The 72,089-nt window shown below is 44.1% G+C and overlaps 1 protein-coding gene across 1 annotated transcript; it reads left to right on the top strand.

Moving 5' to 3' along the window:
* Positions 1-35,713: 35,713 nt before the first annotated feature.
* LRRC55 (leucine rich repeat containing 55) lies at positions 35,714-40,354 on the top strand (the record flags this gene model as incomplete). The annotated part of the gene is made up of 2 exons (XM_080927135.1): positions 35,714-36,413; positions 40,119-40,354. The coding sequence occupies 2 exons, from the start codon at positions 35,714-35,716 to the stop codon at positions 40,352-40,354; spliced, it is 936 nt and encodes a 311-aa protein (XP_080783261.1).
* Between the last annotated feature and the right edge of the window lie 31,735 nt (positions 40,355-72,089).

Here is a 72,089-nt window from a genome sequence, read left to right as displayed (position 1 = left end):
GGGTGTTGCTGAGGAAAGTGACACCAAGGGCCCTTCACACACCTGCTCTGGAAGGCAGTAGATTAGCCCTGGGCTCAGCACAGAGCCAGAGGCTGCCAGCCCTCCCAGCAGGAGCTATGGGTGTCATCCGCACTGCATAATGCAGGAGCAACAGGCAGCAGGAGCTGCTGGCTACACTTCTGGGGCCAACACTGAGTGGCTAAATTTAAAAGGTCCTTAGGGACCTTCAACCAACCAACTGTAGCCTGGCCTTTTTTTTTTTTAAAGATATATCTCAGCACAGACTGATCTTAAACTCCTAATCCTCCTGCCTCAGCTTCCTGAGTGGCTGCCTCACATTTTGAGCAAGAAAACCCAGGCCTCAAAAAAAATACTTTGCCAAAAGTCACATAAGAGCAGAAGAAGCTGAGTTTCCTACCTCCCCAGCCTGTTCATAAGCAAAGCTGGCTTGGCCCCACTCAGGAATCATCTAGCAATGTCAGGAGACATTTTGAGTCATCTTTCCCAAGGGTAGAAAGAAGACAGAGATGATACTAAATACTCACATCTAATGATGGCACGAGTCAGCCTTCAAAACAGACTCATCCTGCATAGAATGTCCACAACCCCAATACTAACAAACTCCAGAATCAAGGGAACCCATTTACAACCATCCACTGGGCCCTCGATACTAATTGTTATGGCTGTGCCACAAACCAGGGCATGGTGTAGTTTATTGGTGGAACTATCCCACAGGAGGCCCTCTGTGACCTGACTCTAAGAAAGATTTCTGACATTTCCCAGTCTGTGCCTTTTCTCAGGCTGTCACCTCTCTCCTGACCCTGTCCCCGCTCTGCCACATCCTGGCAGCCTTCCGGGCCTTCCCAATGCCACTGTCTTTCTCTTCCAGGCTCTGGCTTCCCACAACAGCCATGTCAACACGGTCATTTGCTTCATTTAACCAATGGGGACTTTCTGTTTTAAATTTGACTTGTTTTCGTTTTCTGTTATGTAGGAACATGATGTGTGGAGAAGCTGGGGGCTGGAGACAGGCTCACGTGTGCCATAGCATGCTTGTAGAGAACAGTGGTGGTTTTGTGGAGTCAGGTTTCTCCTTCTGTCTCTACAGCAGTTGTGAGGCTTATGAAGTGAGCCCCTTTACTAGGTTTCATTGCAACATTTCCAAACAATGGTATGTGTTGGTCCTCCTCCATCTTTCTCTCTCATCCTCCTGACCCCTTCTTAAGTTTTCCCACCCATAATGCTATCTTCTGTTTTCATGTCACCTGTGTTCCATTCCCTTCCCCCATTGCCCAACCCTATTTTTCTGCTCTCCTAGTCTCCTTCTGGTTTCATAGTCTACACCTGTACTCACACCACTGAAACACTCATACATAAGCAACACAAGCCAGAACCTGCATATGAGCAACAACACTTGATTTTGTCTCTATGAGTCTGAATTTCCTTGATTAATATACTTTCCAGACCCTTCCCATGTTTCTGCAAATTTCATGAGTCCACTTTCCTTACAGCTAAAATAAAATTCCATTATTTATATGTTTGATATTTTCACTACTCACTCACTCATCATCAGCCTATCAATATGTGGGCTGCTTTTCTTCCCCCCCCCCATCTCCCACCCTCCTTACCCCCCACACCCCATCTCCCCAGATATTTTGAATAGAGCAGCAGTAAGTATGTAAATAGAATTCCTTAATCCAGGGGAAGAAGGCAAGGATTAGCCTTGTTCCTTACTAGAACGTGATCTCCTTCTAAAAAGGATTCAGGCAAAGTCCCCATGCCCTGCTAATGTTACCTAAAAATGGGACCCTGAAAATTGCAGTATTTCTCCTTTTTGAGGACATTAAAGTTTTTATTTTTATTTATTCTTTAATACTTTTATTAGTTTTGATCATTTTCTTTTCCTTCCCTAATCACCTCTCAGATCTCCCAACCACAAACAAACAAACAAAAAATTAAATAAATTTTAAACACCCCCCCCCCACCAATGAAGCTGGATTTTTGTATGGGTCAGCTAAAGAATAAAAGTAGATAAGATATGACCAGAGCAATGGTACTGAGTCAGCCTGTTACAGATACACCACTATATATGACCCCATTAAACCAGCTCTGCTCAGGGCTTAGAGAGAGTATTTGATCCACCCTAACAAAGAAAAGGAAAGAATAAAAAGGGAAAGGTGAGAGAGTAAGGATATAGGGAAGGAGGGAGGGAATGAGGCAGGAAGGGAAGAAAACATTACTATGGACTATTGTTCTCAGTGGATATGATCCCCAAAGGGACAACCAGTTCTTGATGGGTAAAATATCTTACTCATTTTATGTCTAAAGCACAGAACATATATGTATGTGTATATACATGCTTATACATAGTACATTATACCTAGACACATTTAGATATATTTGTAAGGATCCGTGGAGGATTGGACCTGGAGACATGGTTCTGGTGATCTGAATTTGATACCAAGCCCCACGTGGAGGGAGATAATCAATCCTTTCAGGATGTTCTCCATACATACATATGTATGGCACACACACACACACACACACACACACACACACACTATGGTACACACACATACACTGTGGTACACACACACACACGTCTCATATGCACAGAAAATAAGTAATGTAATAAAAAAAACACAATCCAAAAAGTGGAGGATACTGGGGAGAAGTGTGGAGAACTGTGCCTGCAGGGTAATGAGAAAGGGTGGGAAACTGTTCTAGTGACAGGTGCTTTATACAGGACCATCACACAGCACGAAGTGATGCATTGTCCATATACTGAGCCTCTGTGCTCCACCCTGAGTGTGATCACTGCAGGGGAGCCTCAAGCCTGCAGGAGCAAGTCATAGTTCTCCTTGGGCCTAGAAATGCCTTTGATGAGACCTGAGTTATGCAGCTATAGAAATACAGAGCCAGGAGTTTGTGTTTACCCAGTGGCACCCCCCCCCCAAACCTGTCCTCTCTGGTTGTTGCACACAGCCAATTACAATAGCATTTCCCAGACAACCCCAAGCCTATTTACTCATTCATCTATGCCTGGGCCTTGCCTTGGGACTGCAATGTAGTTATCTTTGAGAATAATGGCTGGTAATTGTTGGCCAATTCAATTTCTCTGACCTAGAAATCTGTATTCATGTGTTCCTAGCATCCTTCCAATGTTGATCTTTCTGTGGATAGAGTTACCTGTCCAAGGTCAGCCCCTAAGGAGGCCATGAGACTCCCTGCCTTCCTGATACCTCACCATAGGAACCAAGGAACCAAAGCACCTCTGGATTCCTGCAAATATCAAGACGTTGTGCTTCCAGACTTTGGTGAGCAACATCCCATGGTCCCATCCACATCCTGGTCTGGAAAGCAGCAAGAGCAAGAAGGCACAAAGGATATGTGGGAAGGAAACAGGAAAGAGAGAGACCACGGGGTAGAGGGGTAAAGAGAGCAAAGGAAAGAAAAGGGCAGTGGGGGAGGGACTTAGGGAAGGACACGGTTCAAGGTAAGGAACAGGAAGAAAAAGATAGGATGTGGGAACAGAAACATTTCTGAAGGAGGGAGGAAGGGAGGGAGGGAGGGAGGGAAGGAGGGAGGGAAGGAAGGAGGGAGGGAGGGAGCAACTGATTTATTTTTACTGACCTAAGAGCTGCTGATTTACATGTTTCCAGCCTCTTTGCATATTGAGGTCAGAGGGGCCAAGCTGCTCCCTGAGAAGGCATAGAAATTCTCTAATGTAGCCTCTGAAAGGCTGTTCAAGCTCCTTGCTTCAGTTCTTCCCAGATGGGGAGGGAAGGAAGGAGAGGGAAGATCCAGTCTATACTGCAGGGATGATGTCACCAAGTTGTGGGATGAGAGCTCCCAGGCTCAGTTAACACCTGCAGGACACCAGCACCTTGTCCCCCTCATTTCATCTCCCTAGAAGGGGACTAAGACTATAAGGTCTTAGCTTTGTCATGCCCAAGAAGAAGGTAAGTGGGTTAGGAGCTCTGCAAAGAGTCGAATCAACTGTAGGAAAGTCGGTTAGCAAATAAATTCTCAGAGCAAGTTCATATCTCAAAAGACTAGAGAAGAAACATTATTAGCCAAGCATCTCAGAAGGCTAAGCCTTTGTCCTGAATCTCTGATTACAACAAAAGGGAAAAATGAATGTAAAGATTTGGGGAGGAAAGGAAAGGGGACTTTAGCAAGCTAATTTAGATATTCCTTAAATTATTCTCATGTTAACCTAAAAATCAGAAAACATAGCATCTCTGTTTAACAACAACAATAATTAGTAATAATTTTTAAATTCCCTTTAGTAAATGGTGAACTGAGATTTATTTGCCTTGGTCCTCTGCTCATTGCTTGGGTATTAAGGGGCAGAGGTGTGATCTGAATCCAGAATAATCTGAGTCTATAATTTAGTCACCTTTAATCTCTCGTAATTATTTCACAACACTAAGCCACCAAGGGACATATAAAGAATGAAGGAACCCCCACCATATGTGTGCGTGTGTGTGTCTCTCTCCTCCTTCAGTCCTACTGTTCATACCTTGGTATATCTGTCTCACTAACCAGGATCTAAGACCTTCAGGGGGTTGCATTACACGTATACACATCTTGGTAACATGTCAGGAGTTCCACTATATAATCTCTGAGTCCAAAAATGAGTTAAGTCTAAGCACTGATTTGTTGGGAAGTGGTTCTAATGCTTTGTCTTATTTACTTTCCAAAAGCTGGCTTCTATTGGTTATAAAGAATTACCATACAGCCAGCGGCTGGGCAGGGGATGGAGGCAGGACTTTTAGATTGCACAGGCAAGGGACCAAGAGAGATGGGAAAGAGGAGGAGAAGTGCTGTGACAATGAAAGATGAAACTTAAAGACACAATGCCACCCACTTAAGAATATGGGAAAGTGGCTCTAGGGCCCCCTTCCCTGATTTGGTTTGGGGTAGCAGAGATGATAGATTTAAAAGATGCTAACTCAGGAGTACCAGAGAGGAGTGTGTGATAGCTACAGGTAATTTAGAAGTGCCCAGTCATTGAGGTAGTCATGTGTGTGTGTGTGTGTGTGTGTGTGTGTGTGTGTGTCTGTGTTTGTGTGTGTGTGTGTCTGTCTGTCTTCCATTCTTGAATCCAGAGCTCTGGGTGGGTACAGCATGTGTGTGGCCCACTGGGAGTCAAAACAGTTTAATTTATTTGCCACTACATTAAGTGACAATTCTCCAGAGACAGGATGCTACCTGCCAACTCTGTGGACAAACTTCTCACGGATAGCCTGTCAAAGTCTTAGTGGGAATCTGGAGAGTCGAATAGAGACAGAACTAACAGAACCCCTGCTAGAGATGGTCAGCTGACTGTCAGCCTTGGAAAAGAACCCCATGAGAAGTTCCTGCAGAACCTGGATTGGATCATGTAGCCCCTCCAATTCTATTGGCAGCGTGACTCATACTGGTAAGAGTCTAGGATGACTTAGATGATTATAGAAATGTCTGTGGATACCTCATAGAAGCCATGGTTGCTTTTTTTCCTGTAGAAAAAAAAAAGTAGATACCTGAACACTGGATACTGAACTAAATATTACCTTCCCCAACGCTCAATCCAACTGAAGCAAAATCCTTTGAGTGAAGCCAATGATTTATGAGAAGAAAGCCGTGGTCAGGTGCTTAAAGGGAAAGAAATATGTTCCCCTTGTTTAGTGGAAAGTTCTGTGTGGCAGTGGGAACAGAACCAGACATGTTAGCTAATGTGATGGGCATCTTGAAGCAGGGCAGAGCAACAAACTAGACGCATGTATCCCGAGCTTCTGAACTCACGCTTATATTGTCACATGATTAAGATACGCAGTTCCTTCTGGTAAGCCTTCCTATAGTATTTGGCTTTCAGTCTGCTGACCAGTGTTTTCTGATGTCACCTGAAATTGTGTCTTAGGCTGTTACTTGTCATTTTGTAATCACAGCTTGGTGACCTTCACAATGTAGGACAAGAGGACTTGAGCTCAGATGGCCTGAACCCAGATAGCCTGGAGCCAGGTCAACCCCAGCTCTAAGCCCCTCCCTCACAGGCTTTACTGTGGACACTTGGTTTTCTGATTCCCAAACGAAAATCTATATTCCAACAAAAGATCTGGAAGCCACTTTGAGGAACAAGAAGCCTTACAAGGGGTCAGATCTGGATGTTCAAATGTTGGAACATCTGAACCAGTTCAAGCAGTAATCACTAGGTTCTGGAGAGATCTGCACTCTGTGATAGCCTCTCCTCCATCCTTCACCCCAGTGCCTCTCATACTTAAGTATTTGTTTGGATGGAGAGTCAAAGCATTAGCAGCCTCGGTGAAGAAAACCAAGCCTGTTCCTGTCCATAACTCCAATTCAGTCTTCCACTGTTTCTCTAACTGTGCCCGAACCTCCAGGCACAGGTTAGTGCTCAAAGCCCGAGAGAAGTATCTGTTGGGCTTAAACATGTGCCCAGCCTTGGGAAAGGAGGCAATAGCCTTATGTGTTCTTCAAAAATAGAAGAGAAACACTAGCAATCTCTCCTCCATTGAGCCAGACATAGACACCGAAAGATTAGCCTGCCATGAAGATTTGGAGGACAATTCTGGGAAAACAATGATTTCTAAGCAACTGAGAAATGAAAACCACACCACTAGCTCTACCTCACCTTCTCAGGAAGTAGAACTAGAAATGAATGGCACTCTAGTGAGAAATGCTAGCACCAAGACAATGTTCTCCCCACACCCCTCCATAGGGACCAGGGTCATTGTGAGATTTTCCTTAATGGCCCTGATTCAGTGAACAATGGGTGACACCCTTAGGATGGTAAACCACAAGAGTATATATCATCAGGAGGTGAAGTCCTCTCTGTTCTCTGAAAGCCGTCTTGGAAGAGAAAATGGTGCTAAACTCCCAGATGTGACAGCTAGGATGCTAAACTCCCTGATGCCACAGCTGGGAAACAAAACATTCTCCAACCTTCCGGTTCTGCTCCCTCCTCTAACCTCACATCCTCTGGCAAGAGTCCAAGTTGCCCTTCTTTCACTTGGATCACATATGATGTCTCCAAAAATGCATTTTATCTTATTATATACCCGAATGCCACTAGCTGTTCTTCGACCCAGAAGGGACCTTGTTTTCAGTCATTACCATCTGGCCGCCTGCTATGGTTTTCAGTAACACTACTTTAAAAGTACCCTTCCGCAGAATTTCCTGCACATATATGCGAATGCAGAGGGAAAATCAGTTACTCCTTCCAAGATTTGCATCAAAGGGATCGTTGGTGATGCCCACAAGGGTGCAATCAGACGTTTCAGTGGCAGATTTGGGTTAAAAAAATGATTAAATGGTTTTGTTGTTATACCTAAAATGATGTCTACTGCTCTTTTCAGTCTATGAAGATTGTTTCACTTAATCCTCTTGATCCTCTAAATTCAGTAATTTTATTATCCCCACTTTACAGATAAGGAAACTGAAATATGAGTCATTTGGCCAGCATCAGTTATCAAGAAACTACAGAGTCAATCTGACCACAAAAGAAGTCTGCAATCCTTCCACAAAATTGCTTCTGAATACACATGCATGCCTTCCCCCATCTCTCATATCTTTGGTCCATGCAGACCCGGGTAAGGCAGGGAAGGGAAGGAAGACTTGAGTGTATGAAAACTAGTAAGTGAAGCCTGCCTGTCTTGACAGATGACTCAAGTCGCATAAACCGAGGAGGCTGTCTGGCAGATGCTTGCATTCAGAGAAAGCCTATAAGACAGCACACACCCTAATAAATCACACAGCTCCAAGCTCTGACAAAGGTTGGGCAAGGTGACCAGGAGTCAAAGACTTAGAAATGCCTCTTAGGTTGGTGGGGTTGTAAACTGATACAACCACTCTGGAAATCAGTCTGGCGATTCCTCAGAAAATTGGACATAGCACTACCTGAAGACCCAGCTATTCCACTTCTGGGCATATACCCCAGAGACGCTCCAACAAACAACAAAGACACATGCACCACAATGTTCATAGCAGCTCTATTTATAATAGCCAGAAGCTGGAAAGAACCCAGATGTCCTTCAGTAGATGAATGGATACAAAAATTATGGTACATTTACACAATGGAGTGCTACTCAGATATCAGCAACAATGACTTAACGAAATTCTTAAGAAAATGGATGTATCTAGAGAATATCATCCTGAGTGAGATAACCCAGTCACAAAAGAACAGACATAATATGCAGTCATTGATAATAGGATACTAACCCCAGAAAGCTCTGAACACCCCAGAAACAACTCACAGACTATATGAAGTTCAAGAAAAAAAAAGAAAGAAAAAGAAAAAACCATTATGTTTACTCCTTACACACCAAGAAAACTTTGACTAATTCCGGGTTACATCCTGTTTTACATGTACTTTATGCTCATTGTAACTAGTAAGACCTTAATGCACACTATCAAACCTTTGAGAAAAAAAAACAAAAAAAACAAAAAAAACAAGCACTGACAAAAATGTATTCGTATACTTTTATGCAAAAATGCTTAAAATTGGTACATTTATCTTTGTTTTTTAAAATAAAGTTGTTCAAAAAAAAAAAGAGAGAGAAATGCCTCTTAGTCCTAGCACAGCTAGACAGACAGACACATAAAATATGGATAAATTATTCAGGGGAAGACCCAGAATGCCATGCTACATTGACCTCTGTGACGAGATCGGAATTCATGCCGTTGACAAAGACCTCTGGATTTATTCTAAACTGGACTTCTTGATAGAAGTGTGAAGAGCCCTGGGCACAAAGAGCTTAGCTGGTGTGGAGGTGTAAAATGTCTCTTCTTGACCCGTCCAACATCTGGACTAATGCCTGACCCCTCTAAGACACAGGTGATGCCTTCAGCTCCCAAATCCTCGCCACCTCCAGCTGTCAGGAAAGTTGCCCACAGGGTCCAGAGCATCATTACCATTGCAATCACCTTTTGTTCAACACCTGCTTTATGATAGGCTCTCTGTTTCCCTTGGGCTATCACAGAAGTCACGAGAGCCCTGGGTTCCAACAAGGACCTTCTGCCATTATCCTTCTCATGTTTCAGCAAGAAGGCTTAAAAATAAATAAATAAATAAATAAATAAATAAATAAATAAATATCACTTTTCAAAAAAGAAAGGAAAATTTTTTGTCCCCCTGGCAATGGGCAAAGAGATACCTTGTTGGTACTGTTCTTATATCAATCAGGGGCAAAGCAGGTGGTAACCTTTTGTTCGTCTTAGCTTGATGCCTGGACAAAGCTGTTTTATGCCTAGGATACATAAAAATCAGACCTGAGGACTGCCATGGCTCCTACAGACATGCCCTCCAGTGCGTGGCACAGGCAGGTCACAGACATCCGCTTGCCACCACGCCACCCAATGAATGGTGTGTCACCTGGGAGCCCACCAGCCACATAGCCAGCCTGCACCTGAGCCACCACCATGTGTGAGCATGTGGTAGTCAGATGGGAGAGAGAGAAGTGGAACAGCTTGGACATTATGAGAGATGGAACTGGAGGCTTGAGGTGGAGAGGACCAGCCTGTTGTGGATAGCCAGCCCTGCCACCTGAGGCCATGGTCAGGTCCCTGCCCAAGATAAGGCCCCTGAAGGCCATGTCTGAGCTTGTGGCTACACACACAGTGGCAGCGTTGGTGTCCATGGTTCATATTACCACTAGAGAGCATGGGACTGTCCTTGGTGGTAGCAGCTCCTGGGAAACACCTGGAGGTCCCGGGCTGTGCATAGCCGGCCCGACGCCTCACTGGATGCAGCTCTCTGGAGAGACGACCCCGTCCCTCACCCAGGCAGCACGGTGGATGGCCCTGATGGTAGAAAGGGGTGAGTATGAGAGAGCTGACCCCACGTTCATCTACCACGGGATGGTATAGGAACACCGGTGAAGCCCCGCCCCGACACCCCATACCTCTAGCAGTCAGACAGTTGCCCGTAGGGTCATGAGCTGGGAGAGCAAGCTAGCCCTGCCCCTCACCAGCAGCACTTGGGAGAGGAGGCCCTGAATCTCACCGGGACAGCACAGTAGAGCCGGAGAGAACTCGGGTGAGCTATCCCCAACAGCGAGTGGGAGACAGCCCTGCTCACCTGCTACTCACCTGCCATGAAGTGGCAAGAGCGTGGAAGTAATGTCCTCCCCGCCTCGCTGGCACGGAAGACATGAAAACAGGAGACGTAGCCCTGAGCCCTCACTGTTTACAGCACTCAGGCGAGCAGGCCCAGCTCTTCACAGGCTACTGTGGGCTCCATGTCCCAACTGGGCAGCACAGTGGAGCTGGCTCTGTAGGAGAACAGGGGGGCTGGCTTGCTGATGGCGGGTTTGGGTGGCCTCCTCGGAGGAGTGCTAGAGAGCCTGCCCTGGTTAGGGGGTGGGGGAGGGATAAGGGAGAGCCGGGGATTGAGCAGTTCCGCCACCACCGAGACCCAGATTCCAGGCTCTGAACTGACCCACTCAACGTCTGAGGACACTTGGGACAAGTGAAAGGCCAGTCCAACTGTTCCAGAGCTGCAGGATCTCCATGACACGAGACAATAACCGGATAAGTGAGAGAAGTCCGGACGAGAATCCAATACTGATGGTGTCACAGAAACCAGGGATCTTGAATGAGATTCATTGAAATGAACATCTGCAAATGAAGATGTGTGGACAGAGGGGTACACGGTGGGACACACTGTGACACACTGTGACACACTAGAGCTTCCACAGTGAGGTGTTTTCTATGCTTTGGTTTTGGTAGTGGTAGTGGTGGTGATAGTGTGTGTGTGTGTGTGTGTGTGTGTGTATGCATGTGTGTATGTGTGTATGTGTGTGTATGTGTGTGCATGTGTGTATGTGTATATATGTGTGTATGTGTGTATGTATGTGTGTATGTTATATGTGTGTATATGTGTGTAAGTGTGTGTATGTATATGTGTATGAGTGTGTATGTGTGTGTATGTATGTGTGTATGAGTGTGTATGTGTGTATGTGTGTGTATATGTGTACGTATGTGTGTATGTGTGTATGTGTGTATGTGTGTATGTGTGTGTATGTGTGTATGTATGTGTATGTATGTGTATGTATGTGTGTATGAGTGTTTATGTGTGTATGTATGTATGTATGTGTGTATGTATGTATGTATGTTTGTATGTGTGTATATGTGTATGTGTATGTGCATATATGTATGTGTGTATGTGTGTGTATGTGTGTATGTGTGTGTATGTGTGTATGTGTGTGTATGTGTGTATGTGTGTATGTGTGTGTATGGATGTGTGTGTATGTGTGTATGTATGTGTGTATATGTGTGTATGTGTGTGTATATGTGTGTGTATGTGCATATATGTATGTGTGTATGTGTGTATGTGTGTGTATGTGTGTGTATGTGTGTATGTGTGTATGTGTGTGTATGTGTGTATATGTATGTGTGTATGTGTGTATGTATGTGTATATGTGTGTATATGTGTGTGTGTGCGTATATGTGTGTGTATGTGTGTGTATGTGTGTATGCATGTGTGTATGTGTGTATGCATGTGTGTATGTGTGTGTATGTGTGTATGTGTGTATGCATGTGTGTATGTGTGTGTATGTGTGTATGTGTGTATGCATGTGTGTATGTGTGTATGTGTGTGTATGTCTGTGGGTATGTGTGTGTGTATGTGTGTATGCATGTGTGTATGTGTGTATGTGTGTATGCATGTGTGTATGTGTGTATGTGTGTTATTTTGTGGAGGAGGCTGCAAGGGCAAGGGGTGGATATGAGGAAACGGGGATCAGGGAGACTGGGGTACATGATGTGAAACTCAAAGTTAAAGATTTTATTTAATAAAAACTTCAAAATATTGAGGGGGCCTTTAAACCTTTGATGGTGCGAAGCTACTGAGGACCTGGACTACTCTGTCACTGTAGCTTAGGCTGACTAGTATATTATGGTTGTGAGGGTTTGCTATGAGGCTTGAGTTTATGCACGCATAGAATTTATGGGCCTGGTTGTAAATAGTAAGCGCTCCATAAATACCAGGGGTTGTTCATACAGATCCCAGATGACTGAACACTGATACTAATCCCCAGAGGGCTTAAGGTCTTACTGAGGTTGGCATTTATTGCTCCAGCATGAACATCCACTGGACTGCTTTTAATAAGACCAGCACCCTGGGGCTGGGCTGCTGCATGTTTGCAAAAGGCTTTATTAGTTTCTTTGAGATTCATAAAGCAACCCAGACTTTTGCAGTTGGAAGAGAGCTTAAAGCCCACCTTGCCTATGCTCCACATGAGGCTTAAGTCCCCTCTCCAACGTTCAGACCAAGCCACAGACAAACGCCCAAGGGGCCGGCACAAGAGTTCTTACTGCTGTAAGATTCTTCCCTAGGGATGTACTGGGATAGGGTAGGGAGAACTCTGGGTCTGGCCACTGGGAATTTGACCACGTTCTACTGAGTATATGGGTAACACAAATTGGCCTGTTTTTCTGAGGGTCTTTTGAGGAGGGGGTGGGGAGATTCGCAGAGGTGGGAGGGTCAGACCTCGGAAGAGGGGGAAGGGAGTTTGGTAAGAGGATCACGTGGTTCGGGAAGTTTCATCCTAAGTAGTGACGCCTTACCTCCAGTCCATTCAGATATCCAACCCTGGCCCTCTCGTCCTCACTTCGGACAGCCTTACTCTAACCTTCTGGTGCCTCACCCGTAAATGCAAAGTAGCGATAACACCTATTTCCCAGTACTGGCTTTAGAGGAGATGCGTAGAGCCCAGTAGACACTGTGAAAGCGGTGGATGCGGCTTTCATTCTTAGCGTACGGTGGTTTCCGTGGACGGGGAACAAGAACGGGGCTATATTATAGTGGAGGAGGCTGGCCTAGCCCACATGAGGCCGCGGGGGCACGCCATGTGCTGCCAAAAAGCAGACTCGGAATATTAGGAATAATAAATATCAAGCTTCGTAAAGTGCTGCAAGAGAAAAGGTGCAGGGCCTTACAGAACAGAACAGTTGGTGGGTGTCATAGTTCCCTACGGAGAGGCCTCCACTCCAATAGGACAGATGCTGTTGGCTAACCGGAGCCATTCAAAAGGTCTGAAAAACCAAGCTGAGGAAACCACATCCGCGAGATCACCGGGCTCCGTCTTAACGGCCTCTCTACACATCCATGGTAGAGAGCTCTTCTTGGGTAAGCAGCAGAGCTCAGTCAACAGCACCAAAAGGGAGAAAATGAAGGGCGAGGGGGATCCAGGAGCAGCCCACGAGGCGTGCTGAGTTTTCTGCGGAGCAGAGTTCTGGGAGCTTAAAGGAAACAAACAGCAAGGGCAGAGCAGATAAGACTGTAGTGAGACTATAGCTCAGCCCAGGCGTTCAGGACAGCGGAGAGGATGGAAGCCATTCCCGTGCAGACTGGGTTCCTGCTTCTAACCCACTGCTTCCTCTGACCGGGAAGATGGGTAGGGACCGAAGAAATCACTGAACCAGACTATCTCACCTCCCCATGGGGCCCAGCCTTTCCGTGCTGTCAGACTGGCCGAAAGGAGCTCAAGCAATGAGAGGCGATGAGCCCAGCCCATCCAGTGCAAGTCCACAGCTTCCTCAGATGTTGTTTTATGTGGCTTCGCCGCCTTTCCTTTCAGAAAGGAGCCTGGGGGGTAAGCTTTCATCTGCTCCGGATTCGTGCTGTTCTCTGGCTGCCTCGTTGATTGGCCTTCCTCTGCCCTGGCAGGGACCGGGATGTTACCAGGGAGAGCAGCCCTGTGGTGAATACCAGAAATCCCTCCACCTAGTCACAGAGGATATCCCCCACCCCCCACCCCGCCTTAATTTTCAACAAAAACACACACAATAAAAAAGTCGTTCTTGGTGGAAAATTACAAAGAGCCTTGCTAAATCCTGTTTAAAATGGAATTTTCTCCTCCTGGCTTAAATTTTGTTTTAATATTCAGTAGAGAGACACTCTCTTTTTTCTTTAAAAAGCTAGACCATTGAGTGGAAGTTCTTTACCCCATCAGCAACCCTGAGCCGCCACATCAACTGTAAACTGACATTGTTTTTCAGTCTGTCTCTCTCCAGCATTTAAGTACAGGACCAATTTATCAGCCTGTTACAGTGTCAAAGTCCCCATCGGGTACCCTGGATGGCTCAGTGCTCCCACCTACTCAGTGGGGTCCCCCAAAAAGCTCTACCTCAGCTGCATATTCATCCATAATGGATATTCCATGATGACTTCAGGAACCTGTCACACCGCTCTGAGCCTCAGCCGCCTCACCTGTAAGATGGAGCCAATATTAGAGACCTAATGGTCTCAAGGGAAGATTAAATAAAATGACCATGTATAAAAAGCTGAGAAGTGGTGAGCCCGATTTAAGCACCCGAACCAGTAACTGTGACAGGCTCAAGCTGTCATGTTGGGCTTTCACACTGAATACTGGGGACAGAGGGCGGAGGGATCTAAAGTCAGTTCCTCCTAGCCCCCAACCCAGTGACTGCTCCTAAGGACTCGGTGGAGAGCATAAAGCGTCTCAGCTGACATTCACAAACTCGGCTAAAATGAGAGGCGCCACTTCCGCCAGCAAGGTCAGAGGACTCGTGCCGCTAACCTGAAGAGGTGAGAACGGCAGTCTAAAACAACAATCACACTGCCGCTTGGAAACCTGCCAGCTGCTGCAATCAGAGTAAAAATAGTTTTTAAAGTAAGCTAAGTGTGAATCAGGTGCACCTCACAGGGTATAAAACCGGAGCTGCCCCTCCCCCTCTCCAGAAGCCCCACCTTGTACTGGCCTTAGAATGTTGCTCCTGTTCAGCTCCTTTCTTATTTGCAGCGCCCCCCGCCCCGCCTCCTGCCTTGTCTTCCACTTTTTCCTCTATGCCCATGGGTTTGGTATCTGTCATTCTGTTTCTCCTGCCCACTGTTGTGTTCCTGAAAACGATCATTTTCTCAAAATTAACGTGCCTCTGCCTAATCCAACCTTACTTCAGACAGCCCTTAAGCTGAACTCTCCAGCTTCGATTCCTCTCTAAGTTTATCCTGGCTCATGTGCCACTTTCCTAAGACACCCTTGGATGGGACAATTTTAAGGCATCTTCTCAATCACCAAATATTTATTGAGAACCAAATACTTCTGAGAAAACACCAGGCATTGAACAAGGTGTCAGAGATACAGAAATGAGGCTTGCATAGTTATGTGTTTGTTTGTAAATAATTATTTTATAATTAATTAAATTATAACTAATTTAATTTAAAACATTTAGAAAAAAATAGTTGTGAGAAATGTTAAAAAATAGAGCACATCCTTAGATGCATAAAACTGAGCATGTTAAAAGGCTAAAAATTATTTCTTATAGGGTGAAACTATACTACATCAATCTTATTGAACCCAAGACCCAAAGAGTAGGTGTGAGATAGGTGTAATGGGGAAATCACGCTAGAAATATGGATTAGCATGAGGAAGGCCCTCAGAGATTGGGTGTAATGAGAAAAATCACTCCAGGAATACAGAGTAGCGTGAGGAAGGTCCTCAACAATTTGCTTTCTTTTTATTTACTTATGTGTATGTGTGTATACACATGTGTATACACATGTGTATACGTGTGTTTATGTGTATATGTGTGTATATATGTATATGTGTGTTTATGTGTCTGTGTATATGTGTGTATATATGTATATGTGTGTTTATGTATATGTGTGTCTGTGTATGTGTGTGTATATGTGTATATGTGTATACATGTGTGTATATGTGTGTATATGTATCTATATGTGTCTGTGTATATGTGTGCATATGTGTATATATATGTATATGTGTGTATACATGTGTGTATATGTGTCTTTATGTGTCTTTATGTGTCTGTGTGTCTGTGTGTCTATGTATGTGTGTGTATATATGTATATGTGTGTATATGTGTATGTGTGTCTGTGTATATGTGTGTATATGTGTCTTTATGTGTCTGTTTGTCTGCGTTTATGTGTGTATATATGTATGTATATGTGTATGTGTGTCTGTGTATCTGTGTATATATGTGTGTGTTGGCTTGTGCACACCACAGTGCATATGTATAGATCAGAGAACAACTTTGTAGATTTGTTCTCACTTTCCTCCTTGATGAGACAAGCGCTCTTGTCATTCCTTCTGCTACACTACACACTTTAGGTTAGCTGGCCTGAGACTTTGGTTCTAACCCCTTCTGTCTCACATCCTACCAGAATTAGAGACTTATGCCTCTGCATCTTGGGGTTTTCTGTTTGTTTGTTTGTTTGTTTGGTTGGTTGGTTGGTTGGTTGGTTGGTTTGGGGTTTTTTTTAAATAGATTTTTATTATCAAGCCCAACTTATAAGCTTGTCAGCAAGCACATTTACCCACTGAACCATCTCTCTGGCCTTACAATTCTTTACTAACAAATTTTACTTGTGTGGGGACATGAAATGGACAGTCTCCATTTTTTGTTAATTGTCATACAAATATTAAAAGCAGGCAGGTTGTAGTAACTATGAGAAAAGGAATCCATTAGCCAGACATCCAAATAATTATCTAAATTGTCCCAACTCTGACATTTGTCACCGTGTCTTCCCTTGGAGGTATGTAAGTGGAGAAATAATGAGAGGAAAGTTATTTTGTAATTACCCTGCATGAATTATGACTCTAAGAGTCTATTTCCAGGGGTACTTTAGAGTAATTTAGTTCAACATTATTGAAGTTTAATTTAGCACATTACTGGTGCAGAGAAACTCTGGAACCAGGTTCAAAAGAAAAGGACTTTTACCCTGACATTTGACTCTGCCTTCCTATGGACACCAACCTCGTTGAGCCCTCAGGGCCTTCCCTGTGAGGGGGAGTGAGAACACCTGCTTTACCACCTCCATAGAAGACTTGGAGAATGAAGGGAATAAATATCAATATGCTTTGCCTATTAAGACTATATATAGGAGGAATCCTTCCTCATGTTTTCCTTGATGTTTAAAGACTCCCTTTGCCCACAACTGATAAAAAAAAAACATTACCTAGCTTAAAGGAAAAAAACCATAAAACTTTCCATCCAAAAAAATAAGTAAAATAAAATATAATGAAGGCTGACCAAAACCGCAGTCACCATTAGATCAAATGCTAACACCTGAGCCTGATTTCTCTCTAATTCTACCACTTCTCCTGACTCCCTCGAGAGGACATTGTGGTAACTGCCAATTGCTCTACATTTAGATTTTCCAATGATCAAACCCTTAAAGAAAGTCAGTCTTAATCTAGATAGATAGATAGATAGATAGATAGATAGATAGATGGATGGATGGATGGATGGATGGATGGATGGATGAATGGATAGATAGATAGATAGATAGATAGATAGATAGATAGATAGATAGATAGATAGATAGATAGAAAATAGGTGAATGGATGAGTGGGTGGGTGAATGGAAATGAATGGATGGATAGATAGATGGAAAATAGATAGATAGGTAACTGGATGAATGGATAAATGGATGGGTGTATGGGAGGATTGGATGTGCATAGATGAATAGACAGACAGATAGATAGATAGATAATAGATAGATAGAAAGATAAATAGATAGATAGATAGATGATAGATAGATAGATAGAAAGATAGATAGATAGATAGATAGATAGATAGATAGATAGATAGATAGATAGATAGATAATTATATTAAGGGCTTAATGAGGTTGATGTCCATAGGAAGATGGAGTCAAATATCGGACTAGTACTCATTTTCTTTTGAGTTTGGGTCCAGAGTTACTCTACACCCATAATGTACTAAATTAAACTTTAATGAAACTAAGTTACTCTAAAGTACCCCTGGTGCATACGTATATGTGTCTGTGGTGAGTCATGTTCATCACATTATCGACTCTTTAGTGAGGAAAATGTACAGACCTTGGAGCTGGAGATGTAGCTCAGTGGTAAAGCATTTGAGTAGCATGTGCAAGTCCCTTTGTTCAATCCCTAACTTCAAAAGGTACATGTACCAAAAGCTGAGAAAGGATGGATTTCCAGGGAAAACAAGAAATGGATTTAAGGAAATGACACATCAAAGGCAATGAGTATTGACGTCTTTATCTTAAATGTCTTCACAGAGATCCCCTTGTCAGTATTCAGTACAGCAGCAATAGCTCAAGATAGACGTAGTTATAAACTTAAAATAGTCCACATCTCTAGTGAAAACTCAGTGTTGAGCCTTTGATCTTCTTTTTTCTTGGTGTCACCTTCCAGTCAGATCCAGTCTGCTTCTCTTCATCCCCAGGTTCCTGTCACACAACAGCTCCACCTATTAGAACCTGGAATGTGAAGCTAGCCCATTTCTCCTGTTAAGTCTGTACTCCAAGTTTCGTCTCTGTTCTGGCCCTGGCTTTTCTCCTGTTCTAATTTTGTTCTGTTTGCTTTCTGTTCTTTCCTAGATATCAAAATATGTAAATGATACAGAAGACACACACACACATGAAAGCTTAAGGGAAACAGAGAAACGTAAGGAACAGAAGGATGGAGAAAGAACCCCAGAGAATTACATAGACCCCTGAGTAATGATTAGGATTTTGCTCAGAGGAGGATGACAGCCATTCCAGGCATGAATCCTGAGACCTAAATCCACTCTGTTCTCTCTTTCCTCAACTCAGAAGTTACAAAGCAGTGGCCCACAGGCAGATCAACTTGGTAGATGTGTTACACTTGGCCCACATAGCATTTTGTAGAATTTAAATTACTTGCCAGTATTTAAAAATGGTGAGATCTTTTTTACATAAGGACCTGGATTTCCAGCTGCTCTTGAAAACTCAGGAGCTGTGGTGGCAGCCCTTTCCCCCAGTCTTCACCAAACAACAGTTGCCTGGATGGAATAGCCTTTGCCCTCCTAAGAGTAAGGACATAACAAGACATATGACCTTGTCTCCTGTTCTCCTGTGCCATCTGCCTGGCACCTGTAACTGGGTGTGTAGTCCTGCATCAAAATAAGAAACTGAACTCTTCAAATCAACCCCCATTTTTATGTAACCTGCATTTGATTATACTATATTATTAATTATAACAATATCATCTGTTCCATTATTTGCTGATTTAGAGATTCCCCAGCGATTCTTGAAATCAACACAACAAAGTCAAAACACCAAATGTTTTCCAGGTTGCCCTCAGCCATCTTCCCTTGCTTTATCTAACTGAGGGTTCTGGGAGCCTTCATAGACATATTGAGCCTGTCAACCTTATGATAGGCCTTTTTCATCTACAAAGTTTACACTCCAAAACTGCACAACAGAGACAAAAAATATCATAATGAGCTGAAGTGAAGGCTCACGTGGATACAATGCTCCTCTTACAAGAAAGGGGAGTTGAGTTTGGTCCTCAAAATATAAAATAGGTTGGATGGTGGCACATGGATGGTGGCACATGGATGGTGGCACATGGCTGGTGGCACATGGATGGTGGCACATGGATGGTGGCACATGGATGGTGGCACATCCCAGCACTAGAGAAGTGAAGACAAGCAGATCTCTGGAGTCTAATGACCAGCTAGCCTAGCCTGTGTGGGAAGATAAAAGGTGAGCAGTGCCTGACAAATGTTCTCTAACCCCCCACCCCACACACACACTCACAACTCATGCATGAATGTACTTGCACACAAACACACATACTTACATTTCACAAAGTTCACAGTTTTGTGTTGGATACTCATTGTTACCCTGGGGCCTGTGCAGCCCACAAGCCACAGGATAGACATGCAATCTGGGACTATACACAACTTTCTAATTCATCTTTTCTGGTGATGGCATATTCTTAACATATACTTTTTTCCATACTCATCCCCACTGTCAAAATTCCCTGGATCTTCAGAGTCCAGCTTAGAAGTCATGTCCTTTGTATAGACCACCCTGGTTTTTCACAGAGCCCGCCCTACAGGGGCCTCCTGCAATGGCACTAGGTTCCTATTAGGTTCAGTGCAGTACCTGCCCTGTTCTTCTCTAATTGTCTATTTACACTGCTGCCTCCTCTGCACCCACCCCAGGCTGAGAGCCTTGACAACAGAAACTGTAACTGATTCATCTTTGTAGATTCAGTGCCTGTCTGTATACCTTGGCAGATATCAGGCACTCAATAAATTCTTGTTAAATGAATGAAGAAAGGAACAAACACACAGAGAGCAAATTGGCATGTGTTCATGGAATGTCACACCTCAGCAATTGTAATGAAAGAAATCCATTCCATTGAAGCTTTTCTGTCTACAAAGAATTGTCTTGTCTTCTGGAGCCCTTTAGAAGTCGTTTTGACAGATTCTACAGAGTTGTCAGAGGAAACATACTCAAGAAAAAGTCATATCTCTTGGGAATAGACAGAGAGTCAGCTATAGAATGAGTCTCAATGACAGTCGCTGACATTTCTGGCCCTTCAAGTTACAACCACCAAGCACTATGAAACTGTAGATTACATACCATCTCTACTCTGGTACAGACAGGGAAAAAGTAACCACAGTTTGAATTCCCAAAAGAGTTCTAAGTCACCATCTGACTTCCCATCCAAACCACATATATTTATGTTCTTTAAAGATAGCGGATACCTCTTACCTGAAGAATTTTGAACTTTCCACTCCCTCTCTCTGCAGACTGGATTTGTTCACCTTCTTGCTTTATTCAAGCCTAAGCTCACACTAAGTAGAAGCTTTCCCTGGTCACCAAAGTAAAACTGTGAAGTGTGTTGCACATCTTGCTACCCTTTGCTCTCCATTCTGCTTGAGGATGGAGATACAGAAAGAAGATTGGGGAACAGTGTGAGAGATGGCGCTGAATACCATCAAGACTCTGCTCTTTGTCTCTGCTTCGTTCAATGCCAACCTACCAAAACAGATGATGCATTTGTCATTGTCATAACTCAGGGAAGGACATTTCCCAGTCTCCCCCATGAGAATATGCTCAGAGAACTAATCCAATGGGTCCACCTAAATCATCACCACCATGAAAGGAAGTGCGTTTTTAGTGGTTCTGCCTCAGGGTTGCCTGTAAGTTCTTCAGGATTTCATTCAGCCTCCAGCTTGTCAGTACAAAGCAAAGACTCGTGCACCTTAGCATGGCCACTGGAGCTGAGAGAGGACATGCTCCCTCACAGCTGTATAACTGGAAAGGAGTAAAATGTTAATCGATTCTGTCTCCACACAGAAAAGACAGAACAACAGCTCAATTGCAATTTAATTTTTTGAGCAACGACATCAATATCAAGAGAGATGCACAGACTTGTGCCCATCCAACTACAACCCTTGACACCAACTTTGAGCTCCTGATCACTGTCTCAATCAACTATTCTGTCCTAAGCCACCATGGAGGTAAAGTGAGGGAAGCAGAAAGGAGCTGCTATTATGGTCCTAGCCACTTGGAGAAAAAAAAATCCAGAAAGCATGCTATAGCATACACAGGACTGCTTAGCCGGTGCCACAAAAACCTGGAAAGCATCACCTGGCAGATGGCAGAGAGAGGCAGCAGCCAATGGGATGGGAGTTTGCAGCCAGCATGGCAGATGCCAGGAGGCTGCAGCTATTCTGGGATGCAGGCAGAGACTGCTCCATCACACCAGCTCTGACAGTCCCTTCTTCTCTAGGGCAGGAAGGATGTCTCCAATCTCCTTCTAGGTCCTAACTAATTAATGTTGAGTCTGCTCTGAAGATTTCAAGTTAAGCAGTCAGGCCAAAGATAACTACCCAATTATAGAAATGAAAAATTTTAAATAGCATCTCTAATCTTGGCAAATGCTTAGTCATCATCCTTACTGGAACTTGACACCTACTTAGCACTCATCTGGTCCAAACACCCATGTTATTAGATAGAGAAACTGAAAATGGAAAGAAAATGCGGCTTGCCCCCATTATTCCATACAAAACTTGACAGAGACCCCAGTGTCAGTTCAGAACCCTTTCTCCTGAGCTGCTGAGTACTAGAATGTGGTCTAACTATCATTATCAGTCTCATTGTTACTTTTTTTTTTGGAGCATGCCTTCCTGGATAAATCAAGACAAGATCTTTATGACTGCACTTCCCAATGAAGACCATGTTAGAGCCTCAGGCATGATTTCCCATTTTAGCCCCCACCCCTTTACTACCCTTAATTACTACACTGAGAACTGTACAGTGTAGTCTTAATATCCCCCACTCTCTTTCTGGACAGAACGTGAGTTAACCCACATAATCTGGCCCTTTCTATTCCCATGTCTTGGTTCTTCCTCCAGGCAGTTGTCTCTTACTTAGGCAAAATTATCTTTGCCCCAAAATTCTCTCCAGAGAGACTTCAAAACAAAATAATACTTAAGAAAAAAAAAATCCTCCTCCTTTGCTCTTAACAAGTCTCCGCCTTCTCTCCTAACAATTCCATACCTTCTCTGCCTGAGTGGACAACAAAAGTTTACATACTGGCTCTGTAATTAAGGTATAGGTTTTACATATGTCAAATAGACCAGAGTTAGAAGCTATCTCTGCCATCGGTTAGGACTTCCACTTGCAGGTTTTCCATCTGGAGAAATGAGGTTTGACGATGTCATCCTCAAAGGGTTGGGACTGATAATGAATTTGGTTCCATGTCTAAGCTACAGTGAGCTCTCCGTGTCTTTGAGTACCATGATGATTATGACGTCTGCATAGCACAGACTGATGGAAAGTGTGATCCCTACCTCCTCACACCTCCTGCTCTCGGTCCTTTAACCTACTTCTGCCAGGAGACCGTCCCTGACCACATTCATCTACTCTTCAAACTCCATCCCTATCCAGATAGTTTTAAATTGAATTGCACATCTGATCAGTCTGAGTTGGCATTATTCATGTCTCCTCACATAAAACCACAAGCTCCTACCAAGGAAAACCTCTTTGCCCCAGCACTGAGGAACCCAGGGTTGGGTACAAAGAAGGTTCTGAGGGAAAAAATGGCAACTGAGTGAACAGTCAGTTAGAGCAAAGCCATCTCAGAGCCTTCTACATCCCCCTTCACCTGCTCCTTCAATCCTTGGAGCCTCTGGTATTATGACCAGACCTAGAAGCCTTTAAAGAGGGAGGTCAACATGTCTTGCCTGTGATCCAAAAGAGAAAACCAAGAAGATATGAGCTCAAAAACTTAAGATGTTCTTAGACATTCCCTGAGAAGAAAATGCTCTTTTCCATTTCCACAGGAGGATACTAAGGCTCAGAAGGGCGAGGAGATTGACTCATACTCTCCTCAGAAAGAAAGAGCTAGGGCTTCCTGTGGTGCTTTTCACATCTTCTGTACAGGCTGCTGTAGAGAGATGCCATGTTGATATCTCTGTTCTCCACCGTAGTACTCTCAGCGATCCTTTCCCTTTAGCCAAGCAGGACGGTAAGAGTGTAGGTAGTAGGTACAGCTCAGTAGGTAAGAGTGCATACTGCTCTTATCGAAGATGGAAATTCTATTCCTAATATCCAAATCAGGACTCAAGAACATGACCAAAACTGGAGCCAGGCTATACTCTCAAAAGCCTGACCCCAATTCTCCATCTCTACCACTTATAGCTCCAAACCTGTTCTTGTTCTGATGCAGCAAAATGTGGGTGAGAGCAGTAATTGTGATGAAAGGAAGAACTCAATGGCAGGGGCTTCCCCAAAGCAGGCAGGAATAAGACATTCTGGTCATCACAGCTTTCAGTACACTATCTAAAATAGGGTCAGCATACTTTTCTCCACATGGGCAAGTGAGAGAAAATAAAGCGCATAGGGTCCTGAAGGTGAGCACAACATTCTGTTCCAAGGTGTTTCTTAGCAACATCTAATTGACCGTTGTCCTATAAACAGGCCCAGAATAAAGCCTGCTTCACTTCCTGATTCCTGCCTCTCATCTACTCTTCCTTAGACACTAAGCTTTCTTCTCCTAGAAAACTCCTAGGCAGGAGCTGGCCTCCCTCTTACCATCCCCTACCCACATTTCTCAGGTTGGTTGGGAGAGTATGTTCACCTTGAATGAATGGGTCATAATTCAGAGTCAGTGGCCATAGAAATAGCTCCCAGTCTGGTCTGAGGAGTGTATCAACTAAAGGGACCCTGGACAGCATCAAAATCATAGAGAGCTGGGAAGGACTCAGCCTCTGCAGACATCCACAGAGGAAGGAGACTGGAGGGAATGAAGCAGGAAGGGTTGCTTAGCAAAATCAACACTTATAAACAATACGAACTCCCAGGACAAGAAAAGAAGTTTGGAGCAACACCTTTCCTCAATAATGAATTCCCCCAGTACCCAGCTGAGATTAGTCTGACCTCTCTGGTAATTGTTTTCTGGCATCATCCTTTTGGAATTTGATTCGTGTATACCATGAAGTATGACTTCTTCCACTCACTTTCCTCACCAACTCTTCCTATATCCCTCCAACATGCCTCCCAACTTCATGTCTCCATCTTTTTTCTTTTCTTTTTTGATAGTCTACTAAGTCTAATTAGCACTATCCTATGTATATAGTTATGAGGCCATCCACTGGATGATGAGAAGACTAGATGTGGCCAAACCCTCAAAAATGAATGACTATCCCTTCCCTTCTGCCATTAGCTCTTCAATAATGGCCAGGTCCTGAAGGGTACCTTCCCCACCTATGCCTAAATTTGACTGGCTTGATCTTGTGCAGGTCTTGTGTGCAAGTAATCACAGCTGCTGTGACTTTATGGGTCTGTTTCATTGTTTTTAAACAACAATGTGTATATTTATGTGTTCAACACAGTGTTTTGACATCAAATTATTAAATAAAGCTGGTTAATGTGTCTATTTCAAGGTGTTGAAATTTTATGAAGATCATCTAAGATCTAACTTTTTGGCAATTTTATTTAGTTGCTGTAGAGTACAATAGTCCTCAAGAATTTAGTAGCACTAACTGAAACTTTGTATGCTTTGGCCATCTTCTTCCCATCCACCATCCTGTCCAGTCCCTGGCAACTAGCATTCTATTCTCTGCTGCTATTAGCCTAGCATTTATATCTCCCACACACAGCTGAGGTCATATGCCGTCTGCTGTTCTGTTTTCTTCATTTATCACACTGTCCTTCAGGTTCATCCATTTTGCTGCCAATGATAACGTTCCAGTGTGTGCATGTGTGTGTCATACTCATCCATTCAGTGGACATGTGTGTGTATTTCATATCTTAGCTTTGTGACTGGCGCTGCAATGAGTGTGGGAATACATGAAAGCCCTTGGTAAACTGGCCTCATTTCTTTTAGGATAGCCTGTCTGTTGCCTCCTCTCCCATCCTGCATTCGCCCTTTGAAGCACGTTGTACCTTTTTAAGTATTAAGGCTCTGTCTTCTCTGCTTTAAGCCTCCCAGAACAGGAGCCTGTCTGCTCTACTGTCTGCTACATCGCCAGCACTCAGCGTGGTGCCTGGTGAATATCGGTGGCTTGTAAACACGTGACGACTAACTTATGAAAAGGTCTCTTTCTCTAGCATCACCTTAGTTGGAACTAAAATAAGATTCATGCCCAGAAGCTCCACAGTCCCTTGGTCACAGATCAAGCATGTCAATCACGCAGCCCTCCAATTTAACAAGTGCTAGTTCTGCCTCTTAGGAGCTACAGCTGATCAGGCTGTCTGACTTACCTCTATTCCTGTGCCTTGATTTGATTTGTTTTTATCCACAGCACTTATCCATCAAATCATTGTGTATTTCTCTGTGCATTTGTTATGTGTCTTCCAACCAAGATTGAAGCATACAACAGTTTGTTTGGTTTACCACTAAAGACGATATGCAGTCAAAATAATTAACTAGGCTTTCTGGAAGCTGACCAATCTGAATACAGACACACACTGCACTCAAAATTAATCAAAGTTGGCTGTACTCTGGCATTTGAGATGGTTTCACATCTAGCACCCAACGGACACTCAATGAGTAGGTGAGCTAAGCCACTCTTTCCGAACAGGGGCTATGCATGTACTGATTCCTACCCATACCCATAGTGGCCTGACGAGGTAAGCTAAGGAATAGTCGATCTCTTTCCTCTGGCCCCAGCCTGTCTCTTCTGGAGCAAAGATGACCTCCTTCTACAGGGTGGCAGAGTGATGGTATTTTTAGATCCTACTATCCTACTATGTATCTCTCTGTTTATCCCTTCAATCCATTTCTCTTTCTTCTAGAAGCGATGAAATCTGTTTGTCTCATCCACCAGTGGACAAGAGTAGTATCACTACATAGACGCTTGGTCATTACATCTGCTGGAGCTTTCTAAGTGGAGGCAAAAACAGATACAGCTGGCCTGATGCTCAAAATGGAATTCACCAATTAATGCAGCAAATGTCTGGAAACAGTTGTATGGTTACTGTGTGCTAAGCCAGGGAGAGAGAAAAATAGAAAGAAAACCCCTATACCTGCCCACAGATTACTCATAGTCTAGAACAGTGGCAGATAAACAGGCAATCACATTGAGAGTAGTATCTTACTTCTGTGTTAGTAAAATTAATTTCTCATAAAAAAAAACACTTACCAACTCAGTTTTGTGTCACTGGGAATATTTCTAAGTCTCAGGGCTGCCTGGGGTTTGTAAGATAGTGAAAGTGAGTCCAGGGAAGATTTAGCCAAAAAAATACTTGGCAGTGAAAGGACCTACCCTCTAACTACTTCTCATTTCCCATCTACCCTTTCTTCCTGAGGACAGAGGCAGGGATTGGTGGGAGGAGATACCAACTACTGTGTATGAAGGGCCCTCTCCTTGAGACAGGTAATCATGAAATGAATTGTTCATGCTTCCAAGACAGTCACGCCCACCTTCCTGGTAGTCTTTTACACACACATCCAGTGTGTATAATGCACACATACCTATGCGAACTGATTTACAATCACACATGTACATTCTTGGTGCATATGTCTACACACAAGCACACACCTGCAGTCAAGTGGACAGGAATTGTAGAGAATGCCGACATCTGATGCCAAAGAAGAAGCAGAAGAAAATGTCAAAAAAAACTATCAAAAACTGAGAAGATGGTTAAGTGCTTGCCCCAAGCATGAAACCTCAGTCCAAATCTCCAATGCATGAGAATCAGGGAGCAACATACAAACCAATAATCCCAGTGCTGGGGTGGAGACAGGACCCCTAGGACTCGCTGAACTCTAGGTTTGTTTTGTCTTGTTTTATGACAAGGTCTCAAAAACTGAGGTGGGAAATGATAGAGTCAGATAATTGCCTACCTCTAGTTTCCAAACACATACACATGTATGTGTATACAAAATATACCACACATGCACATACACACAACAACAAAGCTGGAAAACTAGAATACTGATCCAGGAGCCAAACAAAGAAAGAAACTGAAAATTGGTCACGAATGAAAACAAAAGAGTCATTTGGACTATGGTTCCCTGTTCACCTCTACCAATTTCCTCTCCAAATTATAACAAGGGGAGTAATTACAAAGGCCTGTTGAGATTTGTCTGTATGCTAGACACTATGCTAAGTGTTTTTGTGGGTCATTTAAGTAATAAGCCTGAGTCAGGCATCATTATCATCATCATCATCATTATTCCAAAGCCTTTACTTATAACCACTTATATGATGATGTAGCCTACCATTGTTTTCTGCTACCTCCCAAGATAAAGCAAGAGGTTTGAAGAACTCGGCAACAGAAGCCCCCAATTCAACCCCATAAAATGATACTTAACAATACTCATAGGAGTGTTTCATTCAACTTTCCTAAGGACAGAGAACTGTACCAAGTGTTGCCTGTCCAGGATCTTTCAGAAATCATATTGATACATACCATGTATCTTTGTTTTAGAGGTTAAAAAAAAAAAAACTGAACAATGAGAGGACGGATCCCCCTTTGCCCAGCATGAAGTCTGCTGATTAGTAACTGAGTGACAGGGGCCACATCCCACCATATTCACCCACCTGACCCAGACAGTGGACATTCAGAGGACCATGTCAGTTTTCTATGGCTACTGTGACAAAGAAATATATATATAAAATGACTGTGTGTGTGTGTGTGTGTACTGGCTTTAAAAAGTAAATTTATTTTCTCATGGTTCTAAATATCAGAGTCTCTGGTGGGTCACCAGGGCTACATCTTTCTGGAATATCCGAAAAGAGTCTATTTCGAGGTTCTCTTCAGCCTCTAGTGACTACTTGTACCTCTTGGTTCTTGCTCCCTTCCGCTGTCTTCAGATCAAAAGGCGTTATTTCCAGTCTCCACCTGTACTGCCCTCTTTCCTCCTTTGACCCTTACACCTTTCGTTCCTTTGTAAGGATCCTTATGCCATGTCAGAGCCACATGGATCATCGCTCCCACCTTCATAACAGCTCATACAAAGTCCCCTGTGCCCTAAGAGGTCACACATGCACGGGTATTAGTCTCCCTACCATATGGATGGAAAATAGTGCCATGCGCACCACTATCCCTGTTTGTGGCAGAGCAATGGGCACATCACATCCACTTGTTTAAGAAAAATACATGTATGGCATTTCTCAATATACTTTTGTGTCGTCTCAAGCATTTTGCCTAAAACCCACTGTCCATCAAGTTCCCTTCCACTCTCCTGCTTTATCGCAGCTCCTTCTGAAAAGTCTTGTCTTTTGATGCTGTGTATTTGACAAATGCAATCTTGTTCCTAATGACACCATTTCCTCAGTGCACAAGAAGATGTCTCTTCTCACCAGGACTAATGTACGGCTCCCTCTCCTCCCAGCTTCTGTTTTTGTTGTTGTCTTCCCTGTATAGAGAGGAGGGGGGAATAAAGCATGGAACCGGGGTCTCAATGGCATTTCTCATTCTGATATGGTGTTCTGCACTGTTGGCTTTTTTTTTTTTTTTTTCGTTTTTCATACTCTGCCTGCCGGTAGTACCACTTGCTAAAGTGTGGTCCATCTGTGGCCGTTTTTCTCCAGGCATTCGGATTGAATAATGCTGCTGAGTGGGTCTTGGTGTGCAATCTGTACTTCGACCTTTTAGTTAAGCAAATGGGGACATCATTACTCTAAGCATGTCCCAATATTGTCATCGCCACCATTGTCTTAATAACCTCAGCTGTGTGTTCTCGAATGGGTTTTCCCCAGACGCCTTTCATTTCCAGTCCCCAGTTCCTGCTAAATGCTTCATTAGGTTCTGATAATTTAGCAACAGCCAGTTTTCCTATTTTTAAACCTTTCCAGTAATGCAGGAAATCAGCTTCCCATTTTCTCCTATGTCAGGATTCTCCTAACATGCCATAATTTTCACTGAACAAATTTTGGACGTGGTATATTAAATTAATTCTCATCTGTTTAAAAGTTTTCTGTCATTGTTACAACTAATTTGCCATGCGTTCAGGAAATCCTAATCATGAAAATGGTTTTCAGTTCATTTTTCTACAGCGCTGTCTGATCTCTACATCTTCTCACAGTGAAACAGGACTTTTCTTTCCTTTTCCAGCAAAGTTCTTATGTGCTGTGGACTCTAAGTGACGAGGACCTTACCTTCACCTCCTAGGTAAGGAGACAAGAGACATATACTTCCATGCCCAGTTTATGGGATGCTGGGGACCAAATCCAGGGGCTCAGACATGCTCAGCAAACACTATCAGTTGGGCTATGCCCCATCAATAGAGTAAATTCTTGACAGTCCAGAATCTCTACAACTTTGAAGAAAGCCTAAAGAGATATGCTATGTCACGATTCATTGTTTTGCTAACTGAACCCTCACTGATTGTAAAAGACTGTTGCTTTGCCAGGAGAAGCAGGTATCCACCCAGCACAGTGTCTCTGTATGGATTTATCACTGCTGCATGGCAGACTGTCCTTTCAGTTCGTGTAGAGGGGAAAGGGCTCATGGGGCCTTCTGACCATTGGTGAGTACTTGGGGAGTCACTGTCAGCTGTATACCCACTGGTGAACCCAGCAGGTGCCAGTGAGTAGGTTCACACTCATGAAGATGACCCTGGGTTAAAGTTTTGCGAATCCCACACAAAACAGTAATACTCGTATAAAACAGTAAAACTCGTATGTGGAAAAGGGACGTGTAGGAGGAAAGAAGGATTGACGGGAGGAGAACGAGATTAGAGTGGAGGGGGTAAGAGTAACCTACATATTATATACTATAACTTATTATATATAAGGAAAATTGGCTTTATATAATATATATACAGCTATTGAAGGCACTTTTCTTAAACTTATCTGAGAACAAGCATCCCCCCGCCCATGGTACATTGTCCACCACAAAATACCAATTTAGGATTCACAGAATCCCTTAGTGAATCAAAAACTGACTAAAAGTTTAAAAGACACTTAAAATATTTCTACTTCATTGAGCTCTATATTTACCGAAGATATATTACATGCTGCCGTCATGCTCACTAATGGAGGTTTCTTGTAAATCTTGAGGCTTACCTTGCATAAGCATACGTTTGAGTCGTCAGCAAGCATAATTGTCTTCCATTCTTGCTTCCATGAAAATTAATGTTTTCCTTTCTGTATAACTACTCATATTTGTTCTACTTTATATTTGTTCGCTTGACAAACCTATCTGTACTGCTGCGGGCCATTTAAATGCTTTATTAGTACAGCCTGCCTGTGAGATGCCCTGGGGCTCAGGTGTCATTATTATCCTATTCCACAAGTAGAAAATCAGAATTTTCCAATTGCCTAGGCTGTGTGTATGTGTTTGTTTGTGTGCATGTGTCTGTTTGTGTCTCTGTGTGTATGTGTTTGTGTCTGTGTGTGTCTGTGTGTGTCTGTGTTTGTGTGTGTATCTGTGTCTGTGTCTGTCTCTGTGTGTGTGTGTGTGTGTGTGAGTGTGTGGTATATGTATGTGTGCCAATGTGAGTGAACATATATGTTCATGTGGAAGACCGAGATCATGGTCAGGTGTCTTTCTCTTTTATTCTCCATCGTATTTTTTGTGGTAAGGTTTCTTCCTGCCCCTGGAGCTTACTGACTTGATCAGACTGGCTGGTCAGAGCATCCCCAGGATCTGCTTGTTTCAATCAACATCGCCATCCCAGCACTGGGGTTACAAACATGAACCTTATCTTTTACATGAGTGCTGAGAATATAAACTCAGGCATTCATGTTTGCAGAGCAAGCTTTATTCATTGAGCCATCTCTCCAACCTCTCATTTTAAGGAAACCCATTATATTTTTTCCTTAACCACATTAGTTCTTATTGTAACTGTAAATTCATATCATGGAAAGGAAGGAAATTTTAAATTTCTTGTCTTATTTTCAGTCAACACTAAATGTTAAACTGTGAATATCTTTTTTTCTACCTTTCATAACTACCTTTCATGATTTCTCCCAGTGAGAATATATTTTCAAGTACTTTTCAATTAATGAAATGAGATGCTAGCTTTGCTATCCAGAGGCGAACCATCCTCAATTACTATTTTGGGTTAAGATCAGTATTTTAGCTGGGCAATGATAGTGCATGCTTTTAATCCCAGCTCTCAAGCGACAGAGGCAGGCAGATCTGTGAGTTCAAGGCTAGCCTGATCTACAGATGGAGTTCCAAGACAGCCAGGACTACACAGAGAAAACCTGTCTTGAAAAATCAAAACTGAAATACAATAAAATAAGATCAGTATTTCAGTTCTAAAATTACAGATGAAATTTAACAACCACCATCACCACCCCTTTAAGTATGGAGGAGATGATGATCTCATTCAATGTAAAGAAGTGTGTGTGAATTGGTTTTTATGTTGCCCTGCACTAGACACCATGAAAGGTGAAAGGCTGTGCTGTATGAGAGAGAGCTGGGAAGCTGATCTTCTATAAGCATATTTGAAGGGAGATCTTGGTAGACCGGATCAAATGTTAGTAAAGGTAAAGTTAGTCACCTACAGAACTTCATAAGTTCCCAGAACCTGTGTAAATTTCATATTTCTTCTCTATAGCATTATTTTGTCCCCGAAAAAAGACCCACAAGATATCAGTTAGATACAAGAAGCCCCAGGTCAGCAGAGTGTTAGCTTAGAGTCAATGACCGACCTCTGAGGGACTGAATATATCCGTGTGTGCACTCATGAGTGTGTGGGGTGAGGATGTGCCCGAGCAGGTACATTCTATGTAGAAGTCAGAGCTCAGGGTGTCATTCACTCTTCAGGAGCTGTTTTGTTTTGTTTTGTCTGAGATGCACTGGGGTTACAGGCTTGCAACCCTACACCCAGCTTTCTACTTGGATGCTAGGGCTAGAACTCAGGTGACCAAGCTTATAAAGAAAGTGCTTTACCAACTGAGGCATCTCCCTGGTATCAATCTCCTAAGCTATAACCCTACCATCTGGTCAACTTATTTAGCAAATGGTAAATGTACAGACTTTTTTAAGGAAAAGAAAGCAAGTGTGGTGGTTGTAATGCAACCGCACTAAGGAGGCAGGAAGGTTGAGAATTCAGGGCCAACCTGGACGACATAGAAAGATAACTGATGAGAGGGAAAGGAGAGGAGAGAGATGAGGGAAAGAGGAGAAGGGAAGAGAAGAAGAGGGGCACAGGAGGAGAAGGAAAGAGATGAGAGGGGAAGGAAGGGAGGGAAGAGAGAGGAGAAAACCAACTAGTCAAGCCAATTAGCAAATATGACCCACTGAACAAGACATGGTATGAAATCTCACTTTCACATCAACTCAGCACAATGAGAATCTCAGGAGGAACAACTAAAGGGATTCCTAGAGCCCTTAGAAAGGAGAAGCACTTCTTTGATCGTGTGTGTGTATGCATGTATGTGTGCACACACGCGTTCACATGCATGTGGAGGCCAGAGGTGTCTCAGTAATTCTCCACCTCGTACACTGATTCGAGATCTCTTGTTTAAACCCAGAGCTCCCACGTCACCTAGTCTCTCTAGCTAGTTGGCTGTGCGGGTAACATCTCTATGCTCTGTGCTCTAGGGTTACAGGGAGGCTGCCACAAGTGCCAGGCAGCTACTCGGTGCTGAGGATCAAAACCTCAGTTTTGTGTTCATATTGCCGGACTCTTACCCAATGAGCCATTGCCCCAACCCAGGACCATTATACTCTGCTGGCCACTTCCATTCTCTAAGTATATAACCTGTCATGGTCCAGGTACCCTCACCTGCACTAGGCAGCTGTTTCATTGCAACCCAAGGGCTCTCGGCTCGATTGGTACTCCTACCAGATCTCCTAGCCCCAGATAACTCATGGGGTAAAGGCTTAGAAACAAGAAGCAGAGGAAATAATTCATTTGTAATTCTTCCTAATAAGCAAGCTTCATCCAATCACCTGGCGCTCCAACTGGGAAACAAATGTCAAAAAGCAGCTAAAGAGAAAATGTTTGCCCATCGGATAAACACTGAGAACCGGTCATGTTTCTTTACTCTGCCCATCCTTAGTCTTGCCTCCATTGCTCTCTGTTTTACTTTCCCCACCCCCATTAAATCCCTTTCTCCATTTTATGCCCTTTCTTCTATTCCTGTGGAGTGAGCTGCACTTGAACTCTCCACATGCCACCTAAGATTTCAGACCGATGCCCTGTCCACTCCGTCCTTTCCTGGTGAGCCCTCTTGCCTTCTCTCCCTTGCCTGCTTCTCTCCCCTAACCCTTTTCTGGGGCTGCCTAACCTCCTCTCCTTTCTTCCCCTTGCCCTACCCACTAGGATCCTGAGGGTGGCTGTAAATTTACCAGGAGTACTTCATTCTCTCTTCTCATCTTGGTGGGGTCTATAGCCAGTTCCCCTGTTGCTCAGAGATGTGGAGGCAGTTGCTAAGAGACAGTGAAACGTCATTACCTGGCCCTCGAGGAAAAAAAGGGGAGTGAAAGAGAGAGAGAGGAGGGGAGAGGGATGGAGGGAGGGGGGAGACAAAGAGAGGGAGGAGGGAGTGTAGACCTGGCGGAAGCCACACACCAAGGCAGCCTGGCACCAGCTGAGTTTCCCAAGAGGCATTCAGATTCTGTGAACTTTCTAAGCATCCTATCCAAAATTTCCTTTCAGCGTAAAAGAAGGGGCACAGGGACCACAGGACAGGAAAACGGAGAAGATGCTGGCCTGGGATCCGGGAGACATGGAAGAGGAGAGTCGGGGGAGGGGAAGAGCCGGATAGGCAATCTGTTCGGAAGCTAGCAAGCAAAGGAGCGGGGGATTCCAGGATGAGGGAGGCAGAGCCTTTCGTCTGCAGCAGATTGATGTCTGTGTCCTTGGAACAGAGTGAGTAGTCTCCTGAGGGCCTGTGGGAGTATAGCAGAAGACCCCGACGCTGAGAAAAATTAGTCTGTATAAGGGGGGTGCCGGGGTGATTTCCCAGTGGGTGAGACTGAGGCTGCAGAGCAGTGGGGAACTGGGTGGGAAAATGACCGAGCCTAACAGATAAAGGGGTGGGGGTTGTGGGGGCAAGTGAGGACAGCAGGTGAGTAAAAGAAAAGCTGAAACCATGGAGAGTGACGGATGAGCCGCGGGGTGAGGCCCTGGGTGGGATGAGGTTCTCCATCTCTGCCAGACCAAGTATGTGTGTGGGCTTAAGCGGGAGGCTGGGAGCTGCAGAGTATAACATAAAAGAATGCTGGGTTAGGGCTGTGCCGTGGTGTAAGACATGCTGGGGCACACTGGCATAGGGAGTGTGTGTAGAAAGAAGCTTGGGGGGGCAGTGAAAGTGTGTGTGTGTGTGTGTGTGTGTGTGTGTGTGTGTGTGTTAGAAAGAGACAAAGGGGTCTGAAAGTGGGTAAGAGGGGCATGCAAACTGCCAGAGCTTGGATGCATGTTTTGCTTGGGGAGTTGCTCAGGGTGGGGTATTTGGTGCTCATGAGGGAGGAACTATGAGCAATAGAAGAAAATGCACCCAACTCTGACAGAAACCTAGGAGAAGAATTTCAGGTCAGGTGGATAGGGTTAGATGGTGGCCGTAGTCTATTCTCTGAGCTCACAGTGGTCCTCATCTGAAAGATAGTTAAGTGAGGAACTTTGTGATCGAGGATAGAGAGGTTAAAGAAGAAAGAAGAGAAAAGTAAAGAGGGGTAAGGTAAGATAAAGGAACTAGGCAATGGGGCAGGGACATAGGGACACTGGATATCTCTGCCTGAGTGCTTTTCTTGTTGACAGAGTGACTTCTGCCTCTGCCTGCTGAGTGACAGCCCGAAGACACAGATAAATGCTTTTCTCACTGACCCCAACCTGTGCCTCCAGATTCATGGCATTTTCCGGATTCAGTGGTCCAGACAGTGGGTGTCACTTGGGACTTATACCTCTCTGGGAAGCAAAGAGCATCCCTGCAGATTCCAGAGACCACTGAGACTTGACAGTTAGGCTTCCAAGAGGCCCATGGGAACATATTTCTCCCCCATCCTAAATCTATGGCCCCAGGTCTTTTGTGAACTCATGTCCACTGGGCCACCAGGAGAAATGGCCTCTAGGACCTTGAACGCTGGAGATCAAGGTGCCGTTCTGACTTCCTAATCAGTCCCAGACCTAGGACAGGGCTTATGCTTTCTTAGAAGATGTGCCAGGACCTTTAAAGAGCACCTTTCATCTCCCTCAGATCTTCCTCTGCCCCACCTGTCAGACACAACACAAGAGGAAGCATCCAGCAGGCATGGGTGACAGGACCACAAAAGATCTGCAGAGACCCTGCCTGGACCTGCTGACAGCTGCTCTGGCTCCATCCTTATCCCCCTCATTTCTTAAGTTTTGATCATCCTTTCAGACCCTAGGGTACCTGGACTGGGTCCTTGTTCCCCGGGATCTACAAAGGGACATCCTATGGATCTTAGGAAGTCCTTGGGTGTTTAGAGGCTCTCACGGAAGTGTTGAGCCATGATAGCACTTTCTCAGAAGCCCCACCTTCCAGACTCAGGCCTCTAATGTAGCAGCGTCCTTGTGACTTGACTGTTGGACCTAGGGACACCGCTCTCATGGGCTCCCTACAGCACTGCTGCTGCCAGCTGCCAAAGATGGGTGACACCTGGGCCCAGCTTCCCTGGCCTGGGCCTCCTCATTCAGCCTTGTTGCTGGTCGTTTTCCTCTTAGCAGCTGGGGTGATGCGCTCTGATGCGGGTACCAGTTGCCCGGTCCTTTGTACATGTCGTAACCAAGTAGTGGACTGCAGCAACCAGCGGCTGTTCTCCGTACCCCCGGACCTGCCAATGGACACCCGCAACCTCACCCTAGCCCACAACCGCATCACAGCTGTGCCACCAGGCTATCTCACGTGCTACATGGAACTCCGCGTGCTGGATTTGCGAAACAATTCCTTGATGGAGCTGCCCCCCGGCCTCTTTCTCCATGCCAAGCGCTTAGCACACCTGGATCTGAGCTATAACAACCTCAGCCACGTGCCGGCTGACATGTTCCAGGAGGCTCATGGACTGGTGCATATCGACCTAAGCCACAACCCCTGGCTGCGGAGGGTGCACCCCCAGGCCTTCCAGGGCCTTGTGCATCTCAGAGACCTGGACCTCAGCTATGGCGGTCTGGCGTTTTTGAGCCTTGAAGCCCTTGAGGGCCTCCCGGGGCTGGTGACCCTACAGATCGGGGGTAACCCATGGGTATGCGGCTGCACCATGGAGCCCTTGCTGAAGTGGCTGCGGAATCGGATACAGCGCTGTACAGCGGGTAAGAGAGATGACTGGACAGGTCACCAGGCCGGTTTCCAGGAGTAATGAGTCCAAAAAAAAGTAGTAGTAGCAGTAGTAGTAATAGTAGTAGTAGTAATAGTAATAATAATAATAATAATAATAATAATAATAATAATAATAATGGGACATATATATGAATGACACATATGCAGTGCTAAAGAAGTTCATTTGCTAAACATTCAGAGGCCCCTTGCAAGCAGGGTGGTGGACGCTAATCATTGGTGGTATTTGTTAAACTTCTGCAGTGAGCTGAGTACCTTGGCATACATTATCTCAGTGAGTCCCCATTTTTATTATCCCCATTTCACAGGTGGAAAATCTGGGAAATAGAACCATTAAGAAGGCTTCCCCAGAGCCGTTCCCTTAGGAACTGGCAGAGCCGTAGATAAAAACACACCCATTTGATTTCCACACTACTCTAGCTCTTGTCAGTGCCGAGAAAACTCAAAGAAACAATCATGACTAATCCTATTTATTTTAGTACTTACTATGTACAGTCCTTATTCTAAGCATATTTCATGTGTCGGCTCCTCTTATCCTCATAAGAACCCTGATGAGGCGCAGACAGAAGTATAGGGAAATTTAGAAGCTTGGTCAAGATTACACAGCTAGGGGGTGTTGAAGTGAGGATCCTGGCCGTCCGGCTGTTCTCTGGCCATAATATCGACTCAGATCCTGAACCACATAAACCAAGCTGAGCTTGCCAAGCAGCCTTGGGATCTTCAAGGTTTATGCATGGGGTCGGCATCTGGGGACAGGGCTGAAGTGAGACACTTAAACTGGAAGAGTCCCAACCAGAGTAGACTGAGTCCTGAAAGAGCCAGTGTCATGGAGGTTTGATGGGCCTGCTCTCCCCTGTTACTGCAGCCTGGCCCATAGACAATAAAGTTTAGCCATGGCCCCAGCCACCAATTCACTTATAGTTTAACACCAAGCTTTGGCCTAAGCCCCTGGTGTCAAAACAGTAGGAGCTGCTATCCCAGGGATTCCCTAGAACCTAAAGTTCATCTTGCTTAGGGGGGAAAAACACAATGCTGAATGAGGCAAGGAGGACTGAGTGGGGAGTCCAGGACCAAAATAACTTAGGGGGGCTGTGGGTCACGATTCCAGTGTTTCCACAGAACTGTGGGAGGAAGTTCTCCAGTACCAAAATAGCTGGAGGCTGAGATGGGGTGATGGGGGGGCTAGATGGGGAGGCTGCCTAGAGCCATCTCCCTACCAACCCAATGTCTCTGCAAGCTGTGCCTCCCTCCTTCTTGTCACTATTGACAGAATGAGCCTTCTGGGACACTCAGCCCTCACTAAAGTAGAGATACCTCTCCTGCTGAGATCTCTGGAGGCTTTACTGCCTCCCCACAGAAGGCCTGGCTGCCTGAAGGAGGATACGGGTTCATCTCCCATCACTGCAGACTTATACATCAATTCAGGCAAGGGACCTAAGCTCTCAGCAAAAGAGAGAGAGGCCTCAGCTTCCATAAGTGAAGGCTTATACATCTACGTGGGCAAGAAACTCAACCTCTAGGAGACAGGAGAAGAACCTCAGGTCTCATCAGTTCAGCCTCAGACATCATTGCAGGTGAAGTACTTGAGCTCCAGAGAACCATAGTGGTCCTCAGGACTCCATCCTTTTCCACAGAGAAATGGTTATGGTCCATAATAGGTAGAACTGGATGATGCCATCCCTCTAAAAGATTTTGTATCACTTCCTGTCTTTTCTCTGGGTGACAGTCTTCTATTATCTAAGCTGGGAGGCAGGATTCAAACATAGACTTGAGAGAGCTACCAGGATGCAATTGGGTTTCACGATTGGTCTCTTGGTTCTCACCAGAGAACATTGTCAGACCATAGCCTCCCATCCTATGTGGCAGCTGTGAACCTTCAGCCTCCTCTAGCTGGTCTGGATTGTCCCACTGAAACTTTGTAATATAGACACTCAACTCTGAGAGTTAATTATCTTCTAACTTCCAGCAGAGAGCTTCTTTCGAGTCAACTCTGGATATGACCAGGACCTAATCAGAGTTTAGGGTCCCATGCAAACAGCCTACTAGAATTGACTCAACCCATGACTTGGGAAGATTGCATCCTTACCCCCCACATGAATGGACACAAGCACGCACCTTCACACACACACACACACACACACACTTGACAATATGTATGCACATCATCTGTTAAAAGGATCATCTCATCCCATTCATCCTTTGCCCTAAAACACTGCATAAGGAACAGACAGCATCAATAACACAGGCTACATTTTTTACACTGAAATTTTAAAGCCTCACATTGACTCTGCTTGGAAAATTTAGATTGGATTACTCCCTCCTTATGAAGGTGACACATGAGAGACAGAAAGAAAAAATTAAACAGGATTTGCTAAAGGTTAGAGCTGGACTCGTATTTATATCCTTACCAAGGGCACATGGGGTTACTCTGAAGTTCCTCCAAAGTCTGTCTACTTCCAAGACAGACCAGGATTAGACCACTGATAACCATCCTACATTTACTGAAGTAATTCTCAAAGACGGTTCCACAGTGCTGGGAAGGAAAGCTATGCCGCTAACGGAGCAGCTTCTTCCCTCAGATGTCTTTACAGAATATGACCCTCCAGTTGACACTTGAGAGACCCAACTATGTTCATTATAAAAGGAATGCATGCCATTTGATGTTTCTCATGTGCTTTAACTCTTCGAATCCTGGTCACAGTTCCAGAAGGCAGATATTATGATTATTGCCCTTGACAGATTCAAACAAGAAACAAACAAAAACAAGCTACAAAGGAACTAAATATCGAGTCATACAACTGATGAGACTTGGGAGAGATTCACACTCAGGAGATATGAGCTCCTGAGGCTACACACTTGATGCTGCTGTCTGTATATCGGGGGGGGGGGGAGAAACACACACACACACAAGTGAGGTGAAGTCCCTCATTCATTTAAGCAAGATCCATTGAGTGCTTACTATGAAGGGATGTTCTGGTGTTGTTCTGGTACTGTGGGAGAAACTTACCTTCTAAGGAAGAAGGACAGTAATAAAACTGTCAGGCAACGGCACCATAGGGAAAAATAAGGCAAAGACGCTGTGATAGGGACTGTAAGAGGAGCAGGCATGGGGTGCTCCCAAGGGAAGGCATCACTAAGCAGGTTGCATTGAACAAAGTCACAAAGGAAGTGTGAGAGTGGGCTACACAGAGAAAGAGTAGGAACTCCATCACAAGGGGCAAATACAGAGATGCCCTCCCCAAGAAGAGACATGCATGGGGCCATGGAGGAATGTTAGAGGCATGTGTCTCTGGAGCAGAATAAAGAAGCAAAATAAAGGACCAGGAAAGTGTCCTTGTCACTCTGAAGGGGTTGTTGGCTACCTCTCTGTGCAAAAATGAAAAGGCAAAGGAATGTATGCACCAGAGAGTGACATGTCCAGACTTCAGCCTTCATGTCTGACAAAAGTTCTAGATCCAGCACTAGAGTAACTATAAGACTTTTCACAAATGCTAAAGTCCATAAGTAGTAATATTTTACATCTATAAAACTAGGCAAAAAGACTTTGGGGGTTATCGACAATAAATGTATGTGAAGGCACATAGAAGAGGCTCAGCGATTCTCTGGAAGCAAGGTCATGGGAGGCTTTTTCATCCCTTCTTTCCCACAGGATCTCACTCTACCTGGGTTCTATGTTGCAGATTCTCAACTGGCTGAGTGTCGGGGGCCCCCTGAGGTTGAGGGTGCCCCCCTCTTTTCACTCACTGAAGAGAGCTTCAAGGCCTGCCACCTGACTCTGACCCTGGATGATTACCTCTTCATCGCATTTGTGGGCTTTGTGGTCTCCATCGCTTCTGTAGCCACTAACTTCCTCCTGGGCATCACGGCCAACTGCTGTCACCGCTGGAGCAAGGCCAATGAAGAGGAAGAGATTTGACACACGTGCCTCTCATCCCTCCATGCTGCTGCCACTTCTGCTGACCACTGAACACCTTGGATCATGGAGCCCTGGTCGCCTCCATCGTAGCTCCAACAAGGTTGGAAAGCTAACCTTGTATGAGCACCTATCCACTTTGGGCCAGGCACTGTGCTAGCAACTGGGAATGAAAGACAAATTCAGTCTGGTCCCTGCCCTTAAGGTACTTACTTCTACTAAAGGAAAGCAATTCCGAAACATCCCTTTATGACAAAAACGCCAGTGCTGAGCACAGAGTGAGGGAAGCCAAGTGGAGGGTCTGTCATCTGTGCCTCACAAAGTCCAAGAGTTGCAGGAACGATCTGCTAAGTCAATAGGGAAGGGTAGACATAGCAAGTGACAGGACATAGTACAGGTTGTGCTGAGAGCAGCAAACTATTCCTTGTGGCCTAAATGCACAGAGGAGGTATGTGCGAAAGCAAAGCTTTCCCTCTGACACCCAGTTCCCACTGCTGCCTGCCACTGCCCTCCAGGAGAGAGATAGCTCCGTGCCAGCTCCTTGGCTTCTCCCATTAGCAGCTTTGGGGTGAAATGACCTCCCAATGACTTCCCCGTACTCCCCAAATTGCAGTCTAATTGGGAGATGATCACCCTTCTTCCTATCCCTGTCTCTGCTTCTGACTCAAGCCTTGTTTTCAAAGAAAAGGCAGGAAGCCTCACAATGAGGCAGCAAAAGTCTTGGCACCCTGGGACCCCAATTTATGTGACTGTTCTTTCCATGGTGCTCACACCAAAGGAACCCACCAGGAACACGCACTGTAGGGTGATGTACTAGCACCGACAGTTCCCGGGGAAGGAGGACAAAGCCACCACAGTCACACCCACAGGATGGTATGTTTTCTCTCCTTAGTAGCTCACTCACTTGAATATAAAGAAAGAATGGCTATTCGTTGCTGATTCTTGCTAGTTCCAGGCAGTGTGATAAGCTCCCTCTCCTCAACAGTTTCCTTTCACACACACAACAGCCCTCTCAGGGGGATTTACGGTTCCCATTTGGCAGATAAGGTCATCAGGCTCGGAAAAGATAAGATAGCTTACTATGTCATGATCAAAATAAAATGAGTCTTCTTCATCACAAGTCTTTCTAAAGCTATACAAATTCAAGTCCAGGCCATGCTAATGAAGACGCTGATAAGGACCAGGCACTCCTCTGGGCGTGGTTCAATTTTCTGACTCACCTCTTGCCGTTCTCACAGTCAGATAGTGCTTGTCATTCCCACTTTCCAGTTGAACTCATTGTGGAGAGCCAGGACGCTTACCCAAATTATCTGTATAAACAAAGAAAATGACAGGTGGCTCCACTGAGGAAATCTGTATCTAATCAGTCAGAAACTAAGGACTCTGTGAGAAACACAATGGTCACCATCTTTGTCATCATCTTCATCTCCTTCATCCATGTCACTTGCTTCATCGTGATCTTCCCTGTCTCCTTGGGCACTGGATGCTTCTTTTGTATTCCTCTCCTGTGTGAAAAACCAATCAAAATGCTGTTTTACAGCAGGGAAAGTAGAGGCTAAAGGCTGGGGATGCCTTCAGCCTAAGGCTGGACTCAGGGCTGTCCTGGTTCTCTTTCCAGTGCTTCCTCAGGCACCTGGTGGAAAGGAACATCCCGGTAACCTGCATAGCAGGACTCTAGAACTCAGCACTCATTCTAACAATAATAATAATCACAGGAAAAACAACAATAAGAGGCAGTAAAGCCCAGCTGTGCCCTGACTGTTCTCCCATGGGGACAACACCATCCTCTAGAACAGAGGCACCACAAGTGACATCTGAACAGAAGGTGCCCCCTTAACAGTGTGTAAGCACATCATTAAAACTGGCGGGTGTGATGACTGTCTTTTTTTTTTTAATCAGATTTTTGAAAAATAGGAGATGTACCTCCTACTGTGTTGTGCTGCAAGAGAAACTGAAGAATTTAAGAAATTGATAGGTGAGAACCCCTGTACAGGAGATGGGGAGACCCATCTGGGTAGGCCCAGTCCTGTAAGCAAGGCTGGCTTGGGTAGGAAAGTGAAAACCAGAGCCTTCTATCTTGGCTCCAACCCTAGAGCTCCAATCCTATCCATCATCCACTCCACCACCCAGCTGCCCTAAAATGCATGGAGAAGGAGAACATGTCATATTCCAACTCATCTGCTTTGATCTAATCAACCAAAAGAGTTCCTGGAAGCTTTTCCCCTCATTCTTGCTTTTACTGCCTAGGCCAGAGCTCTGCTCCTATGAAATGATGTAGAATTATGCCCTGCTCTCCCTGACCACTCAACTATGGTCAACAATGGTTGATTCCAGCTATTCTCCACATGCTAAGCTTCTTGCCCAAAGTATTTTGGAAAGGAACTTTTAGAAATAGTATTTCTAATAAAAATCATTTAACTTTCCATAGAAGAACACCATGCTCACTTATAGTAATCTCCTGGACACCACTGTTTACTGAATTATAGTTACCATATTTTAAGATATACTACTCTGTTTTACATAGAATTAGAACCAGAGAAGACACCAAATGCCTCTTGAGATCAAATGTTGTTTTGAGCGGCACAATTTGATCTCCATTAATGGCAAAGATTTCTAAGCAAGATATATCAAGACAATGTTTCTTCAGCTTCTAAAAGGTCCCCAGTTAACCAAGGCATAAGAAGAGGAACATTCAGCCTCCACACTAACATGCAATTTTAATACCACCACCATCCTGTTCCGGCTGTTAGAACTATGTGTCTAGAAATAGTCTAATAATTCTTATAGCAAATGTTTACATATTCTGGTGAAGACAAACCCATCATGATGTTCCCATGAAGTTTTGTTCAAATTTTTCCACACTGGTTAATGTGGGATCAGTTGTTTGTCCATATGTATATCTATGGTTCGTTTATGTTGGTTTTCTGCTGAATTAGAAAATATTTCTTTGGAACTTGGGTTCAAATCTCTGACATGGTCCACTTAGCTGTCAAGTTGATACACAAATATGCCCCCTACCCATTTGTCTGGCTGCTGATCCAGTGCTACAGTAGAAACAATCTAATGAAAATCTGGCTCCTCCTTATTTCCCTTTTGCCTCCTCTGTCCCCTAGAGACTTGGGCCCCTCACTGAAGTTTTCTTTATGCTGTATCTGAAGATATGAGGTCATAATTAACCAACAATATTGTGGTTGTTAAGGACTAGCCAATAAAATTTTTCTTTAGAAAAGATCCCACATCTGCACCATACCATTCTGGACCATGCCCCTCTGGTTATCCTTAAGATACCACATCCTTTTCTATTTCCTCCAGGATTCCCATGAAAGCTTGAAGAAATAAGTTGCCCAAAGATGCTATGGAGTTTCATGGTCTCAGTTAAGGGCTTAATGTAATGTATTTGAAGAGATCAGGACATGTATTTCATTTCATTCCAACTTTTGAAAAAGGCCAGCAGCTCCATTTTCTCCATACACATATTTGTTGCCAATCTGTCCAATTGTAGAAGAGCACAAAAAGATAACTTTGTTCATTCCTCAAAGCTAAAGAACCTTGTCTTGTTTTCTATGTTCCAAAAGGAGGCAAAAGGAAGTAAAGGAGGCAAGACCCAAGGGCCTTTTGTACATCACAGCACTGGTCAGGAGCTGAGTCCCTAGACTTCTCAGTTTTCCTAAGCCCTTATGTCTGCTGGGGGAGGGTGAGGGAGGAGTTGGGAAGATACCAACCTTTGTATGGAAATTATTTTATAACCATGCACTTTTGTAACTGTGAAGAATTTTTCATAAATGCACATTAATAATAAAAAGTGTATAGTTTAATGAATTTTTCTAAAGAGTTGTGAAGAGGATGTGGGGAGCAGAAGGAAGATAGGAGGGAGCTAGGAAGAACCGAAAGAATGTGTGCCAAAATATACCCACAAGAGGTCTATGGGGAGGGAGCAGATGATAATACTTAGGAGATGTGCCAGTCATAGAGGGGCAAGTGTGGGAGGAAAAGACACGTTGCAGAAGCCTATTTCTACCAAGCCAAAAAAAAAAAAAAAAAAAAAAAAAAAAAAGTACATGTATTTCTTTATGCACATACCCCTGTGTGTAGGCATATTTTGGTATCTGAAATTAAACAAAGCAGACAGCATATGTTTTAGACATGTTGGTGTTTGCAGTTTGGGTCATCCATAAAACATGCCAAGGCAAGTGGGAGTACTTGCCTAATTAGCATCACTGAGAAGCATGTGCTAGGGAGATGGCCCATCCCAACAACATGGATAAAAAGATCGTAAAGTAGATTTACAGGTAAATTTACTATGTGACAGCTGCTGTGCAAAGCACTATGTACGGATTCATTCATTTAATTCTCAACAAAATCAAGATAAGAGCTAAGTGCAGTGGCACACACCTGTAATCTCAACACTCACAGTCATGAGTTTGAGGACAGCCTAAGCTACATAACAAGATCCTGTCTCAAAACAAAATTTTTTAAAAAGCTAAGTTATGTTATCTTAACAACATTATATATAATGAGGCTGAGATGTAGCATATTAATATTCACAAAGCATATGTAACTAGCATGAGTAGATGAGATTTAGACAGTGACATATTGCATATGACTACTGACTTCCCAGGATAAGAAACACAGAAGAATTTTAAAGAGTTTCAATCTTAATTGGAATCAAGCTTTCAGTCACAAACGTGCCCTATTTTTGCTGTATCCTGGTATGCACAAAGGATCAAATCCAAGATGTCCCTTCTTGTATACCAAACCCCATGGTTTCTGGATCTGTATATACATCCTTCCTTTATACCTAAACTTATCTCTAGATTATCTATAAAGCCTAATGCAGTATAAACTCTGCATAAATAGCCACTGTAATGCACTGTTCATAGAAGGATAGGGAACACCTACACATTACTCAGTGTAGAAGCAACTGAGCTTCTAATATTTTTTATCCTTAGTTGGTTGAGTTTATAGATGTGAAACATGAAGCTAGAGACCACCATCTCTACAGGGTGAAAGAAAATTGAAAACCATAGACTAGCAAGATGACTTAGCAGGCAAAGGTGCTTGCCACCAAGCCTAAGGACCTAAGTTTTGTCCCTTAGGACCCACATAATGATGAAAGGAGAAAACTGACCTTAAAAATTTATCCTTTGCTCTTGGCCTCTCCTGCCCTTGTGCTATTGCAGCCTTGCTCTCCCCTTTCCCTTCCCCCCTCTCTCCCACGTGCTCATGGCCGGCCTCTACTCCTCTACTTCTCTCTTTCTCTCTCTCTGCCTCTACCACCCTCTTAACTCTCCCATGACCTGAATAAACTCTATTCCGTACTAAAAAAAAAAAAAAATTATCCTTTGACTTCCACACTCATTTGTGTGCGTGTACACACACACACACACACACACACACACACACACACGTGGACCAATGGATGGATAGATAGATTGATAGGTAGGTAAGTAGGTAGGTAGATGATAGATAGATAGATAGATAGATAGATAGATAGATAGATAGATAGAGAGATAGATAGATGTAATATGGTATGGTAAATAAAACAATTAATGTCCTATTCTTTAATAAATGTATTTCTCCAGGCAGGCTATAAGGTACACAGCAGGTGATCCCAAAATCTCAACAGAATAAATATTTGTTTACTAGAGTATTTAACATGGTAGACACATTTCTTACTCATAGTGTTCCAATGCATGTCAGCGTCTCTGTTCCACATAGTCATTCAGAGACCCAGAATCCTTCCCCCTTATGGTTCTCCCATTTTTAATGCCTTTACCAGATCCTCTGCATTGTGAAGGATCTCCATGGAAATGTGGAAAGTTAGAGCTGAAAGTATTAACAATAATCTCAACCATTGTTAGGCATACAAACTCAGTCCATTGACTTCTTACTTCAAGGATATGAACTTCTATGCATCTAGAAGGCAAAGAAAAGACTTTGCTCAGCATTGCCAGTTTCTAACATGGTCTGAAGTTACCAAATGCCTGTTTCAGTGTCCTCTACACAATATACCCAGCTTGAAGCAGATCAACAGTGATCCTGTTTCCTCCTCCAAGCCTCCTGGTGATCCAGTGACCTATGAACAACAAAGAAGGTTATCTGCCCTGCCCAAGCTCTCCCTCTCTACATATACCCAACACACACTGGCAACACAGGAGCGGAATAACTGTAAATTAAGGCAGAGTTGGACCTCAGTAGCCACACAGCATCTTTAAGTCCGTTGCAATTGGGAAAGCAACTTAAAGCCCTGAGGTCACTCCATTTACAGCCAGCCTCCCGCTGGTGCAAAACATCACCGCCAGAGATGCATTTTAGGCATCCAAGTTAAGATATTTTTGAAACCAGGTTGATGCTTCCTTAGCAATTTACTTCTCTTAAAATGTTAGTAAATTTATTCTGATTATTTTTCCTCTTAAGTTCTATGTTTCAATATGTGCACAAAGGTCTTTCCAAAAGGTGTTTTCAGGCCACTTTGATGTTCTTGTTCACCTCTCGTCTCCCTCCTCTGACTCTATACTACAATTATCTGAAGCAACAGTTGAGAACAGAGCACCCTTATTCCAGTCCTTTCCAATTGGCTGACTTGTTCTGAGTATCTGTTAGCTTTGATCTCATATAGTTCTAGAAACAGCCAACTTTTCTGCATTTCCAATGCCTTGAGGTTTTGTGAGGGGTTTTTGTTTATTTTTTGGGTTGTTTTGTTTTGTTTTACTTTCTCCCACTTATCTCTCCACTTTATTCAGGACATTTTATTTGTGTATTTTTAGATGCTTGAAAACTAATTAAACCATTTTTGAAAAACCCAATTTGGACCCTTTTGATCTGAATCCACATGAAGCTATACAGCATGGAACTTCGTGAAGATGACAAACGCCTTGTTAAACACAGTCGTGGTGAGGAGTAGGAAAGGAGGAAGGAAAAGAGGAAGGGAAGGAGGAAAGGAATGAGGAAGGGAGGGAGGGAGGAAGGAAGGGAGGAAGAAAGGAAGGACTACCAAGCTACAGGGTGAAGCTTTGCCCTTGAGATTGCAGAAGGAATACCAGAGGGCTGAAGATGGCTCACAGGGTAAGAATGCGTGTCACTAAACCTGATAACATGAGTTTGGGAGTAACCCACATGGTGGAAGGAAGGAACTGACTCACAAACATACACTAGTGTGAGAGGGGGCAGGGAAGGGGGAGGAAGATAGGAAGAAGAGAGAGAGAGATCCACACAGGCTGGGTCTGCATTGAAGTAACTAATAATGGGTAGAGATTAGAAGGTAGCTTATGGGGGAAAGTATTGCTAACCTTTACTTTCTTTTTTTTTTCAATTGGATATTTTATTTATTTACATTTCAAATGTTATTCCCTTTCCTGGTTTCCCCTCTGTAGCCCCCCAACCCATTCCATCCCCCTTTACTCTGCTTCTATGAGGGCTAACCCTTACTTTCAACTCATTGAACTTAGACAGCAAAGACCAAAAAGAGGTTCCCTTTTGTCTGAGACAGCAGCTTGCTATATAGGCCTAGCTGACCTAGAATCTGTTGTGTAGACCAAACTAGCACCAAACTTTCCATAATCTTCCTGCCGCTGCCTCTCAAATACTGGAATTATGGGTGAGTGTTACTATGTCAGGAAGTAAAGTGATTTTTTTAATGAATGCCAGTGTGACAGGGTTGCAAGAAAAAGTGTCAGCAGGAGACTCTCCCAGTTTATATTTAGCTCATAGAAACATCCTAGAGGACACAACACAAAACCCTACACACACACACACACACACACACACACAGAGAGAGAGAGAGAGAGAGAGAGAGAGAGAGAGAGAGACCGACCAACGTGGCTGATATTTGCAATATTAAGGATTCAGATTGTATACCACAACCAGCATTTCTCCATATGTAAATTAAAGCCCAAAGCAATTAAAGACTTGACACAGCAAAACTAAATCTGGCCAAGGGTTTGATTCCCCTATAAAAGGTAATATGTTGCCTTCATCTATCCAAGTAAACTGACTGTAGCCTCCATATGCCAGGGTGGGGTTTCTGTGGTCAGTATGATGTCACTGTCCTTCCACACCAGCTCTCTATACCAGACTGGGATAAAAGAGTGGGTAATGAAGGTGGGTCAGAAAATAAACAAAAACTATTACCAATCTCACATGACAGATGCTGCAGAAAAGGGGAAAGAGTTAGGGTGAGTTTGAAGGAGGAGGTCTCTTTGAATAGGATAATGTGAGCCCTAGGCTGACATATTTTATGTAAGTCCAAACTGTGATCTTTTTTTTTTTCAAAGACTATTCTGGATGCTTAACAGAAAATATTCAAAAGGTGAGGAGAAATGCAAGCTGGATGCTGGGAGGCCTTCAGTGTGAGTCCAGGAGGAATGTTTTCTAAAGGGGTCCAGGGGCTGATGTGGATGGGGGACTTTGGGGATCCATTCTGAAAAGGAAACAATGGGATTTTGAAGCCCCAGATATTGAGAGAGTGAGCACAGGAAAGTAATCGAGAACACCTCCACTGTTTCTTTGTTTTTACCTCAGTTCCAATCACACTCAGCAAGAACCGAATAATGAAAAGATAGCTTAATTCTATTTCTAAAAATGGGACCAGGGGAGAGTCAACAATCCCAGTGAATAAGTTGGAAGTGGGGGAAAGGAAGCAGATACACAAACAAATTCATAATGTCAGGAAACAGCCCAAATCTGCACACTCAGAGATTGAGGTAGGAAAAAATGAAGCCTGCAGCCGTGGTTTAAATGAAGCGCAGTTTCAGTCTGCTATCCCAGGGTGAAATAACCTAATCCTGTAGCCCAGGGATGGGAGTTTGTAACAAAAAGCAACAGTGATACGCCAGAGGCAGACTATCAACCCAAAGCTGGTTTGTGAAGAAAGGTATAACATCCCTCAGCTGTAGACAAGGAAGAAAACCCAGGAAAGACATGACAACTGAAACAGATCCAGCTGTGTTTTAAGTAGAAATATCATGTTGAAACACATAAATAAAACTTGGAGCAAATTTCCTGTCCTCATGAGTGTTACAGAGTTATGGGATTTTGGTGAGTTGGCCCTCTCAGGATGACCACATTGTAAACACACAAAACCATGACAATTTTTATACCACACAGAACACTAAATACTTTACAATATCTGGTTGATATTTTACAGCCATCGGCAGCGGACAGGTGCTACTGATAAATGCAGGGCCTAATTAAGGGTGAGCACTTGGTCACACTGCCTGGGCTCAGGTTCCAGCACTATCAGTTGCCAGAAATGTGATTTTGAGCCGGAGATGTCATCTGTATGTGCCTGAGTTCATCTGCTTGTAAATTTAATAAGATGTGGTGAAAACTCCATAGGCCTTCTGGGAAGTACACGTGAGGCTCTTAATGGCAAGGGCAAAAGAACAGTGCCTGGCATGAAGTGATACCCAACAAGCAACAGTGGCGGTTAGGATCATCCCTCCTTTCCTGGGAGACGGTTAGAACCAGAGCAATGTACAACAGGCCTAACTCCAAAAAGATGGAATGCCTGAGAGTCAGGGCTTGAGCCTCATCTGCCTTTCACATCCAGTGTCCTAAAATACTTTTCTATTCCAGATAGGTGACCTATCCCCAACGTGGGACTTAACGGTTGTGTTTCAAGATTCATGGCAACTGTATTGGGCTGGCTCTGTAGATTAACTTAAATGAAAGGTGGGAAAAGACTGAGACAGTTCTAGGCCTGATCCAAAGCAAGGATGGCAGCTTCTGCTGTGTGCTTTTGAGAGCCCTGTTCTGATTCTCTCTCCCTCCCTCCCCTACAGGGGGATCTGTGTATGTGTGTGCATGTCTGCTGGTGAACTTGTGTGTATATTGACGGTGAAGGCTAGAGACCAGCTCTAGGTGTTGTTCTTTGGAAACTGCCCACCTTTGTGTTGGAGGTAAGGTATCCTACTGTCCAGGAGCTCACCAATTAGGCAAGGCTAACCAGCCAATGAGCCCGAGAGAGCTGCCTTTCTCCGTCACCTCAATGCTGTAATTCTAATGTGCCATCATACTCTGATTGTTAAGTGCATTCTGGGGATCAAACCCAGGTCCACATGCTTACACACGGGCTTTTTACAGACTCAGTCACCTTTCCCAGCCCACCTCTGATACAGTAAGTTTCATTCACATGAAAGTCCACATAGGCAATCTACATAAAGAGGGGGAAAGTCTCAGCCCCTCAAATGTGACAGCTAAGACCAGTTTTCTCCCCACCACATGCAGTCACCAGATACATTCACAGATACAGTTTAAACATTCTAGACCCAGCCACCCTCTGACCTCATCTAACGGAAAAACCTAATGGTGATCCACCAAAGAACTGTCCACCAAAGCTACAGTGACAATCATTTCTCGTTGCTTAATTAAGCCTCTGTGGTTTGGGCAATTTGTTCAGCTGCAATATAAAATTTAAATGCTAATCCAGAATAAAAAAGACTTTGTGGGAACAAAAAAGTATGCATCAACATAAGACTAAAACCCAGAATGACTACCCCATTCTAGACACAAGCTCTGTAGAAGGTAACTGCCCTCCATCTGAAATATAACACACAGGTTTAAGTCCATCCCCTACCACTGATGAGATAAGTAAATTACTCCATACCACAATGCCAGGAAGACATAACCTGCCTGTTAGCATTATGTCAGTAATAGAAGAACTAATCTGTGTTAATGGACTTCAATAGCACCTGACATTAGTGAAAATTCAACCCAAGACTAGCTCCCGCTTTCTTTGTGGCTCAGGATTATAAATTAGTCAAGTTGGCCAGTGCAGAGAAGTGCTGTGATCCTATGCCCTGCTTCTGCTCGCTGCTGGCTGATGCTGGGAATTTCTCTAATTTCCCTTTGCCCTAAGAAATTCCTAGTAAAACATTTGCAATGACTGTTAGAAGACCTTGTTTGGCAAGGACAACAAAATTAGCAAAGACAAGAGAATGACAGCTCTACTCACACTGGTCTTGAAGAGTACTGGCATCTCCAGCAGCTGTGCAAAATAGCATTATAACAGAAATTTATCACGCAGGCATTTTTCCCCCCAGAGGAAAAGTCATTTTCAATTTGGGCCCAGAGTAATATGTGACTTCTTCCATGAAATGAAGTTTAAAACTCACTCTCATCCTCACAACAGTGTAAGCCATTGAGCTGCCAGAGCTTATGAACTCCTGGACATAAGGCAGCAGCCCATGGAGGCATAAGGGCAGTACTGAGCCAGGAAGCTACACACAGAAGCGCACAATGCAACTGCCCAGCCACAGCCTTGATGTGCAGAAAAGAAAACCTTCCTGAGAACAAAAAGACTAGCTAAAGTTCCCTTTAAGCAGATGGTCCATCAATAATAAAGACCTTCAGAGAAGGAAAAGACATGGACAAACCCAGACCTCAGAGCGTGAGAGCAACAATAAATGAAACTAGTCTAGACAGAATAGAATCACTACTAGACAACAAGAAACTTCTCACAAGACCTTTGATGAGATAGAAGTGGGCAGTGCTTTGTTTGTTTGTTTGTTTGTTTACCTGTTATATGTCTGTAGTGTTGCGTCGAAGATGTGCTGTCCATGTATGCACCGAAGATATCGCTCAGTTGATGTATCATGAAGCCCTATCTTTAAAAAGTAGAGACAGGAGAATCAGAAGTTCAAAGCCACCCTTAGCTACAAAGAAAATTTGAGGCCAAAAAAGTTCCACTTGTATGACATGCATGACAGACAAATTACAATTGTATGAGCCCTGTTTCATTGAATCTTAGGATTCTGCTGCTAAGGATTGGCACAAAATGAGAACACAACCTTCTGAAAGTACTTTGTGATGCTAAAGGATGCTAGTAGTTACAGGAGCCACCTACAGTGCTGTAGAAAAAGCCCAGGGTCATAATTCAAAAGATTTATTCATTCAACAAATGTTTGCCAAGAGACTGGTGTGAAGCAAGCCACTGTTTTAGTCACCTGAATTACCGAAAACCAAAGAAACCTGAAATTCCGACTTTGAACTGCATCTGCAGGGCCGAGCATGGAGCTTTCTACAAGTGTCTAAAAAGCAATATGTACCTTGCCGCTGACTCAGAAGTTAGTTTACCTCTCTGGGGGTTTTATATGTACCCGCTTGTTTAGGAAAATAATTTAAGTGGATCACAGCAGAATCCCTCAAACTTCTACAAGTACAGTATCTCCTTGGGGATCTGGTTACAGTGTGTTCTGAAGCAGAAGGCCAGGAAACACCTAGAAGTTGACAAACCTTCAGCGTCACAGGTATGGGGAGCATACGCTAAAAAGAAATTAGCTATCTCTCAGGAAGGGTTGCTGGATACAATCCATGGATCCTCCAACTCTTGCGCTGTACAGTGTATATGCTATTAGAGACTGCAAAAAGGAGGAGGATGTCTGAGAAGGGCATGGGCGGGACACCTGGTATGAATCCAGGAGGTCGATGGAGGCTTCTCCCTGGGGCCAGCAGGAAAAGCCGCTCCTTCATCATACTGTGTAAACAAAGCTTTTGGTGTCTGTAAAAGGAATCAGTAATAATTTTGCTGACTCTGAAGTCTCTGTCTCTTAACGATTCTTCCTGTTTTTCTCAGCCTGATCCAAGAGAATGAGAAAACAGACCTAGTAAAGGTCAGTTGAGGTCATCATGGCTGGGGAAGGATGTCGTCAGCCTACACTGAAAGAAAGAAGGCAAATGATGACCCAGCCCCTCACCCCTGCTTCTTCTGTACTGACTTCTTAAAGAATTCAACTCAACACCAGATTTTTATTCCCCACACCGAGTCCATGTCATCCGATCCCAATAATGTGCATTATAATTGTCAGGTGCTGATTTGCTATGTGCCCAAGATGATAGCAAGAGGAGGTAAAGTCAGGACCATCTAATTGCTCATGATCTACTACCAAAGAAAAGAAACATGGTCAAAGAAGACAGATCATAATGAAGAAGCAATAAAGGGCAGAAGAAACAGTAGCGGAATTCTCGCCTAATTAATTGGATAATAAAGGTGACAAGAAGCCAATCACTGGGCAAGGAGGAGGCGGGCTTCCTGGGTTGGAGAGAGGAAGAGGGAAGGCAGGAGGAGGGCACTCTTGGAAAGATGGGAGTGAAGCTGATGAAATGTAGACTGGGGACTGTTAGATCCGGTGGCGGAATCCACCATAGAACATAGAATAGCTGATAAATTTAAGATAATAGATTCCACACCCAATGGTTGTGTTATCTGTTGATTCTAAAAGTAAGATTGTCTGGTGTTTTCTATTCCACGGCGACTCAGGTGGGCCAGAGGGAAAAGACGTATCTAAGGCGGTATTTGGCCAGGCTTTGGGACAGGAAGATTGGACAAGGACTGAGGTCCAGGGGAAAGCTAGTGAGCAGAGCACAGGCTGGCGCTCCACCCACAGCTGCCCCCAGACCAAAAGAGCTGTCTCTGGAGAGGCAGATGCAGTGGTGTTGGGAGTGGCCTTGGAAAGGGAAAACGTGTGGTCTCCATCTCGGGCTACAAGGGTGGGAACAGACCGAGACCGCTGGCCTAACTAGTGATAGCGTGGATTGGGTTTCTAATAACAACAAACAGATTCATGTGTCTTAAAATTTTACAAAAAACTATGTTTTTTTTCTATTAACCCATCTATTTATTCACTTTATATTCCACTTGCCCCACCCCCACCCCCGCTGCCCACTGGCATTTAATTCTTTAAAAGCATCAAGGAAAACTTGATGGAGATGAAAGTATCTGAAGACGCGTGTGAGGTTTTTCAAAGAGAATGGAAATGGGCCAATTCCAAGTAGGTGAAAAGTCTAAGAAAAGGCGTCCATGAGATGGAAGAGTGTCTGTTCAGAGTAGAATCCAGATAACTAGGTAAAGATACTTGGAGAGAAGCGCCCGCTGTGGAGGATCTAGAATATAAGGTGATGGCTGTATCAATAGAGGCTTAGTTCTTTCCCATTCTACCCATACTCTCTGTCTCTGTCTGTCTGTCTGTCTGTCTGTCTGTCTGTCTGTCTGTCTCTCTCTCTCTCTCTCTCTCTCTCTCTCTCTCTCTCTCTCTCTCTCTTGCCCCATCTTTAAACTTCACTTGGGTGTGGAGATGCTCGACTTTAATCCCAGCCCTTGGGAAGCAGAGGTAGACTTGTATATGCTCACGCTCTGGTCTACAAAGCTAGGTCCAGGACAGCCAGGGCTACACAAAAAAAAAAAAAAAAAAAAAAAACCCTGTCTTCACAAGCAAAACAAAACAAATTATACCTTCAGATCATAAATATATTATTATATATAGGGATTCATTTATTCAACATGTTTATAATGAGGCACTATTAGATTGCTACACCAGGCAAGAGGAATAGAGCAGGGAGTTCACACCAAAATCTCCAGAGAGCCAGTGTCTTTGTCTGTTTGTGCTGCTGGTATAGATGAACTAAGACTAGGTAATTTATAATGAACAGAAAAGTGTTTTGCATACATTTAAAAACAAGAGAATAAAATAATCATTTGGCATTTCTCATTAAGTCATCAAATGCAGGAGGCAAAGGTAAGGGAAAAAGAGAATCATATGAAAGTGAACAAGAAGAGAAACATCTTGTTTACTTAATTTTTTCAATTGACTTATTTACTGACTTTATATCCCAATCACTGCCCTACTTCCCTGTCCCCCCTCACAAAGTCCCTCTCCCACACACCTTCCCCTCTTCCTCTGAGAGGGTGCCCCTCCCCTGACCTGGGCACATCAAGTCTCTGAAGGGCTAGGGACATCCTCTTCCACCGAGGCAGCCCAGTTGGGGGCATGTATTCCACAGACAAGCAATAGCTCCAGTTGTTGGGGGACCCACATGAAGACCTAGCTGCACATCTACATATATTAAGAGGACAGGTCCAGCTGTGTGAACTCTTTGGTTTGTAGTTCAGACTCTGAGAACCCCAAGGTTAATTGACTCTGTTGGTCCTCCCATTGAGTTCCTATCCCCTTTGGCTTCCTCAGTCCTTCCGCCAGCTTTTCCACAAGACTTCCTACACTGTGGGTCTCTGCATCTGTTTCAGTCAGCTGCTGGGTGGAGCCTCTCTAAGGACAGTTATACTAGGCTCCTCTATTCCTTGATACTTAGCCCATCCTCTCTTATCTCCCTCCCAGCCTTTTTAATTCATCCCTCCTTCCTACATTCATGGCCCTCTGTTTTTTGTTGGCTTTTTTTTTTTTTCAAAATTTTCTATATGAGCACAGTACATTATATGGACTCCTCTTTTCTTCCTCTAAGTCCTTCCATGTAACATTCACATCTTGCTCTCAAATCTACACTATCTTTTTTTTTCTCATGTGTGTAACTGTGTGCATGTGTGTGCTCTTGCATGTGTGCACGAACCAGAATTGGTGTTGAGGCCTTGAAAGCCTTTTCCTCATCTTTGCCTGAGATATTAACCAGTGCAGTTTTGTACAAATCCTATGCAGTCAGCCATAGTCATTGAGAGTTTGTAGGTGCAGCATCTTCATTACGTACAGAAGACAAGATTTCATAGCAGTCTTCCTGGTCCTCTACCTCTTACACTCTCTGTGTCCCTTATCAATTATGTCTCCAAGCCTTGGGTGAGGGGGATTCATTATAGCTGTTCTATATGAGGACTGACGCATTCTTGTCATTTAGCCTGTTGTGGTTCTCTGTACCAATCTCCCTCCACTCTCTGAAAAGAGCCTTGTCTAGTGAAGAAAGAAATCTGTACTAGTCTATTGAATAAGGATTGGTATTTAGAAGGTAGTTAGGTATGACATCATTCTAGCAGCACAGTGGTAGCAGGTTCTCCTCTCCATCCATAGGTTTATTTGGTTTGTGACTACCTGATCCTTATGATTTCACCAGGTCTGCCTATATAGCCACATGCTTGGAACTGTGCATTTGAAGCTGAAGGGCTTAACAGTTGGTGCACAAGTGAAAGCAATGACTAAGTCTCTCCTAGAACCTTTCAGTTGCCAAAAGTTAAAAAGCAAAGAGTTGGACCCCCTTAACTCCTATTCATCATGATTAATGGTTGTTGAGCTCAGACTTGTAGATACGGGCAGATTTACCTGCTGTGAGATCAGGTTTGCAATGACTGTGCAATGCCCTGAAGATCGCATCTCTTCTCCTGATGATGATCATCAACAACTTTTTCTCCTTCTCCTCCTCCTCCTCCTCCTCCTCCTCCTCCTCCTCCTCCTTCTCCTCCTCCTCCTTCTCCTCCTCCTCCTTCTCCTCCTCCTCCTCCTCCTCCTCCTCCTCCTTCTCCTCCTTCTCCTCCTCCTTCTCCTCCTCCTCCTCCTCCTCCTCCTCCTCCTCCTCCTCCTCCTTCTCCTCCTCCTCCTTCTCCTCCTCCTCCTCCTCCTCCTCCTCCTCCTCCTCCTCCTCCTCCTCCTTCTTCTTCTTCTCCTTCTTCTCATTGTCCCTTCTATCTCTCTTTCACAGTGATCTCTGAGCTTTAGAAAAAGTAGAATAAGCATCCTGTTTAAGGCTGAGTACCAAACTATCATTTATTCTAAGCACCTTAGACTGCCATGAGTTTCTGTATTTGCCACCATTTACTACAAAGTTAAGGCTGAAGGTAGCATTCATCTGTAGGTATAGACATAAAAATAGATTGCACTTTGGTGCTATGTCAATTTAGCTAAACCACAGTAGTCAAGTCCCTCCTAGGGTCTAAGGTCTCCCCAGTAATTGGTTATTTTGTCTCTCTGTCTGTCTGTTTGTTGACAAGGTTTACAGAATCAAGCATGTATTACTCCTGCAAAACAGACCTCAAATCCAACCTGAGTAGCTGGGTTAACTGTAATATGTATGTCACAGAGACTTGGTGCATCAGAGTCAGGGGATTCTTAGGGAAACCCCATCCTGTTAGAAGAGAAGGGAAGGAGGAGTAGGAGATTGCGTCTGCAAGAGGTGAAGGGAAGTGTGGCAGCATTTTAGGATGTAAATAAATTAATAAATAACCTTAAAATGATAGTTATGCCACTATTTTACCAGTGGGCACATCTTGCCTAACAGGTTAGCATTGTCGTAAATGAGGTTGACATCTGGGTAAGGTCACTGATACTTTATCTCTTTAAGCAGCCTACAAAGCATTTTCCAGCAGTGAGAGAGCTACCGTACAGTAAGGAAGCCTCCAGCTCAGCTCCAGCTTGATTTCCCTATATCTTGTAACCAGGATATGTGGTATCTTCAGCAATAAGACTTTATCATCTATTGCTAGTAGACAGCAAGAGGAGTGGCAATGGTCGGTATTAATTTGGAGACCCTGAACCACCAGGACCTACCATACCTGGCACTGGGACTTCTGGCTTGTTAACCAATGGCTTCAAAGAGCACTGCTATCTGGCCATGCAGGATATCTCCTATCTACCTAGTCTTTATTTTATGTGTATTTTTAATTTTATTACATTTCTGTATAGCTTTTCCATATGTCCTTCCTTTTCATTAACTTTCCTTTTCATTAACCTCTGTTCCCCATATCCTCTAGTCCCCATCCCTGCTTGAGCTTTTCCATCTGAGATGCTTCCCCCCTGTGTTTATACCACTATCTATATTCAGATAACTTCCTTCCCTTAAGACAGCCTCCCCTTCCAACAGTGACCTCACTCTAGAACTCTTAAAGGTCTTCATCCTTGACATTACTGCACTGGAGATTGTTACTAACCCATAAGCTTTGAGGGACACTTTTTTTTTTTTACTTGTGACCTATTATTTTTTATTATTTATTCATTTTGCATCTCAGTATCAGCTCCCTTTCATTCCAGTTCTTATTTTATACAGGTCCTCCCCCAAGAACCCCGTCTTTTCTCTGAGAAGGAACAGCCCTCACTCCCAAGGTATTATTACCACCACCACCACCCTACCCCACCCCAGGCTTATCAAGTCACTGCAGGACTAGGTGCATCCTCTCCCACAGAGCAGTCCAGTTAGGGGAATAGGGTCCACAGGTGGATAACATATTCAGGGACAGCCCCGTTCCAGTTGTTGAAGAGAAAGCTGCACATCTGCTACATATGGTCAAGGGTGAGAAGTAGGTCCACGCCATGCTTGTACTTTGGTTAGCGGGTCGGTCTCTGGGAGCTCCTAAGGGTCCGGGTTAGTTGTCTCTGTTGGTCTTCCTGTGGAGTCCTTGAGGGACACAGTTAAACCTAAACCACAGCATAGGAATGAACAGTGGGAGAGAGTAGAAATAAGAAAAGGGAAGTCTAGGATGCAAACACTAGCTGCATTCTGCAATCAAATTTCATGTCTTCTGCCTCCCCCAACCCCAGCTTTACCGCCTTGATGAGGATAATTACACTCATTCCATGGGGCTGTTGTAGGAATTATCTTTTGGAGAAAGATTTTCATAGTTTGTTGGGCACACTGTAGACATTCATTACCCATTTCGATCTTTATTCAGCCTTAAAGAGAAGTTACCAAAATAACCAAACTACAGGGTCCCTTTTATCTCTGTTCTGCTTGGACAGTTCTAAGACTCCTTGGCACCTGTAACTGTGCCCACTGACCAAGGTTCTGGCTCATCCCAGTGAGTGAGGCTCCATCTGTCCTTGAGCAAGAATCTTCTCCAGGGTGACCTGAAATGAAGCCAATGGGATCAGGCGGGCATTAATCAGACACCGCTCTGGTTGTGGCGCCAGCAGAGCCGGGCAGTGTTTTGGCTATTTAGTTTCTCCTATCAATTTCCACACCATTCCACCAACTGGTTGCCATGACAGTGAACCCCAAGAGGCACCTAGAAGTAGCCAGAGCTAAAAAGGAAAGTTCCATTGGCCTCAATCAATTTGCCTCAGTCTTGGTTGATTTGAGAGTCCTGGAGTGATAAGAGATAATACCAACTTAGATCTGCTGAACACTTTTTGTTTCTAGGCTGGACACGATGTTAGGTGCTTTATCTCCTTTCTCTCACTTCACAGTCACAATTGTACCATGAAACTGAAATCCTCACTCCCAATCAACAACAACAAAGTCTGACTTTCAGAGAGCTCAGCAATGTCACACAGATACGAAGTGATAGTCAGGACGCAGCTGTGCCCCAGCGCCATCTCTGAGACAGCTTGATTTCAAAGACTCCATAACCTTTTTTCAAACCACCTGAGCCACCTCAAAAGCTAGTACCTTTTTCCCCTTCCTGAAGATTCCTGAGAGAAGTCAAGAGGCCAGCTCTTTGGAGATTTGAATTTTCAAGGAGACAAAGCCAGGGCACCAAAAATATTTACTTAAATTTTTTTAACACAATCTTAATTTCTCCAAAAAAGGAAGGAAGAAAAAGAGAGAACAAAAATTCTAGCATGTTGGTCTGCATACAGTCTCCTTCCCAAGGGATCACTCACATCTGCAAACAGTACAATATTTGATAACATCTGTCATGCCCTGTCACAACATTTAACTCTAAAAAATGCTATCCCAGTATTTAACATGAGATAACAACTGGTAAGCACTGCCTTTAGCTGCAGGACTCTGTCCAAGCAAGGATACTACAAGAAAGAAACCTTCTCAATGGTAAGCTCAAGTACCAAAGAACTCATGGAAAGAGCAGATTGACATTCCTTGCCAGCCACCCACACCCCTTACAACACTACTGTTGATATACAGAGCCCAAGCATTGGAAATCCATGGCATGGGAAAAGCCATCTGGCTTTGGTGGCCCCAGACATCTGGATTCCCTAACCCCAGGCAACAGGCCCAGAAAGAAGTTATCCAGCAAGTGTATTGATGCTTGGGAAACCATTTGGAGGGACCGCTGCCAAGTTATCTCCTCCTGAGCAAACAACATGTCTCACTATCTAAGGGTCAACACAGCCATGTTTATATGTACTTAAACTATTTCTCTCATTAATTAATTAACTCTCTGGGTGGCCTTTGTCCAGACTGTTAAAGCTTTCCCTTCGGTTTCCTTATCTATAAAATAATGTAGGAATTAAGCTGGGTGGTTTCTAAGGTTATTTCCTTCTCTTGCCCTGACTGTAGGATCTACTGCAGAGGAACAGGATGGACACAAGAAGACTTGGCTTAAATGCTGCCATTTCTCTGCCAGCACGGGAAAGTCCCTCTTTATTTCTGGGTCTCCGTCTCCTTGTGTAGTTAGATGTGTGGGAGGGGGAATAGATGGTCTCTGAGACCTCCACAGAAATCAGGAAAGATCCTTGGCACTTTCTCTCTCTCATCACCTGTATGTACTCTGTGACCAAATCCTCTCCTTTAAAACGCAGCCCTGCCTTGGCATCTACAGCACGGCCTGTTAGTTAAATCCATGTTGCTCTGCCTCCTGAGTGACAACAGTTGCCTCCTAATATGTCCATCAATATGCATTATCTCCTGCCCCATCCGTTATCCCAGAGGCACCCGAGGCATTAGTTATTTTGTTTCAAAACATATTCTGGGGCTGGAAGATAGTTCAGTCAATAAAGAGTTTACTCTATAAGCATGAGACCTAAGTTCAATTCCCCAAAACCCACTTTTAAAAAAAAAATCAGGAGCCAGCAGCGTAGTTCCGTAAAGGTATTTACTGCACAACCTGATGACCAGAGTTCCATCCCTGGGACCATACACATGGTGGAAAGAGAACTGACTCCATGAAGTTGTTTTCTGACTTCTACATTCACACTGTGACATGTTTTATACATGGGCATATATGTATGCATGCACACATGCACATAATAAATAAATAAAATATATAATTTTAAAATAAAAGCTAGGTATTGTGTGTGTGCTTTTAACCTCATCACCAGGCATGTGGAGTCACAGAAAGATCACTAGGGCTCACTGGACAACCAATTTAACCTAATAAATGAGTTCCCAGCCAGTGAGCATCTCTGGCTGTCCAAGGTTGACAGCCCCTGAAGAATGTCACCTCGGCATGTCCTCCGGTCTCCATAGAGTGCTCAACTCACACACAAGTGCATGAGCATGTGTGTGTGTGTGTGCATGTTTGTGTGTGTGTCTTTGTGTGTGTTTGTGTGTGTGTTTGTGTGTGTGTTTTTGTGTGTGTGTTTGTGTGTGTGTTTGTGTGTGTCTTTGTGTGTGTTTGTGTGTGTTTTTTATGTGTGTGTTTGTGTGTGTATTTTTGTGTGTGTGTGTTTGTGTGTGTATGTATGTTTGTGTGTGTGCTTTTGTGTGTGTTTGTGTGTGTGTGTTTGTGTGTGTTTGTGTGTGTGTTTGTGTGTGTGTGTACACCTGCCACACAAACATAAATACATACATAGAGAGAGAAAGACACTTGAATGTTTTCATAAGTTCTGATCCTTCACCTGCTGCCGATGCAGGTTCTCATTTCATTTGGGGTGAAGGACCCTGCCCTGAGTCACCACCCTCCATTTCTGCACACAGCCACCTGGTTTTCTTTTCATGCTGTTTCAAATGTCTGGTACACTGGCCTGCTCTGTGTGTGTGTGCTTGTGTGCGTGTTTGTGTGTGTATGTGTGCCATCACATTCTTAAACGAGCATATTTCCTCCTTCCCTGGATCTTGCCTCCTATATCCCTGCTCAAAAATCTTCTCTGGAATGTGCCCAGCTAGCTGAGATCCCTGGCTACACTCTCAAAGGAGACTTTTGTCTCTCCTGCAGAGCTCTGCTGTGCAGTCTGTGGGGAGAGTGCTGTTTTTTCTGTAGCTCCTGCTCACCTAGCCATCTACCTTCTGTCAATGCTTCCAAGATGAACAGGTGGAGGTGGATGCTCTGCCCTTAGGAAGCTCCTAAGGAGAGTACAGCATCTCCTAAAATGAATTCTGGCAGACACAGAGGCTCAGAACACTCTCAGGTATGCCTTTGAGGCATCCCAAGAGACGTCCTGCTGGATGCTGGATGCTAACTCTGCCCAGAGCAAGCCTGAGATGCAAAGTCAACTGTGGGCTGTCCTCAAGCTTCATTGCAGCAGAGAATACATAGAAGCTGAGCTTGACACCTTTGGGAGCTGGCTGCCCTCCCACCTAGTGGGCAACACGGAGCAATGGCTCCATAACATCAGGCTGGAGATTGAGATGAAACTGTATTTATTCATGGAAAGACAAGAAGGTGAGAACGATATGATGTGCCTGTTCTCACCGAGTACACGGATGGCTGAAGTTTGAAGCCGCCTTCTCCTCCAGGAAACATTTCTATACCTCCTTAGCCATACTGAAGGCTCTGTCTTTATGCCTCTACATCTCCACCCCAAGTACTAGGTAGCCCTGTGCTCAGTACAAAATATTTCTGAATCTGTCTTCCCTACCAGGCTACAGGCTGCTCAACCAAAGTCTTATATCTCAGGATGTGTGTGTGTGTGTGTGTGTGTGTGTGTGTGTGTGTACATGCACAATCATATATGTACATTGGTGAGGCAGAAGTCAATAAGTGGTCCTCCTCAATTGCTCTCTACCATACTTTTTGAGACAGGCCTCTATTGCTGAACCTGCAGCTCACCAATGCTAATCCCTGCTGGCTAGCAGTCATTAGACTCCACCTCCCAGCACTGGAACTATAAGTGTGAGCCACCAGGTCCTGTTTATTTGATTGATCAATTGATTGGTTGATTGGTTGAATGATTGATTATTATATGTGTGCTGTAGACAGGATTCATGTTCTAACGTTTGCATAGTAAGTGGCTTACTGACTGAACCATCTTCCCAGACCCTTACCCTCTATCATGAGTACCCGATGCCTCACAAACAACAGTCTCTTGGGAAAACTCATTTTAGAGATGAGAACACTAAATTCCACAGAGGATAAATTACATATCCCCCAAGGTCATAGACACATCGTTCACTGGCAAAGCCAGAAATTTAACCCGCTCGACATCTTTTCCTCTGCCTTCAAGGGAATGGCCTCGTGATGACGCTCAGAACCAGGACCTCTGGAGGCCTATAAAAATGTTAACCACCTTTTCTAAGGAGACTCCAAAAAGTATGATTCCTGGATTCTCCCAGAGAAAAGGGGCCATCACTTGTTATGTCCTCTGTTTATCAATTGTAAGGCTGATCTTACACAGCAGCAAAACTGAACAGAACTATACTCCGGTCCTCCTGATCCCTCATTCCACCTGAGCACTTTCTAAGAAGCAAGCGTCCTATCAATTACGGTATATTCAGTCAACCCCATACAATAAGCTTTTTATAGGTAGTCGAGAGGGTTTGGGGGATTTATCTGCTTCCATATTTTCTGAAGGCAATTTCCAGAGGGCAGAAGTGACTTCCCAGATCACCATGCAGTTTGTGGAATTCTTTAGGCCTGGGGACAGAGAAGGGCCTTGTGGAGGTTTATAGAAGAAAGGAAGCAGGCCAAGATTTAAACCACAGATTGGGCTGTGTTGTTTTTCTGATTAAAGTGCCTGCACTCTACCCTTGAGATAAGTGCATCCTTCTGGGTGTGTTCTCCAAAGCCCCAGGCACTGGCTTCCTCAGCAGACACAGACCACAGAGCTCTGAGCCTTAGCTCCCAACTTAGCACATTCCAACTCTAACCGCACTCTTAACACTTCTCACCCCAAAGATGTTCCCTACCTCCCCCAGCTAGTCAACTCCTGCTCATCCTTCCATGGTGATTACCCATCATCCTCCTCTATGAAGTCTTTGATACTAATCTTCTGTCCTATACAACCCCCAGTACATCCTGGGCTATATATCCACTAAGCCCGGGCCACCTAGCTGTGAACTCCCCTGGGCTAGAATTTTCTCTCTTCTTTATTCCTGTGTCTCTACTGGCAAGCTCTGACATCAGCAATCAGGGGTCTTTTATCCATACTGTGAGTAGGACACTGATTTGCAGGTATGGATTACTTCTGTGCTTCTTGACTCTATAGCACCAGAGGATGATGAACATCAGGCTAGCAGACATTTGTACCCAAAGCAGGGCCAGTGGTTGAAGGAGCAGCTTGTGAAGAAGGCTGTAAGGTACAAGGCTGCCCAGACTGCAGCCTCACTCTCAGAGATCCCTGTGGAGGGGAAGTCTTCATCTCCCTCTGATTCCTCGCAACGACTTTATGAAGCTCCTAGGCTGCAGGGTAGATGGGCAGGAAGCTGTGCAGTAGGGCTGCCACATGCTCCCACCCTCAACATATATCCTGTTGCTGCCTCTAACAGGATGCTACTGTAGACTCTAGGGTTTACTGTCAGGAGATGGTCTTTCCTGAGCTCATTAAAGGACTTCTGTCCTTTCTCCAGGACCAACCCCCCTTTTCCTCTGTCCCTAATAACACTGAGAGAAAGGGGACCTGGAATACCTCCAGGTGGATGGAGCCGGTTTGCCCTTCAACCCTAGGCTTTGACACTTTCCAGGCTGACTGACAATTCTGATCCTAGATGGCTCCCATTTGAATACCTCTATGCATCTGGACACTGACAGCCATTGGCTAAACTCAACCATCAGAGGCATCCTGTCAGGTCAGACTCATTATTTTTCTTACTTTTACGGTAAAGCAAGCTGAGATTCAGAGAGGTAAAAGTATGCGCCTTAGCAGCTGAGCTGGGTAGAATACACATGGAATCTCAGCATTCAGGAAGCCAAAGAAAGAGGATTGTGAGTTTAAGGACAGTCTAGGACACAGCAAGATCCTGTCTCAAAACAAAATAATCTAAAATATTTTTTAAATGTTCCCAATGCCACACATCCCAAAGAAAACAGAAAAGGGATTCACATGGGTGTCTGGCCGAGTCCAACATTCCTTCCCATGCAGCTTCCCCTTCACTGCCTCCCTTGTCCTTGAGCTTCTTTTCCTTCTATGACACAGAGAAATTCAGTGAACTAAGAAGGGAAAGATTTCCCAGGAGCCAGAATCTCCCTAAAGGCAATCTAGAGGTCACAGGCTCTTCCCTCAACCCTGGGAAATAATTAGCACTAGATGAAAGGTGAAATAGCTCCCAGCCTGTGTTTGTTCAAGCCTTAACCAAATCCCAGGACTTCTACTCATGTAGAAAGAGGACAGTCCAGCTCTTGTCACTCATGGGACAAGGCAGGTAAAGAGTGAGAATAAGCAAAACTAGAAATAAGAAATTCTAGGAGAAATGTAATAATCAAACAATTATGGCTTGGGCCTGGAGGGATGGCTTAGCACCTCAGAGCACCAGGGGATCTTGCAATGGTCCGAAGTTCAGTTTGCAGCACCCACATGGTCGCTTACAACTATTCATACTCCAGTTCAAGAGATCTAATGCTTTCTTCTGCCTTTTGTTTTTTACCACTGAACAAACAAACATGCTGAGGAAACACAAATACACATAAAACAAAAGAAATTTAGGATGTTTAACCTACCTATGTTCTCCAACATCTCACTCAACTCTTATAGCTTGGTCACCCTGATATCCTCCAAGGGCTTCAGATCTAATTGTTTCCATATAAGGGGAACCGCCTGATTCACTGAAGTATACACGGAATCCTGCTTCTGTTCCGTGTCTAGTTTGCTTGCTTGCTTTGTTTATGTAACGACCTAGGGTGGCATAGGTCTTAGAGCCTGAATCCGAGATTCAAACCTCAAGTTTTAGTAATAATTACTACTTATAAGACTGAGATTCTTTTTGGAGTGGTTGAAACAGGGTTTCTTTCTGGAACTCTAGACCAAGCCAGCCTTGAACTCACAAAAATCTGCCTGCCTGGAGGCAGATTGAAGGTGTGTAGCACCACTACTCAGCAACTCTGAACTTCTATTAGTTTGTGTTTGTTGGTAGAGAAAGAGGAAGAAGAAAAGAACTAGCATCTGCCTCATTGGTTTGCTGAGATCATTAAGCAAACTGGTCTGTGAAGCACTAAACACAGTGGCTATAGTTTACTCTCAGACTGGCAGCTGAACCTGTCGTTTCTACTACTGCCCTTTGTTGCTTTTACTGGAGCTGAGTGTGCAGCCCTGTACCACACTAGACCTGAGGCAAGATGGCTGCTGAGTCCCTCTGCTCCACAGATCCTCACACAGTCAGCATCTAGATTCATATTCCCTGAGGATCAGAAGCTATCTATCTGGATCTCAAAAGAAAACAAAGACAGATGGATGGACAGAAGTGTCTCAGGATAAAGTCACTGTAGAATGTAGGTCTCTATGCAGAAGTTCTACTTTTGCCTATTTTCTTTGCAAACTTACCACGCACTTACCTGGTATCTATAGAGCCAAACAGAATTCTTTACCTGTGCTCTCCCAATCAATCACTACAACATGCATTCTATGCCCGTACTGTTATGATTCTCACTTTATAAGTGAACTCGACTGTAAGAGATATTTTAGTGAGATGACTCAGAAGTGAAAGGCACTTGCCACCAAGCCTGATGACCTCAGAACCCACATGGTGGGAAAAGAGAACTGACTCAAGTTGTCCTCTTATGTTCACATGCATGAACCTACACACACACTCACATGGTTAATAAACAACTTAAATTAAGAACTTTTAATTTCAGAAGTCTGGAAGCTTGTCCAAGCTCACCCAAAAGTTTGAAGTGAGCACAGCAACTACTGTTCTTCTAAACACCCAGGCCATATACAAAGACCAATGCCATTGCTTAGACTCAAGTAGACGGGAATAAGTAAACATGCTACTTTTGTTGAATTTCTGTTTTCCTATTTTACAACACAAAATAAAACTTACCTTCTAAGAATGTTGTAGTCTCTGAGGCCTTGTGGCCACAGCCCTAACACAACACCTAAGTCACAAAGCAGCTGGTTCTCTTGTCTCTAGTGAACATCTATTTTTTTTCAAACCTACTTGACTATAAGGATTATACATGTAGTGCTTTAGAAACAGTTTCCTGACATCTGCCCCAGACTTGCTAAATTCTAATTCTTAGAGAAAGCTCATGGCAAGCAATCCTTCAGAAGTGCCACATGATGCAGTGAGATAAATTACACTCAGTGGAATAGTGCTAGCTACTCGTAAGAATCTCCCGGGTGAGTTTTCAAGTAATTCTAATGCCAGTCTCTACCATCAGAACCATGAATTTAGAATCTTGTGGATGAACTCAGCCAGCGAGCAGAATTTTACATAAGTACCTAGATAACTCCAATGTGCAACCTTTTCTCTCAAGTCAAATCTACCCCCAAAAGAATGTTCTAGAATTCTAATGGTCAAGTAGATTCAGGAAAACTAGGTCTAGTGTGGTGGCCCTAGCCACATACAGCAATGGAGCTACAGAACTGAAATGTTTATTTGCACTGAACCATATGCACATAGCTTCGTGTAGCCGTGGAAATGAGAAACACACAGACTTCCTCAGGGTGTGTGTGGATGACAGGCAGGAGAACAGAAACAAGAGTGTCAGATGCTAGGGAGGTGCTGGCAGAGTTAAGTCCTTTCTACAGAAGTCTGAGGATCTGAGTTCAGATCTCCAGACCCTACATAAAACCGAGACATGGAAAGAAGCACTCGTCTGCAGTCCCAGCACTCCAGTGACAAGAGTGATAGGCAAGTATTCGAGAATCTGCAGGAGCTCATGGGCCACAGAAACCTCATCTCAAACAATACCAAAGGTGATAGCCAACATCAAGGATGTCCTCCAAACTCTTTCAGTGGCTCACGCACACACACACACACACACACACACACACACCAATCACAAGGAAAAATTAAGAAAACAAGAGAGACCTTCCTTCATAAAAGGGGAATGATCTCTCTGAACCATTTCCTAGGACATCAGAATGTTTTCTCGGGATCTAAGACAACTGTTCCCAGTGGTGTGCTCCATTTGGTAAAGCTCCCACCTGGCCCCTTTCTTGGCTCAGCTGAAGAAGGAAAACACATATCTCCAGACTTCCAACAAGAGCCTTGAAGTGGCAGGAAAAGCCAGAGGGGCAGGCCAAGGTGGCCAGTTTCTATTTAAAAGATGACTTCCTTTTCAAAATAAGCTCTATCCTCCAACTGTACAGACAGGGCAGAGGTTATGACAGACATTGTGTTACTGGACATTAAACTGCCTCGGAGGTCACTAGGCACCTGGTAGACATGTCCTGACAGAAGGTTCTTAATCAAACTCACCCCTGCCCCCTGAGGACCTGGAAGCCCTGAAAGGAGAGGAGAGGGGCCAGGGAGGCCAGCTGTTCCAGTAGCTAGGGGTTTTCCCCTCCCCCTCCACATTCTCTGGCTTCTCCACATTGCTCATCCTGGTGTAGGATGTTTGTTAGTTAAACAGACAGGCAGTGTTGCCTGGAACAGACCACCCTGACAACAACACAGGAAGCTCTATCTATTGGGTTTCATCCCCCTGATGTGAGTTCACTTTTGGATGACAAGCTGTGATGTTCAACCAAATGTTTCCCTGTAGTCACCACTGCCATTGTTTTTCTCTCACCCAGGACCACTCAGCAGGACTGCCAAAGGTCATCTAACTTCAGCTCCTTTAGGGCAATGGGTCCTCAAAGGCTGATACAAGAACAGAAAGAAAAAAATAGAGCCAGAGAGATGAGAGATGGTCCAGGGTCTTGGCAAGGCAAATCTTTAAGCCTCATGGCTTCACCCTTGGAATGTGGGATCTATCTGACATGATGGGTGTAAAAACAAAACCAGAGAGTGATTGCTAAAGACCTCCAACAGGCAACAGATACCCAAGCTTGAGTGTCCCTATGTGTGTGTGTAAAAACACGTATGTGTGCCCATGAATGTGTTTGCATGAAGAAGGCCAGAGATTGACATCTGGTATCTTCCTCACTATCTTATCTCTCATGGATTCCAGAGCTCACCAGTTCAACCAGGTGGGCCAGCCAAAGATCTTTAGAAATGCTCCCACCTCTGCCTCCCTAGCGCTTAGATTAGCAGCATAGACACTGGGATGTTTATGTTGGTGTTGGGAATCCAAATCTGAGCCCCCTTGTAGCAGACACTTTTACCAATTGGTCCATCTCCCTAGCCTCCTCTCCCTAGAACTTCTGAAGCTTTCCTCTATCCTTCTCCTAAATTTCTCTTAATTATTGAAACATCTTAGTCTGTAACAAATGACCGCTGGGTTTTTTGGGTGAGAAACCCCTCCAAATACAATAAATATCACAGTGGGCTTTACACCTCTATCTGGACTCAAGTAAATGTAAGGGTTCAGGCTTCATAAATTGAGATTCATGAGTATCTCTGACATAAATAAGAGGATAAAACATCTGTCTGCCACCAAAGAACAGTGACAATAACGCACATTACTCTGACCCAGATGTCAGAGCATTGTTCAGACTAATCAAGCTTATGATCTTTAGAACAAGCAGATAGCTGGAGACATGGCTCAGTGGTTAAGAGCACTGCCTGTTCTTCCAGAGGTCCTGAGTTCAATTCCCAGCAACAACATGGTGGCTCACAACCATATGTAATAGAATCTGATGCTCTTCCATTTCTGGAGTGTCCAAAGACAGCTACAGTATATTCATATAAATAAAATAAATCAATCTTTAGAACAAGCAGATAAGGAGACTATCACGGTGCTTATGATTCTTATTTCCATGTGAGGAAACTGGAATTCAGAGAGTTGAAATGTCTTGATCAATTTCACAAGCAATAGACACAGAGCCAAGCCACAGAACCAGCTTGTATTTTGCTTCAAATGATACCTTGCATGCAAACACTCATAATAGGATCTGAATTACTGATGAGTCTTGTTGTTTACCAAAGCCGTGTGCCCTTTCCAGGAGGATGGAAAAAGCCTGCATTTTACAAACAAAAAGGCCATGATTAACTACAGACACAGATGTTCAGGGAAACTAGATATTACGTACTTGCAAGCCAGGGAACTATAGTCATCCTTCGACGATCTTAGTAATGAGTGCGCCCTGGGCAAACATCATAGTATCCTCAGTCAATAACTGAATAAGGATGCAAACCATATGGAAAGCGAAGTAACCAGGCTGTGGAGACCAAGTGTGCAGTAGGAGTTGAGCTGTATGTACTGGAGTCGGGATACACACTTGTCCAATATATCCAGCTCAACCACTGGAGATGCTAACTAAATGAGGTAGCTGCCCTGGATCAACTTAGAGAAACAAGACTGGCCCTCTCCTGCAGGACTGTTTGGGAGAAGATCCAGGAGCAGGGTCTGTGTGGGAACCTTGAGTGGCAGTCATGGGTGACTCAAGTGACTGTACAAGCAGTGACTCTAGGAAAGAATGATCTCTTTCTTTCATTTGTGACCTGGTCCTTCAGCCTTCCCCTCCATTCCCTGAGACTTTATTATTCAGTAATCAATTCAGTGAGCCAGGGAAAAGGCTAATAAATCTCTTCCTTGGTGACACCTCTCCTGCCCCTCCCCCAAGACTTTGTTCTGCCCCTTTGTGGGAGTGGAGACTCCTGCCACCTCCTGCCAGGAAGCTGCTGTTTCCAGCTCTCTGCTGACCTCTTCTCCCTCCTACTTCCAGGGGGGCCCTATGGTTTCCATGGGAACCAGAAGACTTAGCAGCCAGAGGTCTCTCACAGCAACTTTGTGCTACTATATGAGACGGAAGAGACTGTGTGAAGTGAGAAAATGGCTGAAGAATGTCTTGACCCTCTTGCTGGATCTGTTTTAGGGGAAGGATGAGCTGAGTTTTCTGATTCCCACTTCTAAAGGGCTTTGCAGAATTAAGCCACATATGACCTAGCAGCCCTAAAGGAACACACAGATAAAACCCATGCTCACATACATACTCATATAACCACATACAAAAATAGTCATGCATACACATTCGTACACACATTTACACATGTACACTTATTCCTTCATATGTAATACATATATCTGCCCACACTAAAACATGCGCATGTCTAGTACACATATACAATCATACATAGTCATATAGAAACACACACACACACACAAGCTCCCAAGCCCCACCTTCCCTGGTGCAGCTGGGAACCATCCACTATGAAAGCAACTCCCCTGTAACAAACATGATCCTGCACTGACAACAGCCCCTCATAGTTTTCAGAGTATAAATACCCTTCTGACCTTTGGGAGCTGATGCCCCTCAGCCTGCTTTACCCCAACAGCTTGTCACGTCAGCCTCTTGTCTGAAGAATAACGTTAAAAACTTGCCTCTCACCTCTATAACACTTGGTGACAGCAAAGTTACAAATGCTGCAGGCTGGAAGGCCACTGTAGCCTTCCCCAGGAGACCACAGCAAAAGCCATCAATCCTGTGTGAAGACAGCGGGGCAGGTGATAAGTGAGGGATGGAGAGATTCACCCCATCCCCCGATTTGATGAGTCCCAGCTTAGAGACATAAACCCTTAGCACTGGATTCAGTTTGGAGAAAGGTGCATACACATTCTCAGCTCTAAGACCCAGCCAGGCTAACAAATGAAAAACAATCAGAAAAAGCAGACACTCTGAAGATGGAGAGATGCCCAGTTGGTCTTGTCATGTGATTCCCAAAAGTGGGAGTGAAGGTGTCTCTGACTCCTTTGCCAGCTTTGGGGACCTTTTTTCTCCTAGTGGGTTGCCTCATCCAGTTCTGTTATGAGGGTCTATCCCTAGTCTTATTGTAACTTGTTATACCATATTTGGCAATATCCCTGGGAGGCTTTTTTTTTTTAAGGGAAATAGAGAAGGGCTGGATCTTAGGGAGAGGGAAAGAGACTGGAGGAGAGGATGGAGGGAAACTGCAGTTGGTTTATAATATGTGCGAAAAGAACAAATACATTAATTAATTAGAGATAGGTGGTGAGAAAGATGTGGGACATTCATCTCTTACCCCTACAAATCCACTCATACACACATACTCACAATATGTCACAAACATGTCCACACAAAGTTCCACGGTTTTATTTAAAAATATTAAACCCTTGTAAACCAGTTTTGCAGACAACATAGACAAGAAGAAAACACCATTACTTCCAGCTATGAAGAAATCATTAGATCATGGA

The sequence above is a fragment of the Micromys minutus genome (genome assembly GCF_963924665.1).
Source record: "Micromys minutus genome assembly, chromosome: 13".
Classification (NCBI taxonomy): Eukaryota; Metazoa; Chordata; class Mammalia; order Rodentia; family Muridae; genus Micromys; species Micromys minutus.
The sequence above is the reverse complement of the archived record's forward strand: the minus strand, read 5'-3'. Positions and strand labels throughout refer to the sequence as shown.